Below are 65,092 nucleotides of genomic sequence, written 5' to 3'. Positions count from 1 at the left end.
CATTTTCCTGAAGAGATCACATATTAGGCCATAAACCAAGCCTCAACAAATTCAAAAAAGATCAAAGTCATACCATGCATCTTCTCTGATCACAATGCTATGAAACTAGAAGTCAACCACAAGAAAAAATCTTGAAAGACCACTAATACATGGAGGTTAAATAACATACTATTAAACAATGAATGGGTCAGGCAGGAAATAAAAGATGAAATAAAAAAGTACATGGAAACAAATGAAAATGAAAACATAATGGTTCGAAACCTCTGGGATGCACCAAAAGCATTTCTAAGAGGGAAATTTATGGCAATACAGGCCTACTTCGATGAGCAAGAAAAATCTCAAATAAACAACCTAACCCTACTCCTAAAGGAGCTAGAAAAAGAACAACAAACAAAATGTAAAACCCGCAGAAGGAAAAAGTAAAGATTAGAGCAGAAATAAATGATATAGAAACTAAAAATAATAACAACAAAAACAAATAAAAAATCCAATAAAATGGATCAATGAAACTAGGAGCTGGTTCTTTGAAAAAATCAAAAAAATTGATGAACCTCTAGTCAGACTTACCAAGAAAAAAAGAGAAAGGACTCAAATAAATAAAATCACAAATAAGAAAGGAGAGGTAATGACCAACACCACAGAAATACAATCATAAGAGAATAGTATAAAAAACTATATGCCAACAAATTGGACAACCTGGAAGAAATAAATAATTTCCTAGAAACATAAACCACCAAAACATAAACAGGAAGAAACAGAAAATTTGAACAGACATAACTAGCAAAGAAATTTAATTACTAATCAAAACACTCCCAACAAACAGAAGTCCAGGACCAAATGGCTTCACAAGGGAGTTCCACCAGACATTTAAAGAGTTCATACCTAGACTTCTCAAACTTGTCCAAAAAATAGAAAAGGAAGGAAAACTTGCAAATACCTTCTATGTGGCCAGCATTACCCTGATACCAAAACCAGATAAAGACACCACAAAAAAAAAGAAGTGCAGGCCAACATTTCTGATGAACACAGATGCAAAAATCTTCCACAAAATACTAGCAAACCAAATCCAACAACACATTAAAAAAATCATTCACCACAATCAAGTGGGATTTATTCCTGGGTTGCAAGGGTGGTTCGATATTCACAGATCAATCAACAGGATACATCACATCAGTAACAGAAAGAGTAAGAACCATATGATCATTTCTATAGACACAGGAAAAGCATTTGACAAACTACATCTCTTAGAGGGAGCATACCTCAACACAATAAAGGCCATATATGAAAAACCCACAGCTAACATCATCCTCAATGGGGAAAAGCTAAGAGCCTTTCCCCTAAGGTCAGGAACAAGACAAGGATGTCCACCCTCATTATTTTTATTTGACATAGTACTGGAAGTCCTAACCACAGCAATTGGACAATAAAAAGAAATAAAAGGCATCCAAATTGGTAAGGTAATTTAATCCAGAAGTAAAACTTTCACTATTTGCAGATGACATGATTCTACATATAGAAAAACCAAAAGACTCCACCACTCCACCAAAAACCTGCTAGAATGGATCAATGAATTCAGTAAAGTTGCAGGATACAAAATCAATCTACAGAAATCTGTTGCATTTCTAGACACCAATTATGAAGCAGCAGAAAGAGAAATTAAGAAAACAATACCATTTTTAATTGCATCAAAAATAATAAGATACCTAGGAAAAAACCTAACCAGAGAGAGGAAAGACCTGTACTCTGAAAACTATGAAATGCCAATGAAAGAAATTGAAGATGACACAACGAAATGAGAAGACATTCCATGCTCATGGATTGGAAGAACAAATATTATTAAAATGTCCATACTTCCCAAAGCAATCTACACATTTAATGCAATCCCTATCAAAATACCAGCAGCATTTTTCACGAACTAGAACAAACAATTCTAAAATCCACATAAAACCCAAATGGGGGGAAAGGGGTGGGGCATGCCTTGGTGGCTCAGTTGGTTAAGCATCTGCCTTTGGCTCAGGTCATGATCCCAGGGTCCTGGGATTGAGTCCCACATCGGGCTCCCTGCTCAGTGGGGAGTCTGCTTCTCTATCTCTCCCCCCTGCTTGTGATCTCCCTCTCTCTCTCTCTCTCATAAATAAAATCTTAAAAAAAAAAAAAAAAGCCAGAATAGCCAAAGAACTCTTGTAAAAGAAAAACAAAGCTGAGATATCACAATTATGGACTTCAAGTTATATTACAAAACTGGAGTAATCAAAACAGTATGGTACTGGCACAAAAATAGACCTATAAGTCAATAGAACAGAATAGAAAACCCAGAAATAAACCCACAACTATATGGTCAATTAATCTTTGACAAAGCAGAGAAGAATATCCTACAGGAAAAAGACAGTCTCTTCCACAAATGGTGTTGGGAAAACTGGATAGCAACATGCAAAAGAATATTAACTGCACCATTTTCTTACACTATACACAAAGATAGATTAAAAATGGATTAAAGACCTAAATGTGAGACCTAAAATCATAAAAATCCTAGAAGAGAGCACAGGTGGTAACTTCTTTGACATCAGCCATCGCAAATTTTTTCTAGATAGGTCCCCTGAGGCAAGGGGAAACAAAATCAAAAGTAACTATCCGGGGAAAAAATATCAGGACTATATCAAAATAAAGAGCTTCTGCATAGTGAAGGAAATGATCAACAAAACTAAAAGGCAACCTACAGAACGGGAGAAGATATTTGCAAATGACATTTCCGATAAAGTGTTAGTATCCAAAATATATAAAGAACTTATAAAACTCAACACCCCCTCCCAAATCCAAAGCAAATAATCCAATTAAAAATGTGCAGAACAGGGGCACCTGGACGGCTCAGTCAGTTAAATGTCTGCCTTCTGTTCAGGTCATGATCCCAGGGTCCTAGGATCAAGCCCCATATCTCCCTCTCCCTCTTCTGCTTCCCCTGCTTGTGCTCTCTCTCTCTCTCTGTGTCAAGTAAATAAATAAAATATTTTTTAAAAATATGCAGAACACATGCACAGACGTTTCTTCAAGGAAGACCTACACAGATGGCCAACAGACACATGAAAAGATGCCCAACATCACTCATCATCAGGGAAATGCAAATCAAAACCACAATGAGATATCATCTCACACCTGTCAGAATGGCTAAAATAAAAAACACAAGAAGGGCACCTGGGTGGCTCAGTCAGTTAAGTGTCTGCCTTCAGCTCGGGTCACGATTCCGGGGTCCTGGGATTGAGCCCCACGTCGGGTTCCCTGCTCAGCGGGGAGTCTGCTTCACCCTCTCCCTCTGCCACTCCCCCCTGCTTGTACTCTCTCATTCTTGCTCAAATAAATAAATAAATAAAAATTTTAAAGTATTGTATAGGGCACACTTGTTGTTTATCTGAAATTCAAATTTAACTGGGTATCCAGTATTTCACCCGGCAGTCCTATTCTAATCTTATTAGAGTGATGCTAGCACGCATGTGCAATCTTGGACCTGGAGGAAGATGGTATCTTTATTATCCTGATGAAGAAACAAATCTGCCTTCTCCCCCAGAGGGAGACACTACCTCTGTTTTCCCAGGCTGTTTGCCAAACAAATATCCTTGGAAAGCTTGTCCAGGATGAAAGCTGTCACAACACATGTAGAAACACCATGGAGAATCGCCCAGCAAAATTTCACATAGACTGAGGTGTAAAAAAAATTGGCAGCATCTGCCTCATGTAGTTGAAGTAGGGATTCAAAGAGATGATTGTGTAAAGTGCTCAGTAAATGCTAATCACCAGCTCAATGTTAGTTTATTACCTGACTGGTATTTGTTTTTAATTCCTTCCAACCCCTTTTGTCAAGCTTCTATAAATTCATTTAGCTTGCCAACCTCTCTAATCCTATGCACGCATGCTCTCCTCCCCACGTTTCCACATTTTAAGATCTAGCAGCACTACCCCATGTAGAGTTCTCTGAATATCCCGTGCTGAGCACACCTCTAGGAGTTTGCATTGCTGTTGACTATGATTGGAATGTCCATGTTCCATTCTCAGGATGTCTGATAACTTCTGTTTTTCCTTTAAGACTCAGCTACCGTATCACCTACTCCAGGAAGCCTTCCCTGAAACTCCCAAGACACAGAAATGTTTTGTTTTCTTTCCTATGTCCTACTTACTACAGCTACTTTCATTTCATGTTCGTGTCTGTTCTGGGTGGAATTATGGAAATTTTCATCTACAACCACGGTAATCTGATCACTGCAGTTGCCAGATCTTTCACGTGTGCCTGGATGAAAGCTACATGCATGTGTACTGGGGGTGCACTGACCTTTGGCTTCAGACTCAGTGTGACCCAATTCTGCCATTGCAAAGTGGAATAGCTGAACGCTCGCTCAGTGTCGTTCTTAGACCTGTCCAAGAGTGATGACTGTGCCATTGGGTAGATCTCTATCATGTCCCATCGGTGCATCAGTCTTCAATAACACAAACATGGCGTCTCATTCATATTTATTGTTAATATCTGAAGGGGCGCCTGGGTGGCTCAGTCAATTAAGCATCTGCCTTCGGCTCAGGTCACGATCTCAGGGTCCTGGGATCAAGCCCCACATCGGGCTCCCTGCTCAGTGGGGACCCTGCTTCTCCCTCTCCCCGCCCCTTGCTCATGCTCTCTCTCACTCTCTCTCTCTCAAATAAATAAAATCTTATTTAAAAAAAATATCTGAATATCTACTCTCAAGTGTAGGTATTCTAAATTCTAGATAACTTGGTAACTTGAAATGCTAAATTTGATGATGTGCTTTATATGTTGAACTGCTAACAGTCAGTTGAAGTATATATGATTGTATTTTTAATATTGCAAAAGTAAAATGCTGCAATAATTATTGAGGATTGTGAAAGATGTTGGTTCTATGTAATAAAAAAACCTTTCAAATAGTTAAATAAATATGTTAACAGTTAATGTGAATATTGAAAGAATGTTATCCAGATAACTTTAGGAAGAATATCATATCCTTTTTGAGCCTACAGATATTAATAAACATATAAATACTACCACAGGGCAAAATAGTAAAGATTAGATTATATCATAATTCTAATTACTGTAGAATTCTTTGATGCAGTTACATTAATAACACTAAATAAAATCTGTAGAGGGGCTCCTGGCTGGCTCTGTAGGCAGAGCATGTGACTCTTGATCTCAGGAGTCATGAGTTCAAGCCTCATGTTGGGCATACAGCTTACTTAGAAAAATAAAATAAAATAAAAAATACTTTATAAAAATATATAGAGAAACTAGTGTTTAATTACTTAATTCCATTTAGTCTGTGAATTTAAAAAAAACCCTATTTTGTAATTTTTCACGTATTAGGAGGATAAATTAAAAGCAGAATGTCAACATGGCTACCTCAAAATTTCACAAAGCCGAAAAAACTCATGTACAACGCATATATGATAAATCATCTTTGAGTCATGATTAAAAACATAGAGACAGCATTAAAAAAAAAAGAACATTTAGATAAAATGAGACACCCAAAATACATTTGTTCTCTCTAAACAACTTTTCAAGAATGCTTTAAATAAGGCAATACTTCACAGTTTAGTATCTATGAGGGCTAATGCTTCACGGCATTAGAAATAATTGCAATAGATTAATAACCATTTCAGCAGCGGAAGAGGAAGTTTTTTTGAGATTTGCCGAGGCTATGGATTCTAAATATTGATTTTAGAAAACATTCCTATTTATTTATTTATTTATTTATTTATTCATTTATTTGACAGAGTGATAGAGCCAGAGAGCACAGTGGGGGGAATGGCAGAGGGAGAGGGAGAAGCAGACTCCCTGCTGAGCGGGGATCCCCATACAGGACTCCATCCCAGTCCCCTAGGATCAAAGGCAGCCGCTTAACCGACTGAGTCACCCAGGAGCCCCTAGAAAACATTCCCAAAAACTTTATTCTAGTTTATATTTTGGTATACACAGAAAGATTAGTGAAAATGTTCAACGTGCTCCCAAAGTATATGGTGTGACATTTGGACACAAGGTTGGAAGAATCAACCTTAATTTTTTAGGTTTGACAACATAGAGGATTACTTTCCTTACTTGATGAAAGATTCTTGGGGCGCCTGGATGGCTCAGTTAAGCGTCTGCTTCAAGCTCAAGTCATGATCCCAGGGACAGAGTTGGGCTCTCTGCTCAGCGGGGAGTCGGCTTCGCCCTTTCCCTCTGCCTGCAACTCCCCCTGCTTGTGCTCTCTCTCTCCCTCTCTCTCTGTCAAATAAGTAAATAAAATCTTTTAAAAAAAAGATTCTTGTGTCTCACACAGTGAATCTGACTTTGAGAAATATTGATGGAATATAAAATCAGTAAAGACAAATGCACAAAATTATCATTGACTCTAGAACAAATATGGTAAAGGCTATGAGCACAAGCATACTGTAATTTGTTTGCACCTGTCAGTTTTATATTCAGGAAATGGTTATAGCTTTAAAAGATGTAATAAAAGGGCAACCCCCTGGGGTCCCCTCTCTCCTTGGGAGCTTTGTACTATTACTTTGCTATTGCTTAATAAACTTTGCTGCCTACCAAAAAAAAAAAAAAGTAATAAAAAATGGCTGCAAGCAGAAAGATTGTAGACCCCTTCCATAATTTTTCTTCAGCCAATAACAAATTATACAATACACAAGAGATTGTGAAATTGTTTTGTCACATACATATACAAGATATTTAAACAAGGTGGAATAGCAGCTATATGTCTTTCAAAGGCTGATCAATGAGCCCTTAATTTTGTATTTCCCAGAGAACATTAGCAAAGTAGCGAAACTTACTAATAACCAATGGTTGGTTACATAGAAAGCAGTTTGTGTATTGGAACTTGCTGAATAAATTGATGTACCTTAAGAGTGTATTTCCTGCACAATGATTCCTGATGAAAAGATCTTCCTTTGATTCTTCTCCTGGGAAGAAGCTGAAATTGGTGTGCATACAAGGAAAGCTAATACACATGGAAACTTTGATTATTTTCTTAACTTGAAAAGTAATTAAATCGCTTCATTGTCATATTTCTAAATCCAAACTTTAAGGACAAATTTTTCACTAGTGATTGTGTATAGTGGCAAGAACAGACAAGAATTTTAGAAATTAAAAATATGAATACAACCATCTTAAATCTGCTTCTGAAAATATCATGCATCTTCTTGAAAGTACACAAAACTTCAGTCGGTGAAAGTGTTTCACTGGAATCCTGTCATTGCCCAATTAATTATCAAGGTCAAGAATTAAAAAAGAACAAAGTCTTTGCCATAATAATTTCCTATTAGAGGAAGAAACACAATAAATTGGTGGCAGTATTACCGCATTATACTGGCAGAAGTGGCCTTGCTACTCCACGAAGCTCAGGTGAAAGTATCTTATTTAGTAATGTAAATGTACCTATTTATTGGCCATAAGAGCATCCAGCAGTCGCCAGAGCTGAGAAATTACTGTTCTTGCCTTACTATGTTTTTAATGATGAAATCATAAAAATGAATTTCCTTTCCAAGAAAGTTCGTGGTTTTTTTTCTTTCTACAAGTTCACTCTGTTATGTTGACATTCGCATTTAAAGAATAGCAATTTTTAACGATCAAACACTCACCATTTGACCAAAATATATTTTTCCGCAGACTTCAAACTACAGGTATAGCTACAGTCTAAAAATAGCTTGTGCGCTCAAGAGCAGGTGCCCCAACAGGATGGTTCTCATTCTTTTGTGATTCGGTACTTTGTTATGGACATTGACTTGATTCCTTTGTAGAAATACAGGTTTGGGAGGATTTTCATTCATGTTGAGCATCTTTGAAATGAGGACTGTGCTAGAAACTCAGGGTTATGTGGTTATCGTAACTGTAACACACGCTCTGTCAACCCGAAACACACAACCTCCATAGATAACGCTTGGCTTTCCCCTGTCCATTAGTATAGACCCAGCAAACCACAACCTCAATAATCTGAGAGGTAAAGACGACTGTAGTCTTCAGTTTTGGTCCTAACACGGGCTACGTAAGACGCGAGCCGCTTCGCCTTGTTCGCCACATTTGCTATTTCTGCAAACGATGAACGTTTCTCCATCACAGATTTGTGCCACTTGTTATAACGCACCGGCTCGCTCGGGCGGGTTTAGCTCTCGCACCCCGCCCATTGCCACCTTTCCAAGTTGGGCTGCCCTCTCGCCGGAGCGCCTCCCTTCGGGCGGTGCCTACTAACTGGGCCTTCAGGAAGAAAAGCGCTCCCCAGAAAGAGCCCGGGTTTGGGGCTGGGCCCTGAGCTCTTCTTTATGAAAGCCTCGGGGGGTAAGCGAGAAAACAACCCTCGGGCGCCGCACGAGCACCGCCGGGGCGGAAGTGGCCGCCGGGGCCGGCAGGGGGCGCGCTGCGGCGGCGGCGGGCGGGCGGCGCGGGCCTGCGGCGCGTCTAGGCCGGAGCCGTTCCCAGGGTGCGCTCGGTGCCCACAAAGCGCCAGCTGAGGGGCCGCTGCGGGCCGAGCGCCGCTGAGCCTGCCCGCCACCCAGCTTCGTCGGCCGGCCGCCGTGCCTCCGCTGCGTCCCCGCGTCCCAAGCAGCCGCGCGAGCCCGGGCTGGGAAGGCACGGCCGGGCGGGCGCCGCCTGCGGAGAGGCCGGGGGCCGGCCTGTGTGGGACCGCGCGGCGGCAGCGGCGGCAGCGACTCCGGTGACTCCGGGCCGGGTCGGACACAGCGCAGGGCCATGGCTGAGGCGGCCCCGGCTCCGGTAAGGTCGGCCCGCGCGCCGAGCGCCGCGAGCCCGGGACGGTCTGGGCGCCTAGGGCTCTGCGCCGCGGACCCGAGGGAGCGGGGCAGGACGGGACGCCCGGCCTGTCAGGCGCCGGGCCCCGGAGCACGGGCGCTACCGGGGTCCCGCTGGCGGGGAGGGGCCTGAGGCGCCGGGTGAGACGCCCACGCCGAGCTCGGGTCTGGGAGGGCGCGCCCCCTCCCCCATCGCGAAGTCCCCGCGCCTTGGGTGCGAGGCCCAGGCTCCCCCTTCCCATTTGGACGTTTGTGGCGGAGAGCGCCTCTTCCGCTAATGAAAGAGGACTGAGTGAAGAGGGGCTCCTGCCGCTTGGTGTCATTCCCCCTACAGCCCGCCAGACTTCGGGCAGTACGCTAGGTTTGGGTTTTGCATCAGCCATTCTCGGCTCCGGGAGCCGTCCGCACAAAATCACCTTCGGTGCGTCCACCTGAGCCTCGCACAACCGCAGAGGCGGCGGGGACGGTAACAGCGAGGCGGGAGGAAGGACTGCGTGAGCGCAGGGATCCCCAGTGCCCAGTATCTGACAATGCCCGCTACGCAGGAGGCCCTCGGTCAGGGCTGCTGAATGACGGACTGGTGCGGGTTCCGAGGGTGGGATAAGCTTATATGTGTTTATTCATTCCGCCGGTGTTTACCGCAGACCCGCGGCGTGCCAAGCCCTCTCCCAGTTGCTATAGCTGCAGAGATGACCAAGAGAGTCCCTGCGCACAAGAGCCACGTAGGACGAACGGGGACGGGTCCAGTAACCTAGGATTGAAACATGCCTTGGTTTGTCAGCTAAGAAGCCTTTAGTCACCCCAAGGAGTGCCGTTTTATGGGTCAGGGCCAGAATGAGCAATTGAGGAGTGCCTGGAAAGTGAGAAGGGAAGGAAAAGAGAGAACAGTAGCAGTAGGGTGGGGAGTAGGGCAGAGGGGAATGCAGTCTCTGCCCTAAGACTTATTTTCCTTTTTCCGATATATATATTTTTTTAGTGTGGTAGAGATGATTATGTCTCTGTGCCAACCCTATCTAAGAAATATAGTGGAAACTACAAATTTAACTTTAAATTTTCTAGTAGTCACATTCAAAAAGTAACAAATCGATGAAATTAATTTTAGTATATTTTATTTAACCCAATGCATACACAATATTTCAGTATAATTTGTTATATAATGAATATTAATAATATAACCAATATTAAGAACTTAATGAAGTTTTACATTTTTCCCCATACTGCGTGTGCAAAATCTGGTATGTATTTTATACTTATGGCACATCCCAATCAAAATAACCACATTTCAAGTGCTCAGTAACCACATGTGGCTACCATATTGAGAAGTGCAGGTCTATCTTAGAAGATTCGGGAGAGATTGAAATACCATAAAGAGAAAAGAACAATATCTCTAAAAATGTGGAAGAAGTTGGCATTCACAGCCTAAGTGGAGAGATTAGTTTTAAATAGGATGAAACTTTTTCCTGTGGGAAGGGAGAAAGCATGGATTAAGCTACTGATGAGTCTGAAGTGGGAGGGGGTGTGGGGAAAAAAAGGAGAAAGTCAAAAGAGAGTTTCAGTCTCATTACTCTAATTTTCTTATCAGAGTAGGAGGCCATGTTGTCCCCTGAGATTGAGGTGGCCTGCAGTGGACAAGAGTCAGTGCTCCACACGTGCTCCCTGCACCAGCAGCACCAGCATCAAAATGCAGAATTGCAGTTTTCCTCCCAGACCTACTGAATCAAAGTCTGCATTTTAACAAGATCTCCAGATGATTCTTATGCACATTAGTTTGAGAAGCGCTGTACTAAAACTTTAAGGAGTGTGCTGGGGGTCTGTAGTGGCCACTTTATGGAATGGGAAGAGAAGCACGGAGGGCACCAGGCAGCATTGAATTCCTGCTTTGCTTAGAAACCATCGCTGTGTGGTGACACCAGTTTTCCCTGTTGTGTGACTTCCTTTAGTAGGGTTTCCCAGCTTGCTTACAGGAAGAGAGAAAGAACAATTAGATGGATTCAAAGCTGGAGCTGGTGAGGCAGAGAGACAGAAAGGGGTTGAAGGTGGTTGAAATGATCAACTGAGGAAGAAAACAAAGCCTGGAACAGGCTGGTAAGCCAGGAGCAGAAAACATGGTGAGGGGTTTAGTAGGATTGCAGAGCAAGTAGCAGGTGAGCTGGAGAGATGGGAGGTTGTGGCCAGGGAGGGCATTATCAGATTCATGGAGTTGGAAGGCTTTGTAGAGGTCATTCTGGTCCAACCTCCTATTTGTTGTCAGAATTTTTTTTTTAATACACTTTTGTTTCACAGCATTTTCAGTGATGAGGCAGCCTGTTATTTTCTTGGAGAGATCTAGTTTCAAAAATTATGTATATAGGCCAGAATTTGCCTGCCTGAAAATTCCATGTTCTAGTTTTGCCCTCTGGAGTATATGCAGTATAATATTAAGGCTGTTCTGCCTTCTGTTTTATAGCCATCAAATATTTGACAGTAGCCATCGTGTTTTCTCCGTGCTCAACATTCTCAGCTTTAATTTGCTATTACTGATTGGTATGGTTGTGGTTTGTGACAAGGTGGTGGACAGGGCCAAAGCGTATGTCAATAAAGTGTTTATCAGAGGGCAGTGAGTTCAGTGAAACCTGGAAAGATCTGGTGCACTTAGGCCTTTTCCAGAAATAGAGGGGACAGCAGCAACCTGAGCCTCTGGACAGTTGGCTCCAGGGCCCTAGCATCCCAGGGAATATGCCAAGTTAGTTCTTGATCCAGTCTCACTCATTCACTGTCTTAATTCATCTCTGAACCACCAAAGCAATTCTCTTGGCTTTGGATGCTGATGAGCTCCACAAAGATGAAGCTTAATGCGGGCAGTATGAAAACTCTAGTTAGAGTCATCTCAGCTGGTTAACCAGTTAAGCAGTCCTTCTTTTATTTTAGTTTGGGTTAGGGCTCCTTCCAACACTCAATGTCTTGTCTCATCTCTCCACTGCATATAGACTTCTGAATGGGACTCTGAATGCCTTACATCCCTGCAGCCCCTTCCTCTTCCCACGCCCCCAGCAGCAAACGAGGCGCACCTGCAGACTGCAGCCATCTCCCTGTGGACAGTGGTGGCAGCCGTGCAGGCTATAGAGAGAAAGGTGGAGGTCCACAGCCGGCGACTCCTACACCTAGAAGGACGGGCGGGGACAGCAGAGAAGAAGCTAGCCAGCTGTGAAAAGACAGTGGCTGATCTGGGGAACCAGCTGGAGGGCAAGTGGGCCGTGCTGGGGACCCTGCTGCAGGAGTACGGGCTGCTGCAGAGGCGGCTGGAGAACTTGGAGAACCTGCTGAGAAACAGGAACTTCTGGATCCTGCGCCTGCCCCCGGGCGTTAAAGGCGATATCCCAAAGGTAAGGCCCTCACTTCTAGATGGAGAGTGGTGCCACTAGTCCTTAGATGAGGAAGGGACAGTGTTCGCCAATCAGGCTAAAGGAAAGATGAAGATGTTTTTTATTTATCCATTTGGGAAGCATTTCATGTTCAATTTAGCAATGACTGAAGTGTCAAACTTAAGATTGGAAAACACTTTCCAGTTCAGAGTTGATACCTGGCAGGTAGATTTTTTTTTCCTCTTATGCTTTTTCCTGCCCTTTAACTCTGAGTCACTTTTTTCTTTGTTAACCTGCTTGCCTCCATCTTGGTGTGGAAACTAAATTAAGTATCATTTAAATCAGCCTGTTAAGTCTGTTGGTAGTTCTGGTGAAAAAGAGGAGGGCAAGGGAAGAGCTGTAGAATAAGTGGTTAACAGAAGGGTTTGGGGCTCTGTAGATCGAGGGTTGACATGATCCTGTCCTTCAGCATCCTTTATAGAAGTGTGCTGTGGTACTAGGGACCGGCCCTGCTGGAGGGAGTAGCCCGTAAACCGAAAGAAAATAAATATCGTTCTTAAGCTATGGAATACAGCCTTGAGGCAGCTAGTTTCCTGGAGCGCATACTGTTTGCTCCATATCTATATCCTGAAAGCACAACACTGAACAATTCATATAAGCTTCCCTGGAGCTTGAGTCTTAGTGGAGAAAGATAATATAAATGAACAAGAAAATAAATCCATTTAAGTGTGTAGATAAAAATAAAAGTGCTATTTGGTGATTTATTTTAGATGGGATTTCAGAGAAGCTATCATAAAGACGCTAATACTTAGGCTGAGACTGAATGACAGGAAGGACCCAGCTGTGAGAAGATCTGAGAAAGAGCTTTCTAGGCAGAGAGAATCCCCAGTGCAAAGTCCTGAAGACGCAAACACACGTGGAGCACTCAGGGCAGGGGAAAGGCCCATTAGCTGGTGTGCAGTGAAGAGATAGGCATATGCCTGGAGAAGTGGGTAGGGGTCAGGTCTTCAGGGCAGTGTTTTTCAGCCCTGACTTTTTACATTTTGGGGCATCACAGATAGGGATTCTGATTTAGTGGGTCCCGGATGGGGCCTAAACATTAATTTCTTTTTTTTTAAAAAAGATTTTATTTATTTATTTCAGAGTGTACACCAAAGCATGAGGTGGGGGGGGGCGGGACTGGGGGAGAAAAAGACTCCCTGCTGAGCAGGGAACCCAATGCAGGGCTTGATCCCGGGACTCTGGGATCATGGCCTGAGCTGAAGGCAGATGCTTAACCAACTGAGCCACCTAGGCCCCCCAGCATAAATCTTACCGCTCCATAGTGGAGTCTAATATGCAACTGGGGCTGTGAGTCACTGATATAGGGGTCTGGAGACCAAGGTAAGGAATTGGTTTTATTTGGGGCATAATGGAGAGAAATTGAGGGTTTTTTTTTTTTGTTTTTTTAAAGATTTTATTTATTTATTTATTTAACAGAGAGAGAGACAGCCAGCGAGAGAGGGAACACAGGCAGGGGGAGTGGGAGAGGAAGAAGCAGGCTCCCAGCAGAGGAATGTGAGGCTCGATCCCAGGACCCTGGGATCATGCCCTGAGCCGAAGGCAGATGCTTAACGACTGAACCACCCAGGCGCCCCGAAATTGAGGGTTTTAAGCAGAGGAGTTATATCTGGTTTATATTTTGAACGAATTGCTTTGGCTGCTCTGTGGAGGATGGGTCAAGGTTGTAACAGAAGCAGGGAGAAACAGTAGGCAGCTGTAACAGTGGGAGGGATGAGAGTAGCTTGGGTGAGGGTAGCAGTGGTGGAGACAGACAGTGGGCAGATTCAGGACGTTTGGTGGAATTGATGAGTAGGAGTCACTGATGGGAATTAGAGAGTCAGGAACGAAGAACAATGATCATTGTAAATTTACTGTATGATAACGCACTTAGAACTTGTTGTTCTAAGTGCTTTAGTTATTTTCATAAGAACCCTAGGGGCGCCTGGTGGCTCAGTTGGTTAAGTGTCTGCCTTCAGCTCAGGTCAGGAGGATTGAGCCCCACGTCAGGCTCCCTGCCCACAGGGAGCCTGCTTCTCCCTCACCTTCTGCCTGCCACTCCCCCTGCTTATGCTCGCTCTCTCTGTCAAATAAATAAAATCTTTAAAATAAACTTAAAAAAAAAAAAAAGAACCCTAACTTGCCCAAGATCATATAGTGAGGAAATACAAATAATAGAGTGATATCATAACCCAGTTGGCTCCAGAGCATATGCTCTTAACCCACCTTAGGTTTACTGACCCTTGGGCTTCTGGCTTGAAGAACCGGATGGATGGTGGTGGCATTTACTGGGATGGGGAATGTGTTGAGGAGTGGGAAGGAATGAGGACTTCTCTTTTGGCGGTATTAGGTTTGGGATGCCCGTGACACATTCAGGAGAGATGTTAAGTGGTCTCCACGGCTCAAAGATGAGAAATATTTGGCAGTCACTGGTGCACAGCTCATATTGTAAGTCATGAGACTGGAAGTGATTGCCTCAGAGAAAGTGGAGAAGCCAGAGAAAGTCCAAGGACCATGCTCCCGGAGCAGGCAGAGCCAGCAAAAGAGGCTGCAAAGGAGTGGCCAGAGAAGTGGGAACAAGAGGGGGCACTATGTGGGGTCACAGGACAAGGACAAAAGGCATTCAAGGAGAGAGCTGTTGTTTGGGTTGCATGTTACAGAGAGGTCTAGAAAGATGAGGACAGAATATGATTTAGCAATACAGATCTAGCCAGTGACTTTGCCAAGAGTTCTCTTGGCCCCATGCATGTGTATGGGGGGCGGGGTGTGTAGAAATCTGCAAGGGGGCGGGTTGAAGAGTGAGTGGGAAGAGTGAGTGTGAAGAGAGAATGATGACTGACGCCTCTGTCCAGGTTTGCACGGAGGGACATCAGTCCGCATCTGACAGAGAACCTTCCCCAGTGTGTTTCACTTGTGTCTGCAGCCTCTCCCGGAGTTCTGTGGGATAATTTAGACTTAGTATTTGCCATAAGATTAGCAGAAAAGGTAAGTTAAAGTGTGTATCCATTGTCTTATCTGGATAAATGGATAACATTTAAACTCTTGGGGCACCTGAGTGGCGCATGACTCGGTTTTGGCTCAGGTCATGATCTCAGGGTTGTGAGATGGAGCCCCATGTCAGGGTCCATGCTCAGTGGGGCGTCCGCTTGGGATTCTCCCTCTCCCTCTGCCCCTCCCCCCCAAATAAATGAAATATTTTTAAAAAATATAAACTCTCCATCTTAAATTCCAAAATCATATATAAAATAACGTGATTTTTCTTAAAGATTTCTTCATGAAATTAGAATATACTGAAGATTTATAAGCTTTAAATATGGGAAGTAAAATTTGTATCTTTGCTTTGTTGAAAATGCTCTTATTCTGTCCTTACTTTTGAGGACCAAGTTCAGAATAATTTTCCCACAGTTTTCTTCTTGGTTTCGGTTTTTTAAATTGTGGTAAAATAGAGGCTCCTGGGTGGCTCAGTTGGTTAAGCATCTGAGTTTGGCTGAGGTCATGATCTCAAGGTCCTGAGATCGAGCCCCACATTGGGCTCCCTGCTCAGTGGGGAGTCTGCTTCTCCCTCTCCCTCTGTCTCCCCCCCACTGCTCCTGCTCTCTCTCTCACAAATAAATAAATAAAATCTTTTTTAAAAAATCGTGGTAAAGTAAATGCAACATCAAACGTACCATTTTAGCCACGTTTAATGTAGTTTAGTGGCATGAAGTACATTCACATGACTGTGCGACCATCAGCACCGGCCATCTCTAGAACTTGCCAAACTGAAACTCTGTCCCCATTAAACACTAACCCCAGCCCTCCTGCCCCAGCCCCTGGCACCCACCCTTCTACTTTCTGTCTCTGTGAATTTGACTATTCTGGGGACCTCTTATAAGTGAAATCATACACAATTTGTCCTTTTGTGACTGGTTTATTTCACTCAGCGTAACACCTTCCAGGTTCACCCAGGTTATAGAGTGTCAGCATTTCCTTTTTAAGGCTAAATAATATTCCGTTTCTCTCAGAATTTTAAATGCATTGGTCCTTTGTCTCATAACATCAAATGCCATTGATGAAAACCTTAGTGCCAGATCAATTCCAAATTAATATCTCGGTATTCCAAATAAATACCAAATCCATTTGTAAGAAATCTATTTTCTTCTCCCTAAAAGTTTTCATCTTCCATTTGTTCTTGTTTTTCTAAAATTTGTTGAGGTTGTGTCTGGATTTAGGTCTTTTAATATTTGTGTCAGGCACTTGGTATGATCTTTCAGCCAGAAAATGGGTGTCTTTCCAGCTCTGGGAACTTTTCTTCCATAATTCTATTTTTATAATATTTCATCCCCATTTCTCCTGTTCTTTTTGGAAAGCTGGATTATCATCTTTGTCTCTAACTTTCCCTTCTTGTTATTCACCTTTTTAGAGTTCCCTGACCTTTCTTTCCAGCCTTTCTCATTTTTAAACAATTTAATTTTCAAGAATATTTATTTCTGGACTGTGAGAGACTATGGACTCTGGGCAACAAACGGGGTTTTAGATGGGAGGGGAGTAGGGGGATGGGCTAGCCCTGTGATGGCTATTAAGGAGGGCATGTATCGCATGGAGCACTGGGTGGTCTATGCAGACAATCATGGAACACTACATCAAAAACTAATGATGTACTGTATGGTGACTAACATAACAAAATAAAAAAAAAAAGAATATTTTATTTCTAGCTTCTTTTTTTGAAGCAGCCTGAATTTTTTTAAATGGATGCAATATCTGAATTTCCCTGGAAATATGTATTAGAGGTTTGGTTGATTTGTTAGTTCATTGTTTGTGGTTTTTTTTCCTTCTAGGATAGTTTGTAATGTTTGTTCATCCTGGTGCTGTAATTTTTTTTTAATATTGAGTAATGCTAGGTTATATATTCATAAGTGAAGGATTTGACTGATTAATAGATTAATCATAGGAAGCTGGCCTGTTTTCTCTGCCACCATGTGAGTCTGTTTAAAAGGGTTTGGGTTTTTTTTTAAGATTTTATTTATTTATTAGAGAGATAGAGTACGTGCACGAGCACACACATGGAGGGGGGCAGAGGGAGAGGGAGGAGCAGATTCCCCATGAGCAGGGAGCCTGATGTGGGACTCCATCCCAGGACCCTGGGATCATGACCTGAGCCGAAGGCAGACGCTTAACCGACTGAGCCACCCAGGCACCGCCATGTGAGTCTTTAGCCAAGAGATCTTTCCTTTACAGGAGAGAGCTGTCTCCACTGATGCTAGATGTGGGTGGGCTTCACTTTGAGGTGCTGTGGCAAGGAGCAAATAAGGAGTGTAGGGACCACCCAGAGACTAGGAGTAAGGCAGTGCTGTGTTGTCAACACCCACGCTGGGACTGCATGCTGTCTCCAGGGAGGCTGTTCCATTTCTTTAGAGGTGATGTCTGCGGTGTCAGCTTTGGGGTCAGCGCTGCTGCTCGGTCGCTCTACCAGGGCTGCTGAGATAGCAGTGGGGGGATCCCTGCTATTCCAAAGACAAACCTTCAAACTGCAGTCTATAATCCCCTTAATTCCTACTCCGTGTCTCTGCCAGCTTTGAGCTTGGAATTCTCTGGATTCCTCAGCTGTAGTCCCTCCTGTGCGTGGTCACAGAGCTGCAGCTTCCTCACGCACCGTAAGCCCCAGCACATGGCCGTCCTCTGTGTCTCAGTGAGAAGCTCATCAAAAACTCTGGTCCAGGGATGGCTTCTCCCCATTCTTGGCACTGCTTTAGATTTAGTCCCTGCTGATCTTACTTACTGTCATTTCAGTAGAACTCTAGGAGGGAAGGGAAATACATATGTGGTTAGTTCATAGTCTTGAACCAGAAGCCCATCCTGATCCTTTATTTTTATCATTATTTTATCATGTGTGTTTCTCTTGTAACATATCACAAATCTCTTGTGTAGTGATGTTAGATGAAAGTATGCTATTGAGTATCTATACTTGTCCCCATCCTGGCTTTAGATGCTGAGCAAAGTGTAAAATGAGGAATTATAGTTTGGGGTAAAAGAAATTCCACAAATGAAGCAGTTGGAAAATATAAGCCAGTTGCCTCATAGTATTGTATAGACTCATCCCAGCCCCATTATAGCTCAGTACACAAAAGTTCTGGCCCATGGCTTTAATTTGAATATAACCATATGCTTATTTGGGACAGAAACCGTTTTTTTATAATCTTGATGATTAGGATAAGCCTTGTACTTAGTGGACATTCAGAATATGTTGTGTGAATTAAATACTGCTTTGCGTTTGTGCCTATCTCTATGAGGGACAGTTTACAAGTAATATCCTCTAACCTCCCAAAACTTGGAGCCCTGAAGTTTATTACCTTTCTCCTTGAAAATGTCTTCAACTCCTGGAGGTTGGATCTGTGCCTTCAGTTTTTCCTGTATCTTTCCAGCAACTCACACAGCTTTTTGTGACAAGTGGGCTCTCGGTAAGATTTCATGCATGACTGAATTGCAGCAGGAGGGACTAACCCCAGCGTGATTATAATTTCAGGTGCCTGTGACATTTGATGATATCTCCATCTACTTTTCCACTCCGGAGTGGGAAAAATTGGAAGAATGGCAAAAGGAACTTTACAAGAACATCATGAAGGGCAACTACGAGTCTCTCATCTCCATGGGTGAGGCCAAGCTGTCACCTTTTGAATGAGGCGACCGCAGCTCCAACGGGGCTTCGAACAGTCCCTTGTCCTCCAGCAGTCCTCATTTTCACTCTCCTCACACACTTCACATTCTGGTCGCGAGCCAAAGATTTCCAGTTTGCCCTTGCTTAATGGGAAATCGTAATCTCTTCTTCTGCCAATTTGCAGGACGGAGAATGCAGCTAAGGGTTCTGGCTGTGCCAGCGGGGTGGTTTCCATGGGTGTCCTTCACTTTGAAAGGGCCTTGTTCTGCACCTTGAGGCACGCTGTCCCTGTCCCTCGGTGAAGGTAGCAGGCAGGCAGTGCTAACGTGGCACGCGTGCCTTTCCCACACGTTCCCTCTCTTCTTACATGCTTTCCAAAGAGACAGCATCTGTACAAGAGGTGAATGGATGGGGCCAATGATAAAAATTCTGAAAGAAATCCCCTGGGACTGTGGACCTCAAAGCCTACAGCTCAGCCTTAATGGCAATTCATTGTCATCCTCATTGATCTCTTGGTCATCCCCCCTTTCCCTTCTTCCTCTCCTAGATTATGCCATGAATCAACCTGATGTCTTATCTCAGATTCAGCCAGAAGGAGAACATAATACAGAGGAGCAGACAGGACCAGAGGAAAGTGAGATTCCCACAGACCCCAGCGAAGGTAAGTAGCAGAAGAGATTATCCACTCCTTATCTCCCTTTCCTGGTCGGAGACAGCGGCTCAGAACCGAGTAAGCAGGGATTGGGGCTTCCAGAGCCTCTCCATGCTAAAGCAGCTAGACCGTGAATGGATCTTCAGGCATTTAAATAGGAGAGAGCACTTAGAGATTGCTGGTCCTTTGCCTTCTTCCATCAGTACCATGCCTCTGACGGCTGTTAATGGTATTCCATGACAAAGTTCTGAGAATTATTTAGTAAAATAAATATGTCCTTAGATGGCAGGGGAAGCAGTTATGCTCATATGAAGGGAAGTGGCTTCAGTGAATGTACACCCAGCTGTTCAGAAATGCTGGGGGCGGGCTGGGAGTCTGCACTGAACCAGCGGAGCCCGAGGATGTCCACCGGGGCCAAGCGGACTTTGCCTGGTTTGGGAGCCAGCCAGCATTAGTGAACTCTCCCTAGTTTATTTGGTTGGTAGCTACTTGATACTGTGTGGGAAAAACTGCTCACCCAAGTCCAGTTGTATTATTTCTCTCAAGTCCCACCTCTGCTCTCAGAAAAAGCTCATCATTTTGTTCTTTGCTGGATAGAAAGCTCACAGAAAGTTCACCCTTCAGACATCTCTATCAGATGAACTTTTCCTACAGCCTACTCCCCTCTCCCATATGCTTTTTTTCCTAACATTTTATTACAAAAATTTCCAGAGAGAAAAGTTGAAATAATTTTACAGTGAATACCTAGATACCTACTACCTAGAGTCTACCACTAATAATTTACTCTACTTCGATAGCCCATATTTATCCATCTCTGCGTCCCTATCAATCCATACTATTTTCAATGTATTTCCAAATCAATAAAGACATTAATACATTTCCCCTATAAATAGTTCAGTATGAATATCATTAACCTAGAGTTTGATATTTTTTTCTTTTGAGGCAAATTTTACATACAATTAACTACATACAGTTTACATACAATTTACTTAACATTCTCTGACTTTTGAGGAATGCATGTTATCTGTCACACACATTTTTTTTTTAAGATTTTTAAAATTTATTTATTTGACAGAGAGAGAGAGCAAGCATAAGCAGGGGGAGCAGCAAGGGAGAGGGAGAAGCAGGCTCCCCGCAAAGCAGGGAGCCTGACTTGGGGCTTGATCCCAGGACCCCGGGATCATGACCTGAGCCAAAGGCAGATGCTTAACTGACTGAGCCACCCAGGCGCCCCCATACATATTATTAAGAATATGGCTCAGTCAGTTAAGTGTCTGCCTTTGGCTCCGGTCATGATCCCAGGGTCCTGGAATCGAGCCCCATGTCGGGCTCCCTGCTCAGCAGGGAGGGAGCCTGCTTCTGTCTCTCCCTCTGCCTGCTGTTCCCCCTGCTTGTGCTCTCTCTTTCTCTAATGAATAAATAAAATTAAAAAAAAAAAAAAAAGGAATGTGTGGGTGATTGTATTAAGCAATGTAACAGGTGAACTTGATTAACTTTATATCATGGATATAAACAGTAAATCTAAAATCATATCAGAAAGATGGGTGACTTGATTACAGTAATTATTGGAAATTACTCCTTAGTTTACATTATTAGTTATCTGACATAGTTTTCAGCTAGTATAAATTAGTGTGTCATTCACTTTTGGGGACACATGGCAGAGATGTAAGTAACTTGGTTTTGTAATGATATATGAAAGTTTCATTTAGCTGCCATCTTGTCAGTTCATTTTTACCATGGTTTTTGAGACTCCATTTGTGGGTGGTCAACCAAATATGTTAATACATGTTCACATAAAATTAAAACAAGCAGTGTAGGCATTGAATTTCTTTAATGCTTTGGTTTGATTCTGTGTAGTTTTAGCTTACGTTGCTGATTATCGACCTAGATATTTACTAGAACTTGAGTATAGGATTCAGATGATTTGGACTGATCAATATATAGCATTTTTTAAATTTTATTTATTTATTTATTTATTTGAGAGAGAGAGTAGGGGGAGGAGCAGAGGAAGAGGGACAAGCAGACTGCGCTGAGCAAGGAGCCCGCTGTAGGGCTCAATCCCATGACTCCAAGATCATGATCTAAGCCAAAATCGAGAGTCAGATACCTAACTCAATGAGCCACCCAGGCATGCGTATTTTTTTTTTAAGATTTATTTATTTATTTGAGAGAGCATGTGTGAGTGGGGGACAGGGGTAGAAGGAGAGAGAAAATCTCAAGCAGACTCCCTACTGAGTGTGGAGCCCGACACAGGGCTTGATCTCATGACCCTGAAATCATGACCTGAGCCAAAATCAAGAGTTGATCACTTAACAGACTGTGCTACCCAGGCGCCTCAGTACTTGTTGCCTTTAAAAATATACTCCAGGAGGGGCGCCTGGGTAGCGCAGTCGTTAAGCATCTGCCTTCGGCTCAGGGCGTGATCCCGGCGTTCTGGGATCGAGTCCCACATCAGGCTCCTCCGCTGGGAGCCTCCTTCTTCCTCTCCCGCTCCCCTGCTGTGTTCCCTCTCTCGTTGGCTGTCTCTCTGTCACAAAAATAAATAAAATCTTTAAAAAATATATATATATACTCCAGGAGCACCTGGGTGGCTCAGTTGGTTAAGTGTCTGACTTTGGCTTAGGTTATGAACTCGGGGTCCAGGGATCAAAACCCAAGTTTGGCTCTGCACTCAGCAGAGAGCCTGCTTCTCCCTCTTCCTCTGCCCCTCCCCCCACTCGTGCGCGTGCGCGCGCGCGTTCTCTCTCTTAAATAGAATCTTAAGAAAATATATACACACACACACACACACATACACACACACACAGAGACATGCTCTAGGCTGTGCTGGGGGTCCCCAAGGCCACCCCCAGGTTCTGTCCTTCAGTAGGAGGACACACAGGATTCAGCATAAAGTCTTGCTTGGGGTTAAGGTTTATTACAGCAAAAGGATACAGAGCAAAACCAGCGAAGATAAAAGGCGCACAAGGCAAAGTCTGGAGGGAATGAGGGGCAACCTTCCAGAGTCCTCTTGCTGTAAAGTCTCACAGGACACATGCTGTTCCTCCAGCAATGAGTTGTGACAACATGTGCAGAGTGTTGCCTCCCAGAGAAGCTCATTAGAGACTCAGCATCCAGGGGTTTCGCTGTGAGCTGGTCACGTAGGCATCCTCTGCCTCACACATACCAAAATTCTAGACTCCTGGAAGGAAGACAGACGTTCAGCATTCACTACACTGCACAAACGGTTTAGGCCTGGTGAGGCACTCCTAACATCGAGGAGAAGATTTCTGTCAGCATAGGGATGTAAACCTTGCTGGCTGGCCCTTCTGACAGCAGGCAGTCTCAGGCTGCCTCTCAGATTTTCTTTCTCCTAATACACGCAAAAAAAATCCCGATTCCTTTCACTAGAGAATAGTAGTAAACTGTCTGCTTATTAGGGTTCGTAACAGATTGTTCCACACAAATACTAGGCAGAGGTACTAATTCTAGGCCACTTTAGTGATATAACTAATAAAATATCTTTTTGATAGATTATTCTTCATTTAGAGTTGTTTTTTAATTAAGTAATCTCTATACCCAAAGTTTTTTTTTTTTTTTTTTGCTTTTCAGCAAGCAGCTTCTCTTCTCTAAAATAACATCATAGTTTTAAAAATCAATTTTCACATACAGTGTAATTTGTTGTTAGTCCAGTGTGTTTATATTGGAATATTGATGTACTTTTAGAAACCTCAATTTTCTAAAATACATTTGGATTTTGTCCATATTTCTTAAAACATAAAGCCCATAATTTATTATTGTATTTCATTTTGGAGCTTTAGAAGAGCTACGCATTATAATTAAATATATAGGTAGAATGGGTAGAATGGATATGAGGATAGTAATGGTACCATGTGACACCCCTTCCTTTTTATGTCCAAATATCTTGGAATTAATTTTACATTCTGTCTCTATGCCCATCATCTGAATCCAATGAAGGGAAAGAAAAATTATCATATCTCCCTAGGGAATAGTTATTGATGCCTAGTATCTTGGATAAAATTGCATACAATTAGTGGAGAATAGTAGTGAATGGGAGAACACAGAAAAATATAATCTTGAGATTTTCTGCCGTTCTTTGACTGTATCACTAGGGCCAAGAGCAGACCAGCTGTGTGTGTGTGGCCATTATATGGTCACTAATAGTTTGAATATTGAACTACCAAGTTTTTAGAATTCTTTGGAGAAAAACTTGACCCAGGAATTCAAATGGAATAATTACTGGAAGTCCATTATCTTTGCCTTTCTTTTGGTTCAGAAGCCATGAACTCACGCCAAGACTGTAGAATGACCTAGAAGTAAAGCGAATTCATTTCTAAATCTTGCAGTTGTGGGGAGACTTCATGGTCATTGTTGCGGGTACATCGCCATGTTCCCCTGTCTACACCTGTTCACTCTAGTCCAGTGAGGCCATCTTTTCCTAAACAAAATCAGTGATTAAGGCACTTCCCAATATGATAATCCTTTTATTTTAGTTTATCCTGGTTGAGAACAAGAATCATCCTGGCAGTGATAAAACTTAGAGGTTTAACTTACTACACAATACTTAACACATTCACCTGGCAAGTTTTAGTCCCACACCGGTTTCCGAGAAAGTTTCAAAAGAAAGTTTTTGTATTTTTACCAATGGTTGTTTCATGTGTCAAGTATTGTTTGTTGTCTGCTTAATCTCAGCACCATTTTAACTCGGTTTATACCTTTGTACATATTCCAGAACCTCAGGGTTCCAGCTTCTTTTCAGACAGCATGGGTCCTTACCTGTTTAAAACACACACACACACACACACACACAATCAGATTTCCTCATAGTTAAAATGACATTCAACCAGTGTAGACATTGAATTTTCATATTTTCTTGTAATCAGTTTTTCTAATTTTTTTAATGATTTTTATTTATGGGGTGCCTGGGTGGCACAGCGGTTAAGCGTCTGCCTTTGGCTCAGGGCGTGATCCCGGCGTTATGGGATCGAGCCCCACATCAGGCTCTTCTGCTATGAGCCTGCTTCTTCCTCTCCCACTCCCCCTGCTTGTGTTCCCTCTCTCGCTGGCTGTCTCTATCTCTGTCAAATAAATAAATAAAATCTTTAAAAAAAAAAATGATTTTTATTTATTTTAGAGAGCACGAGCAGAATAAGGGGCAAAGGGAGAGAATCTCAAGCAGACTCCCTGCTGAGCCCAGAGCCCTATGCAAGGCTTGATCTCATGATCCTGAGGTCATGACCTGAGCCAGAATCAAGAGTCGGAAGCTCAACTGACTGAGCCACCCAGGCACCCCTCAGCTTTTCTAACTTCCTCTCAAACCTAGAACCTTGGCATTTTTCCGTTTCCTTCTACCTGATTAGTATTCAGTTTTTCTCTATTCTCTGGCTTTCTCCAAAGCCTGCTGCTGGCATGAGCCCATGATTTTACTTTCATTCCGGGTTTCTGTAAGTATCCACTATTGGGGCTCCTCAGGCCTGTGAGGGCTGTGCTGTGTGAGCTGTTGTGGTGGCCTGGCCGGCAGTTGCCAAATACTGTCACCATGCAGGTGTCTGTGTCAGGCCATCACAGTGTTCAGGGTCTTCTCCTTCATTTCACTTTCAAAAGGTCCTCAGACTCTACTGCCACTACTCCCACCAAATGATAGCAGACACTACAGTATGCTGTGCATTCTATGACAATAGTGCCAAGCCCCATTTATTTAATCAAATCGATATTTCGTTAGTTGTACTGATCTAGTTAAATGACCAGAGGAACTTTTAGCATCATTATTCAACAGGAAGGGTTAGCCTCCTGGGATTTCCCAAGTTCAGTGAAGATATACTTACCCAGTGGGTTCTAATAGCAACAGCCATTTACATTTCTGGAGAACTGGGTTGCTTTTTTACCCTTCCATAGCTTTTATGGTTGGCTCCTGACTAATGTAACAAAAGATTGGAAAGAATCCAAATACCCATCAATAGGGCACTCTCGAATAAACAGTGGTACTGCTACATGGTACAGCTATAAAAAAGAATGAGAAAGATCTCTGTGTACTGCTATACACAGATGCCCAGAATGTATTTTCAAGTAAGATACTGGGGTACAGAACAGTTTGGATAGTATGCCATATAAAGGGGGGAAAATGAAGATGTATATATATTTGCTTATATTTTTACAAAGAAACAACGGAAAAATAAAACAAAAACCAGTAAGAGTGATTACCTATACAAGAAGAGGTAGATTTGGGGTAGAAGCTAGTCCTCTCTGAATGTATCTTGTTTTATAGTTTTGATTTTGGAACCTTATAAATATTTTACATAATTTAAAAAACAAAAATTTAAAAAAATCAGGCACAGGCTGAAATAATTACTGTATGATAGGTGTGTAACATAAATACATAGAATAGATTTCTTTCAAATGACTAAACATAATATTTTAACTATATATCCCTAGAGGGATATATCCTGAAGACTAAAAGAATCACAAGATAATCTTTTTTTTTTTTTTTAGATTTTATTTATTTATTTATTTATTTATTTATTTATTTGACAGAGATAGAGACAGCCAGCGAGAGAGGGAACACAAGCAGGGGGAGTGGGAGAGGAAGAAGCAGACTCATAGTGGAAGAGCCTGATGTGGGGCTCGATCCCAGAACGCCGGGATCACGCCCTGAGCCGAAGGCAGATGCTTAACCACTGTGCCACCCAGGCGCCCCTCACAAGATAATCTTAAATTGAGTTCATATTTTTGTTTATAATATTGGTATTATTTTGACACAAGTATTCAGATAAAGCGAAAGATTATGTTAATGTCATCAAGAACCAAAATTTTCAGGGTAAGGGAGAAAAGACACAAGTATAAAATCAAAGGATTTAATTAAAACCCTGTAATCTTAAATATGAATCATAAATATTAACATAAACTCTTGACACTTTTTCTAGAAGATACGTATTTTAATAGCTCTGTCCATGGAGAGGAGCTAGAAGCAACAACAACCTATGAGCAGTTCGCGTCCTTATCATCCAGATTGCAGTCTCTGAATTCCATTTCTCAGATCAGTGATTGTGTGCATGAAGCAGGAAATGTACAGGATGAACCTAGATAATCTGTCACACCAGAAATGAAGGGAACTAGATGTTTGATGATGTGAAAAGACAGAGCTGCTCTGAAGGGACTCCTGTTGGCCAAAGAAGGGACAATCTGAGCAATGGACTAAAACTTACCAGATAACATTCTATGAGTACATAATGATAAACCAAAAAAAAAAGAAAAAAAGAAAAAAAAGGTCAAAACCATGTGATTGACATTGGGAGGTTTCTAGAGCACTAACTCATTCAGAAAATTGATGAAGAGGGGGCGCCTGGGTGGCGCAGCCGTTAAGCGTCTGCCTTCGGCTCAGGGCGTGATCCCGGCGTTCTGGGATCGAGCCCCACATCAGGCTCCTCCGCTAAGAGCCTGCTTCTTCCTCTCCCACTCCCCCTGCCTGTGTTCCCTCTCGCTGGCTGTCTCTCTCTGTCGAATAAATAAAAATCAAATCTTTAAAAAAACAAAAAAAGAAAATTGATGAAGAGAAGCAATTATGCATTTTAAAAGTCTCATGGTTTTGATGAATAGAAAGTTCATCCTCTGGGTATCTGCGAAAAGATCCTCTTCCTTAAACCCAGTCTGTCCCCTCCTGCTTTTCTCTTTATATATAAGGACGTGTGTGGGTATAAAATCTGGGAGAAAAGAAAGATAAGGTTGGACTATGTTTAATACATTTCATCCTGTAGTTTAAAGTAGGGAGTTGGAAAAGCAGTCTGCTGTGCGGGCCAAAACCTGTATCTTCCCAGTCTCGCCGCACAACCTGCCAGTCTTTTGGGCCTCAGCCTTGTCCAACCTCATATTTCTGCTTTGGGCACACCTTTAGATTTCAGTGGTCTTTGATTTAAAAGGCTTTGGGCAAAACAGTGAGTTCTGACTATTTGCTACACATAAAACCAGAACCTGCCTATAAGGCTTTTTTGAGAAATAATATAGTTTGAGTTTCTCTCCGCACCTTGTCAGCTTGCCAGCTTGTCCTTTTAGGCCAAAAAAGGCTATATAGGCCTTGGCTGGAATAGCACACGCAGCTGTTTCTGTACTGACCAAATGAGCCATGTTATGTGCAAAGCCTTTACAGGCTGTTCTTTTTTCTTTCCAAAAGACCCCCCCATCCAGGCCTGAGGGACTCACAAAGACTATTCTCCCCTCTCCCTGGGGGTTCAGGAAACAATGAGCTGTATCATTTAATAGGCAGAAGTAATATGATCTGTTAGAATCCAGAATTGGGAACCTGAAAATTATGTTTCTAAGGAGTCAGATCTGTGTTTAAATGGACCTGACTTTGTAATTCTGGGAATGTCTTTGTTTTTTAATTAACATCTAAGAAAAACTTTTTTGGTCAGTCTTGGCTTCTTCTGCTTTTTTCCTGCTACATTTTATTTTATTTTATTTTTTAAAGATTTTATTTATTTATTTGAGAGAGATTGAAAGTGAGAGAGATCACAGAGGGGGAAGGAGAAGCAGGCTCCCTGGCTGAGCAGGGAGCCTGACGCAAGGCCCGATCCCTGGACCCTGGGATCACAACCTGAGCTGAAGGCAGACACTTAACTGACTGAGCCAGCCAGGCGCCCCTTCTTGTTATATTTTAAAGCAAACTTTTTTTTTTTTAAAGATTTTATTTATTTATTTGACAGAGAGAGAGACAGCCAGTGAGAGACGGAACACAAGCAGGGGGAGTGGGAGAGGAAGAAGCAGGCTCCCGGTGGAGGAGCCTGATGTGGGGCTCGATCCCAGAACGCCGGGATCATGCCCTGAGCTGAAGGCAAACGCTTAACGACTGAGCCACCCAGGCACCCCTAAAGCAAACTTTTGATAATACAGCATTTCACCATAAATACTTCCTTACTGGCAATGTATTTGACCTCTGGGGGCCCTCTCTACCGAAATGGAGAAAATAGTCCCTGCTTCATTATTTCATTAAAAAAAGCTGTGAGAGCAAATGAAAACATTTTGGAAGTGCGAGTACTAACAAAATGGAAAGCACTGCTGACTAATTCTAGGTGCGTGTCAGGGTGTCCTCTCCAAAATGAAAACTACGATTTGTCTTAAAATGAAAACAGTCACTCAAGTTGAGTATATCATGTAAAAACACGTGAATTTGGCTTCATTTTGAACTGGTTCTCCAGCTGTTGTATGCTTTCTTTTAAAGGCTGGTTCAGTTTTGGTTTTGTAATTAGAGATAAATATTTGGGCAAGACTGTGTTCAACAAGTCCACATGATCATTTTCACTTTCCGAGTCGAACCCTGAAAGCCATTCTCTTTTTCCCCCCAAATAGAGCCTGGCATTTCAACATCAGATATTCTGTCTTGGATCAAACAAGAGGAAGAGCCCCAGGTGGGGGCCCCACAGGAGACCAAGGAGAGTGACATGCACAAGGGCGCCTATGCTGGTGAGTGAGGAATCCCCACCCAGCCTCCGCTTAGGGCAAGACCAACTGAGGAAGCCGCAGACAGGAGGGGGTTGTGGAGGCAAGGAAGTGGAAGAAGAATGGGAAAGGGGAGAAAAGACAGGCTCAAGTAAGTGAAAGATGAAAATGAGATCAGACCAAGATAAATTTTAAGTGAGAAAACACACTCTTTTAAGTATAAAGACAAAGTAGATTTGTTAGAAGAAGAAAAATAAGTGCACACAGAGGGACCAAAGGCTTGAGAACGGGGAAAGACCGAAGAACACTTGAGGCTTGTGTCGAAAAGGATAGAACAAAAATGGGAAGAGACTGGCCTTAGCGACAAGAGTATCCTTGGAGAGGCACAAATGTGGACGACGAGCTCTCCCTCAGGACAAACTGATGGCAGGAGCAGCAAATAGCTTCTTTCCAAGATCCTGAGCGCCATCTGTATTTTGCCATCTGAATTGTAGAAGAGAATCTCAAGGCCAGAAGGAACCCAGTCATTTATATGACTTAATGCAGCCTATTTTTAAATATCTTCTATTCCCCATGTTCTTTTAGACTCTAGGAAACAGAAATAAAAAATAACCGTTTCTGCTCCTTGGGATATTTATATCGGGCACACACACATCAGTACTGGGCGTGCCTACTGTTAAGTCTCCAGGGTGAGTGGGACGGATAACTTCTATAAAAGAAATGAGGAGTTTGGAGAACATACGTCAGTTTTAGTTTGGGTGTCTAGATAAGGCCCACAGCAGGCTGTGAAGCCAGAATTGGGCCTTCTAAGATTGGTGTGATAAGGTCGGGGATACTTTGGGAAGATGGGAGGAGAGGGATGCACGCTACAAAAGGGAGGGCAGAATGAGCAGAGATGCAGAGGCAGAAACATGGGCTTGATTTTCAGGGAAAGTAAGGAGAGCTAACAGTCATGAAGGATTTATCTGGCAAACTGAAGAGAAGTAGGAGCAGGTGAATGAATAATTTTAGGCCTCGTCACAAAAGGCAGCGGACTCAAAGTCCGGGAGCAGAGGAGAGACCTAATGAAAGGAGCGCTGGTAAGGTGGCTGCCGGGGTTTCTCCTTTTCGGAGCAGGGGGCATTGAAGAGGGCCCGCGGTGAGCTCTCTGATGATTTGCCGCAGGGACTCTACATGCCTTGATGATTATCTCAGACCTCCACCGAGCTTCCTATCTGAGCCAATTAAGAGCTCGGAGCACTCGGCTAGAGCTGGGTGGGATTACCGGGAGTTACCACGAGACAGCTGTTGACAGGTGTGACTCTGAGTCCTTTCTTTCAGATGAAGAGCTCGTCATCAAAGCCGAAAGCCTTGCCAGAGCCTCCTTGTGCCCAGAGGTCCCAGTGGCCTTCTCTTCTCCACCACCACCAGCAAAGGATACTTTTTCAGATGTAGCTTTCAAAAGCCAGCCGTCGGCATCCATGGCGCCTTTTGGACGTCCAGCCACTGACCTGGCCGAAGCCTCTGAGGGCCAAGTGACTTTTACTCAGTTGGGTAGCTACCCCCTGCCACCTCCAGCTGGGGAGCAGGTATTCTCCTGCCACCACTGTGGCAAGAGCCTCAGCCAAGACATGTTGCTGACTCACCAGTGCAGCCACACAGGTGAGCACCCCTTATCCTGTGCCCAGTGCCCTAAGCACTTTCCCCAGCAGGCTGACCTCAGCAGCAGCTCCCAGCCCCACGCTAGCGAGACGCCCCCCACCTGCCCACACTGCGCCAGAACTTTCACGCACCCGTCGAGACTCACCTACCACCTTCGGGTCCACAACAGCACCGAGCGCCCCTTCCCCTGTCCCGATTGCCCCAAGCGCTTCGCCGACCAGGCGCGACTCACCAGCCACCGGCGCGCTCACGCCAGCGAGAGGCCGTTCCGCTGCGCGCAGTGCGGCAGGAGCTTCAGCCTGAAGATCAGCCTCCTGCTGCACCAGCGGGGCCACGCGCAGGAGCGGCCTTTCTCCTGCCCCCAGTGCGGCATTGACTTCAACGGCCACTCGGCCCTGATTCGCCACCAGATGATCCACACGGGCGAGCGCCCGTACCCGTGCACTGACTGCAGTAAGAGCTTCATGCGCAAGGAGCACCTGCTGAACCACCGGCGGCTGCACACGGGCGAGCGGCCGTTCAGCTGCGCGCACTGCGGCAAGAGCTTCATCCGCAAGCACCACCTCATGAAGCACCAGCGCATCCACACGGGCGAGCGGCCCTACCCCTGCGCCTACTGCGGCCGCAGCTTCCGCTACAAGCAGACGCTCAAGGACCACCTGCGCTCGGGCCACAGTGGAGGCTGCGGGGGCGACAGTGACCCGTCCGGACAGCCGCCCGAACCCCCGGGGCCCCTCCTCCCTGGGCTCGAGACCTCCGGCCTAGCCGTTAACACCGAAGGTCTAGAGGCCAGCCAGTGGTATGGGGAAGGGAGCGGAGGGGGAGTTTTGTAAACCTCGCTCCTTTCATGGTTATCTGTGCTCACCGGTTATCTGTGCCCGCGAGCCCCTCCACCCCCTGCAGTAATCGCTATGTGGCCCGTCGAGGAATTTGGGATCTTAGACACTTGACGAGAGACATGCTGGAATTTTGGAACTTCACAACATCACAAGAACACCACATTTTGAAACCCAGAAAGACCTGGAAGGGAGCCCAGCATCCCGATCTTTACAAAAGTATTACCTAAACAGAAGTTATATAAGAACGTTGCAGAGGTTGGAAAGCAAGATTTGACCCCTGTTAATCCATCACAGGGTGATATGTAAATTGATAATGATTGTGGCTCTAGGTAGAGACAGGTGCATGGGAAGAGCCTCCAGAATCCGAAGCCCATCTTGAGGCATGAGGATGTTTAATGGAACCTTATTAATTCCCTGATGGTAAGATGGTTGTTAGAGGAGAGTGCTGGAGCCTCAGGCCACGGTACTGCTTCTCCCTGATAGGAGCTAGTCTGCTCATGTGCTCATGTGCTGCCTCTCCCGAAATGATAACTCAAGACTGCCTCCCTAGGTTTCCTAGATTAATTCTTCTAACACATTTTGTTTAATATTGGGGGGCAAGAAGTCTGACTTTTGAAGTTTCTTAAGGAGAACAGTTCTTTGAATAGTTTGATTTGCAGAATTCAGGCTCTTACTGGCATTTAAACTGCCAGGAACATTTGCCGAGGTCCTGGTTAAAAAAGTGGGAGCAGTGTTCTCAGCGCTAGCTTTAAAATCTAGAGAGCCCAGCGAAATTAGCCCAGAACAGCCTAAAATTTGTGCCTGAACCATGTTTCTTATAAGGAGTCATTTACGTCAAATTTTTCCGTATTTCCAAGCTAATAAGCTGATTTTTCTGTTCTTGGTGTCTCATATTCTTGACAGTTCTCAGCAGAAAAGATCACAGCACTTTCCGGAAGCGTTATGAGCTTCACAAAGTGCCAGTGGAGCTCAGCTTTCATTTCCTCCGTAGTGAGACGATGTGCTATAATGCAGCTTTCTGGGGCCATCACAGTGTGTGTGCACCCCTTCTGACTCTCCCTGTTGGCATCGGGCAGATTGAGGAACTCTGTAGATCCCTGAGCGCTAAGCACCACATACAGACAAGGACAGCCTCTTGCTGCTTGGTCTGCTCTTAGGGACCTTGGCTACCATGTGTTCTTTTTTGGGGACATTCAGTCAGAGGAGAGCTTCTGAGTGTGGTCCTACTCCTCAGCAGCTTTGCAGTTGGGCATAAGTCCCTTTCCCTTTAGAGACTGCAAATTTTCATCTGCAAAATGAGCCTGGTGAAAGGAAAAAAGTGAACCTCTAGAAATTAAGCAAAAAACAGAAAAAAAAAATAAAACTTGTGACACATTTCTTCTGCCAAAATTCTCTATCTCTGGCTTCTATCCAGGCAAAGCCAAATAAGACCCCTAAATCAGAGCAGAGACATTCTTGTTGAAACTTGACTGAACTCGATTTGTTTTACTCTTGCTGCGAGCCTGAGGTGGGAGACAGAGATTGCCCTAAGTCTTGGGCAGTAAAGCTGTTTATTCCTATACTCTGTTTCCCCTGAATCTTTTCAAGATGCCTGGAAACAAGGTCTGCAAGTAGTTAGAACACTTTCTTGATGAAATGATAAGGGAGAGACCCATTTTTTCCTTATCACCCAGCCCAAGCTTCACCCAGCCTAGCTCTGCCTAAACACACTAGGAAAAGTGTTAGCCTTCGCTCCTGGGAAGGCTCTGTCTGAACGCGCTGCTCTTTAGAATGAGTGCATTTATGAGACATCGACTCCGTGACATGCACAATACCGGGGGTCACAGGAGACCTAAGAAATGGGTGTGAGACCTAGTCTGCTGCCATAATTTATAGTCTGAAGGCCATGAAAAAACCCAGTATAGAGCAAACCAAGACAACTGATGAACAGAACCCTGGCATATTGGAATTGAGAGCTTTCTAGCTAGAATCTGGACCCATACCATGCGTAAATGTGGGGGTTCTGGGGCTCCCAAAGCCAAGGTTTTGGCTTCACTGCTGACCCACTAGGAATTTGGTGTGAGACCCAGCTCTGGTTTGCACCTTGGTCTCCTAATTAAAAGAGAGAAGAATTAAAATACTATCTTCAGGTGGTGAGCTCCCTTTTCTGGAGGCATTTAAACATTTGCCAGGGTGTGCTTGAAAGGGATTCCTACATTAGGTGTGATGTTGGTCTAGATAACATCAGAAATTCTTTTTTACTCAAAGATTTAATGAGGACATGGAGCTTGTTAATGAAAGAGACCTGTAGGTTAAAATGCTGCAGATAGATCCCACAGTCCTTTCTGCAAGGAACTGCAGCCAGCAGGGACCCAAACTTTGGCAGGGTGTGAACACGGTTCAAATATCAATGAGGCAGAGCCATGACGCTGAGTGAAAGGGAATGGGCAGGGCCAGGCCAGAATGATGGAAGTAGGTGTTCTCCTAATCCTCAGCCCCATGCACACCAGGGGTTTTCAACTGTGCATTCTGGTCTCCTCTCCCAGCACCCATCCTCTACCAGGTAGAACTCCAGGCCAGCTCTAGAGTTTGTTTGCTTAAGATTCAAGAGCAGATACATAAAATGTGCTCGGTGGAAAAGTTAAGTCCAACGGGAAGGTTTCAGTGTGTGGAGAAACTTGGTCCATCAAGGGCTCCTGAGAGAACCCCTGCGTTTAACTGCAGTTGAAGTACTTGAGGGTTGGTTGTCAGGACAAGACAGGCAGGAAAGAGGAGAACCCAGAAATGCGCTCTTCATCAGTCTGCCCCCTGCGCTAAGAAGTCTGTCACACACAAATAGGCCTGTCTCCTCAGAGTAGGTCCAGAGGTGGACTATGACCAGATTCACTCTTTGCTTACCGTGTTTCATTGTCACCGTTAGATGAGCCTCTGTTTCAGCCACAGTTGTGAAAATAAATGGAAGTTGATTGCTTGCCTAGAAAGTGAGAGAAGTTTCTGATCCTTTTTGCTGGATATTCGATATTGGAAACACCATAGCTGGGCTCTGGCTAGAGCAGTGCTTCACATAACTTTCTCATCGTTAATAATCAGGACGGCAAAGTTCCCGGTGGGGGGACTCTACTGGGCTTCTTTTTGGAGCATTTTGGAGAGACTTGGGTAACCATGCCTACGTCAACCAGGATCAGACCCTATGGCTTACTGGAGAATAACACGTTCACTGTCTCCGTTCCTTTATTCGTTCCAAATGGGATGGAAAATTCTGCTCACATTTTCTCTGAGGAGAATCAGAAGGACCCCAGTCCTTCTCCCCCCCATCCCCCCATATCACAGCTTCTTAGACAACGAAAAGCTATCTGAGGGCTATTCAGTAGCAATGAGTAAAAGCCAGTCTTTCCCCAAATGGCTCACAGATGAGGAACTCCTATCATCAGATTTCTCTGTGTGTTTGGTGGATACCTCGACCCTGTTCTGTTCACTCTACAAAGGAAGCACTCACTCCTCATAGGGTCCATATACAAGACATTCTTAAACTAGGGAAGTGTCAGGCTCTTCGCAGCAAAAGGACCTCAAGTGAGGTCACACCGGCAGGCAGTGGAGGAGGAGGAGGGTGGGGGAGCGCACAGAACCTTAACTTAAGGACACACGTGGGTGAGCACAGCGTAATGGGCCTAGACTCTGAGTCAGACCTGTATTCGGGTCCTGGCATCATCATAAGTAACATATGTTACTTCACCATCAGGAGCCTAGTTTCCTTATCTGTAAAGCAGTGAGAACGAGATCCGTATCTCCGAGGGAAAGGAAGCCAGTGTGAAGTCCTTAGCACAGAGCCTGACACAGAAAGCGCCACTATGACAACTATCGCGAAAGGTGTCCAGGCCCGACCAGAGAGACGGTCAAATCCAGGCTGCTCTACGGAAGCACACGATTGCTGGATGTCTCAGCGTTTTGCCTGCCATCTTTTGCTTCCATTTAATCTGTTCTTGTGCCCTATCTTTTCTACCTCCTGGCTCCCACAAGTTTCTGTGTACCATGACACCATGCGGCTCTGATTCTTTTGTTGTTCTTCAGATTCTAAAGCAGGGGTTCTGGCCCAGCTCCTCTTCTTACACCAGGTCACACAAGCTTCCAGCCAACCCTTGGATTGGCTGCCCTTGGGTTACAGGCTCTTCTTGGGTTAGACAGCTGTAGTGAGGAGGAAGGGGCCTGTGTTCCCAACATCAGGGTCCGCGGGCCCGTAGATTCACTTGGGAATGGCAAATGTGGCCCAGATTGCACTTCTAGTACTATTAGGCTAGGCGAGAATCTCAGTGTCCCCACTTGTGACAGGATTCCTTCAAAGACTTCTACTTCATTAGGACTGTTATAGACCAGAGCTTATTGTCCTTAGCATAAAGGACCTGGAAGGTACTATTTATATATCTTGCAAAAGGAGCAATCTCTCACTTTCTGGGGTGTTACTCCTCCCTTTACGACCCTTCTCCAGTTTCTTTTTAAACTGTAACTCTGGCCATAATCATATACACATCCACAATGACTTTTGTCAGCTTGGTCAAGTTGCCTCTTCTAAAAAGTATTTCACCCCGAGGACCAATCAACCACTAAGGAAGGCAGATCAGTACAGGCCAGTCAGAGAAGCCTCAAAAGCAGTGTGCTGCCATGCTCTCAAACATTGCCAGGTACATTTAAAATATTTGATGAAATCTCACTGAGCTATGTGGCTTTGTGTTTATCAGCAAAGTCAGTATTTACTGTAAAATCTTGAAACCGGTCCAGAAAGTAAGCTACCCAAGAACAGAGGCCACGTCTTGTTTTGTATCCCTCATGGGCCCTGTGCTGGCAGAGACGTGGGTGCTCAGTGCACGACTGCACGGTGGGAAGACCACCTGAACTGGATTCTGGTCCCAGCTGAACATTGTCTACCTACTCGATATGGAGAAAGGCACTCGATTCGTGTAGATTTCATTTTCCTAATTCAGATAGATACACGATGGTGATTTAAAGTCCCTTCCAGCTCTAAAATCATGGAATTTAAGATTTTACATCTGGGTCTGGTTTCTCCCCACATTCTGCCCTATTGAGAGATTGCTTTGACACACCTTGAATAAACACCTTGGAGAGGTATGCATTCTTATAATCTCATTCTAACCATATTATAATTACTCCAAAGCCACACGAACTGACAAAGTCCTAGCAAAACAATAAAATTTTGTTTTAGAAATGCAGTATGCATTTCATTGCAATTTTTTAAAGCATAGGGAAAAAAGAGACCTACCAAAATAATAATGATGGTTCTAGGGTACTGGGGTCGTTCAGTGGTTATTTTTCCTTGTGTTTATAATGTAGAATATTTTATGTACAGCATTTATAATACTTTATAAGAATAAGGATTATTGGAATGGTAAAGTTTTTGGAAAGGAAGTCAGGAGGCCAGAGTTTATAAACTTGCTTGGGTTTTCTCATTCCTAGCATGAAGATAACACCACTTGACCAACTTTACATAGGTGTTGGGGCGCTCAAATGAGGAAAGGTCTTCAGAAGTGCTTTGGAACATCGCAGGCCTAGGAAACTGTTGATGTAGTCAGCGCAGAATTACTTGTTGACCAGTTCAACAATTTCCTAGATGTTGTTTTTGTTGGTCGTTTCTCTGCTTCCAGTTTGCTTGCCTGTGCTGGGGAGAAGCTAGAGATTGAAAACAAAGTGCTGCAGAAAGTGTTGGGTCAACCCACTTAATGCACTGGCTTCTACCAGCAACGTATGCAAGATAACCAGTTTTATGTAAACGAGGAATTCTAACAAGTTAGGAAAGCAGGCATATTACTGGAGAGATTGGGTTAAGCAAGCAGAAAGTACAGAAAGCAGTACAAATAAGTCAGTACTTGGCTTTGAATTATAGTTTAAAAAAACTGTGTAAGAAAAACAATATCTACAAGCCAACCTCACTGAGTAAACAGCAGGATAAAAACAATGAACAATAATTAAACCAATCCTATATTTAATAGCCACTAAGTAATAATTCAGGATGTTCATTTCTGCATAGTGATCCCGTGAGGCTGGGACAAGCACATGGGGAGGGAGACTGTTACAGTGGTTTGTTCTTGGCTGAACATTAGAATCACTTGGGGAACTTAAAAAAATATATATTTATGCCAGGGCCTACCCTGGCATGATCTAATTGGCCTGGGGCAGAGCCTGGGTGTTTTGTTTGTTTAAGTTCCCCCACGTGATTCTAGTGTGCCTGCAAGTTTAGAAGATCATAGAATGAGAAAAGTATTGGACTGGAAGTGACCAGTTAGCCTGCTTTACTGGAGCAGGGGGCTGTGGACCGGAGATTAATAAAGGGCAGATGAATCTACAATGGGACGTCATAACTTAGTGGGAGATAAGGCTGTGAGAACTGCTGTTGAAAAAGTTCTAACTGGTCTCCGTAGTTAAGTTAGGACCTCTAGAGGCCGTGGGAAAAGCAGCATTCACTTCCGCTGTGCCCACCGCAGGCGCTGTCCAGAGCCCTGGTCTGTGAAACACAGGCAGGATCCTGGATAAGCACAGACGGGTGCCTGCGCTGTACCCTGACTTCTACTGTGACGCTAGCAGTTTGCTGAAGAATGGAGAGGGACCGTGATGATGTCATCACCAGCTCAGATTTTTTTTTAGTTTTATTTTTTATTTTTTATTTTTAATTTTTTAATAATAATTTTTTATTATGTTATGTCAGTCACCATACAGTACATCCTTAGTTTTTGATGTAGTGTTCCATGATTCATTGTTTGTGTATAACACCCAGTGCTCCATGCAATATGTGCCCTCCTTAATACCCATCACCGGCCTATCCTAATCCCCCACACTCCTCCCCTCTGAAGCCCTCAGTTTGTTTCCCAGAGTCCATAGTTCACCAGCTCAGATTTAACAATAACACGTGGTTTCACACCCTATCTGCTGCATTTAGGAAAACCAGTATTATTCTGTATGCACTCAGGACTTCATTTTGAATGAATTTTGACCATTTTTAGTAATCAAATCCACACTTAAAAGTTGAAGGGATACCCACTGAGAAGATTCGAGAGAATATAGTGCAATTGTTCATTTCCAACACAAAACCTGCCTTCTGCATACACAGGCTCCCTGAGCGCCAGGTACCCGTTGCGGTAGAACTGTTGAGTAGCTAACTCACTTAGTCACCCAAGCAATTACGTGTTTATTAAGACTGAGCAAATTACCACACAGTCATTAAGAACTGAAGAAAAGCCAACAAACTTCACTCGTCTACTATGTCGAGACTTGTAAAAAAGGTGATGAAATGCCTATTTGAGGTAGGCTGAGAATAAACTCAGGAGGGAAAAAGTAGCATTTTCTCTAAACTTCCTGAAAAGCAGGAATTTTTAGAAGTTAGTGAGAAAGAGGGAAAGTGTGTGTGTGCACGCACTTGGTTTGAATAAAAATGTCGGCAAAAAGTGGGTCTGAAAAGGCAAACGTGTTGAAAACTCATTAGCAAGAGCAAACTGACCTGAAAACTGTGTTATAAAAAATATTTTACTGTGATCCCCACATCAACACTTTCTCCCTCTTCTAAGTAGCGCCCTCTCCTCCATGAGCCCTGCCTCTGATTTTTAGGCACACTTAGGATGCCAGGGACGTGGACACCCACAGGTTACCCTTCCTCTGGAGGTTGGCATAACTAGATCCCCAAGTGAAGACAGGAAGTTGTAACCACAGATCTGCCAGTGGGTGAGGGGAGCTGAAGCTGCTCTCCTTTCTCCTTCCCATGGATTACATTGTCGTCCTTATTAAGGTTGCTTGTTAAATTAGGCATGGGAGACACTGAGATAGAAGTGCGAATCTGGTTACCCTGTTCACTTTGCTGAGTGAATCTGGAGGTTCCTTTTCTCATATAAAGCTTGCGGTTGCTGATGGGTCTTGGAGTGCACAGGAGCACCAGAAAGACTTAGGGAATGATGGACACATGCATTGGGGTTCTCCAGAGAAACAGAACTAAAAGGATACACAGAGATCTCTGAAAGGAGGTTTATTCTAGGAATTAGCTCATGTAATTCTGGAGGTCTAGAAGTTCCATGATCTGCCATTTGCAAGCTGGGAAACCAGGAAAGCCAGTGGTATCATTCATTCTGAGTCAAAGGCCCAAGAACCAGGACAGTGGACGTCCAGAGGCAGGAGCAGATGGATGTCTCAGCTCCAGGAAGGAGCTAATCTGCTCCTGTCTGCCTTTTTGTTCTATTCAGGCCTTCAAGGGATTGGATGCTTCTCACTTCCATTTGTGAGCGCATCTTCTCCAGTCTACGGATTCGAATGCTAATTTCTTCAGGAAACACCCTCACAGAAGCACCCAGAAATGTCTTACCAGCCATCTGGTCATCCCTTGGCCCAGTCAAATTGATTCATAAAATTAACCATCGGGATGCATAAACATTCTGGCATTTCTGCATCCTCTCCCTGTGGCCTCTCCCACATCTTCTGGTTCAGCACCTATCACTTCGAATACCCTGTCCAGAACAGTAGCTATAGAATTCCTAGTGAGGAGAAGAAAAGCAGCTCCCACCTGAGGGACGGAGGGGCCGGTCCTGGGTCCTTCCCATTCAGGAGATGTTTATTAACAATGATACTTGACATCTTCTAATCCACATTACCCAGCTGCCGACTGTGTCCCTCAGTAATTTAGATAACTGCCTCACGGTTACCCAGTGATTCAGAGAAACAAGCCTAGCGGCCAGACAGCTCTGCCGGGACAGGATCGCTCCCTTCCTAGCACAGCTCCCAGCCCCGTCAGTCCCTCGGTCACTGCAGTACCCCTCAGAGGGTCCACGCCAGTGCTGCCACAGCAGTCCCCTCCTCACGCCGGGCTTGTTTTCCTTCTGGGAGGTGTCCCCTGACCTCCCCCACTTACGTCCCCCCCTGCTGCAGCCACTACTGGTTCTGGTGGCCTATGGTTTCTAGGTATGACACTTATAAAACCATGCTAGTACAAGGAAACCTGTGGATTTAAATTCTGTTTGAGTTGAGTGGCTTCGCGCATATCGTGGCAGTGAACATGGCCCTGGGCAGCCACGCTGGCTGCAGGGGTTTCAAGAGAGGCTGGCTTTGTGAAAATCCACCCTCTGTGAAGGAGAAACGTGCAGTGGATGTACTATGATGGTGACTTATTGTGTAAGCCAGTTATTATAACTAGTATTATAACTAGTTTAATGCTTAAGGGGAAGTAGTTTTAACTGCTTTCTACTGAAAAGATGGCTTAAACCTTTGGGGCTAACCCAGCCTCTCTTTGCCACTTTTAGGAAAGCGGGAAGATGACTGATGATTGGTAGGTCAGAATATGTACTCTGATGTGTCTCACTCGTGGAAATGAATTTACCTGGAACTTTTCAGACTCTGCTTGTTCCCCCAACAACAGTGGACATGGTATTTACAGTCGAGGGACAGCCTGTGGCCAGGGAGTGGAGGGAAGGAGATCATTGACTTCTGGGAATAGAACCTTCACTAGCCTGTAAGCTCCTTGAGGATCAGACAGTCCACAAGATACTCATTCTGTATCCAGAAAGGACGCCTAATAGAGAAAGCATCTGATAGTTGTTCTTCTGAATAGGATGCTCTAAGCACACGTCTCACTTGGGCAGATAATGCCCTTTATTTTACTAAGTGCAGAGGGTCCCCGTCTGGGGTGATTCTGTGGCAGGTCCGCCTCTACATAGGGCAGGAAGTGGCTCTGGAGAGCTCGGTCTTAAGATAGGAACTAGTCATTTAGGAAAACAAAGTAGATACAATTTTAAGGATAATGATAAGACTTATCTTTGGGGGGTAACTACCTTTGTTGGGTGCCTGCTATGTGCTAAGCCCTGATCTCATCTCATTTGACTGTACAACTGCGGAGTAGACATTATTTGCTTCCTTTCTATTTGAAGAGACTGAGGGAAGCTCAGAGAAGTTAAATGGCTCACAGTCACAGCTAGAGAGCTGTGATCTTGGAACTTAAACTCAGGTATATGCAAATGCAAAGCCCACCCTCTGCCTAAGCAGCACCTGGCACATAGTAGCTGCTCAGTAAATATTTGTGGAATGAGCGAGTGGATTTCCCACCCTCACCCTATCTTCTCCATCAGCCTACCTGGGCCTTCCCCTGGTTCCTCCTCTGATTTGGCTTGATGTTTCGAAGTGATGTTGACCTACGTTTAAAGGTTTTTGGAAGAGGCTGCTGTTAAAACGCGGTGAGCCTTACCTGGGAGGTCGAGTTCCGCCCTCTTCTGACACGTTACCCGGGTCACTTCTGTACCATCCAGACCAATGCAAAGGCCTGGAATTGGTCCCGGTGAATTTGGACTGGGGAGGGAGAGTGGGAGGTAAAGCCTGCAAAGGGATGAGGGAAGGGCAAAGGCCAGAAGATAGAGACACAATTAGTCTTGCAAATTTTTCCAAAGGGTCAGGCACCATTTTCCTTTGGGATGCCCAATACATATTTGCAGAATTAACAGAAATCAGGACCTGGCATGGTTTGGGACTTTAGGGCAGGCCATCCCACACGGAGGGCTCCGACGAGCATGTCCTCCCAGGGCCACTTTGGGGGCGGCGGTGGGAGTGGCCCGGGCCGCGAAGTGGCCCCCGCCGGTCCCCGCAGGCGGGTAGGAGCTCGGAGACCATTGGCTGGCGAGCTGGCTGCGCAGGGGCGGGGAGCGCCGCCGAAGGGGACTGTTTGCTCCTACGGGCTGTAGATGGAGCTGTCCGGCCCCGGCGAGGGGGAAGGCGCCTGGAAAACGTTCTTCTTCTCCCTGGCCGGCCCGAGCGGGGAACAGCACTCCCAGGATGCAGTTTGTGTCAACACGGCCGCAGCCTCAGCAGCTGGGCATCCAGGGCCTGGGGCTGGACAGCGGGAGCTGGAGCTGGGCCCAGGCTCTGCCCCCGGAGGAGGTCTGCCACCAGGAGCCGGCGCTGCGCGGGGAAATGGCCGAGGGAATGCCGCCCATGCAGGTGGGTGCAGCCCCCGCCCAGCGCCATGGCCGCGCCGCCTGGCCGTGGGGGCGGGGCGCGGGGCTGCGGGGCGCGGGGCTGGGGGTGCGGGCGCGGGGCTGCGGGCGCCGGGGGGCCGTGGGGTGGGAGTGGGGGGCGTCGGCGCCCGAGGGGCCTCGGCGCGCGGGCGCCGCATCGGAGGCCCGGGTGGGCCGGCGCTGGCGACTCGCGCGGCAGGCGGGCGCAGCGGCCCCGAGCAGGCCCGGCCCCGAGTCCCGCGCCCGGCCCCGGCGCCCGAGCAGGCCCGGCCCGCGCGCGCCGCCGAGCAGCAGGCCCCGAGGCCGCGTGCTGGCCGGGCCCGGTGCGGGCGCCGGGAGGACGCCCCGCGGGGAAGGCGGCGGGGACCTAGCGGAGCCGTGACCGTGGCACCCACCCCGGCCGGGCTCGCCTTCGCGCTCGGCCCGCCGCACTTGTGCCCCGGCAGTGTGCGCACCGAGTGCCCCATCGGGTGCACACCCTCGCCCCTTCGACAGAAAGATTTTTATTAATGTTGGATTGCCATCTCTCACCAAGTATAACGAGTCATTCAATTTTCCCTTGCACCGGGCGTGACGGAGGAAGGGGGCCATTGAGAGGTGACTGTGCCTGCTTTTCAGCCGTTGGCAAACTTGGGGGCACATTGGAGGCACCTGAGCAGCTTTTAAGCCTCCTGACGCCCAACTTCGTCGCAAACCAGTGAAATCAGCGTCTCTGGGTGGAGAGTAGACAGCAGTCAGTTCCTGAACCTCCGTAAGGCTCTCAGTGTGCGCCGAGGTCGAGAGTCGGTGCTTTGGAGTCATGTACTGTGTACGACGTGAGGACTTGGTGCTGAACGAGTCCTGAGTAGTGTTCCCGGGGAGAGTGTGGGAACTGCCCCCCCCCCCGGGCTGACCTCGCAGAAGCCCCCTCTGCTCCTGGCTCGCTGTCTCAACCCTGCTTTGCCCAGTTAGCCAGGCGTTGCTGTGTTGTGTGGGATCGTTTTTCAGTCTTACGTCTCCAAACCTTCCAAAAGTCATTTGGGCCCCGTGACGCTCTGAACTTCCACTGTCAGCCCTTGTGGGCGGTGAGGAGCAAGGCCTACATGAGCTCCGATGGATGGCTTCGACGGAAACATCGCCTCTTTACTTAGCAGGCTCTGGCACCCAGGGCCCTGCTCCCCTTTATCCCATGTCTCGGAGCAGTTCCCTGGAAGCTGTGGGATGTTCCTCTGTGGCTATCACAGCTGCTTGGAGTTAGAGAGGGCAGTTGGCATGCCTGTCGCTGGCCTGCCCACGTCACCTCTCAGCGCAGGCCTCCGCTTTGCCCAGCCCGAGGGCCTTGTCAGCAGCAACAGAGAGGAAAGAAAATGACACCTCCTCCCAGCCCACGTGGCAAGGAGAGTTGATTACCAGCCCTGCTGTTGGCCAGAAAGCCCCGGGTACTGGTATGGTATGGGGTCAGTTCCCAGGTCACCAGTGAACTGGGACCACCGTCTCCTGGTCGTAGGGCTCAGCTCCCAACGTGGACCCATGGCACCTCACCTTCGAGGGTCAGGAAGGAGACTGGGAAGTCTCTTCTCGGGCATGTCCCTTCCTCCCCTCCTCAGTGAATGACGTTTCTTGGCAAACCTATTTGCATTTTAGAAAATGTGATTCAAGAGTTGGATATGGAAAGAAGCCTGCTCGTCTGCTCACTCACTTGGGCTCTCTGGGGTCTCCCTTGGTCACAGCCCTGCTGGGTCTGGGGGCAGCAGCGCTTGCCTGAACCGTGCTTTTGTTACCCGCGGCACCCAGCGCTGCTGCAGTGGGCGGTGAAACCAGGGGCCGTGGAATGACCAGCCACGTCTCTGTGCCTCAATCCCATCATCTTTAAAGCAGAGATAATCATTCTTGCCCTAACCTGCTTAGAGATTGCACAGGAGATTAGGGTCAGATGACTTACGCCAGAATTCTTCCTTTGAATCAGAAGGCACTAGGCCACTCTAGAGAGAGTTCATCATCAGGTCTAGCCCCTGAAGAGCGCAGCTGTGCTGCGAAAGTGGTAGGTGACATTGTAGGTGGGGGTCCACAGCCTTGACTTGCGAAGGGTCAGGTGGGTAAACGAGTGACCATCTTGACTCCTGCAGGCAAGAAATGGGAAGGTCGGCTGGGTGGCTCCTTGACTCATTGCTGGGGACAGGAATGAACACCATAGCCTGGGGGGGGTGGGAGCATAGCAGAAGAACGAGAATCTGGGGCATCTGATTAGTTGTTCTCTGTTCTCAGGCCCCCCTCCCCGCCTCACATAGGGTCTCAGCCCAGGCTGTCACTTTCTTCTCTGCACACAGGCTCAAGAGTGGGACATGGATGCCCGGCGACCGATGCCTTTTCAGTTCCCGCCCTTCCCAGACAGGGCACCTGTCTTCCCTGACCGCATGATGAGAGAGCCCCAGCTGCCTACGGCAGAGATCTCACTCTGGACCGTGGTGGCTGCCATTCAGGCCGTGGAGAGGAAAGTGGATGCCCAGGCCAGCCAGCTGCTAAATCTGGAGGGGCGGACAGGGACGGCCGAGAAGAAGCTGGCGGACTGCGAGAAGACGGCCGTGGAGTTCGGGAACCATATGGAGAGCAAGTGGGCCGTGCTGGGGACCCTGCTGCAGGAGTACGGGCTGCTGCAGAGGCGGCTGGAGAACATGGAGAACCTGCTGAGAAATAGGAACTTCTGGGTCCTGAGGCTGCCCCCGGGCAGCAAGGGGGAGGTCCCCAAGGTACGTGGTGGTCCCCAGGGGCAGGGATGGAAGTGAGGACCAACACATGTGAGCAAAACTCTTGATTTCATTTGGCCAGTCCTTCCCACAGAACTCTGTGGATCCCTCTTGTATGATTTCAATGTCTTTCTCTCTCTCTCTCTTTTTTTTTTTTTGAGGGAGAGTGCACGTGGATGGGTGGGGGGAGGGGCAGAGGAAGAGGGAGAGAATCTTAAGCAGACTGCTGAGCGTGGAGCTGGATGTGGGGCTCGATCTCATGACCCCAAGATCATGACCTGAGCCAAAATCAAGAGTTGGACGCTCAACTGACTGAGCCACCCAGGTGCCCCTGATTTCAGCGTCTCTTAAAGCCTACCTCCACTTAACCAACTTAGTCGTGAATGGTCTGCCTCCATCAGGCTGCCCTCCACCATTGCCCACAGAATCTGCCTGCTTCTGTCAGGTTTTCCTGTCACCTTTCCCAATACCCCCGAGATACCTGGGTGTCTGCACACTCCTGCCACTCTTCATGCTTGGGTTTTCCACTTGGCACCTGCACAGGACCTCTTGTCATTGGTTATCTTTGTACACGCTCATTTGAATGCAGCTGAGACAAACCCCGCTAACGGGAATTCCTGAGAAGTTGTGACCATCCCCTCTGCGGGCCGTTCTTGCAGCTCAGAATTCATGTTCCACTTCCCTCTTCCAATCCCTGTCCTCCTGCACCCGCCCCCACCCCCCGGATCATCAACACTGCACTGTAGGTCGATGACCCAGCCTTCTGGTCTACTGAGAACGGAGTCGCTACAGGAGGCACACGTACAGCCACTATGCTCATCCACCCGGCGCTGCCTCGAGCCTGCGGCCTCGCCGGCCCACCCTGCCACCCTTCACTGCCTCCCCCGGCCTCCCTGCCTTCTCCCCTTTCTCCTCTGCGTCATCAGCTCTTCCCCCTCTGGTCGTTCTAGACGTCCTAGAACATCACCCATCTTTGTGATGAAGACCTCCTAGGCCCTGCCTCTCCCTCCAGTTAGGGCCTCATTTCTCTGCTCCTCTTTAAGCAGAATTCCTTAAACGTGTTGCATTTGCTGTGTCCAGTTCCTTCTCTCCCTCTCCTTTTTGACCTTTTTATTATGGAAAGCTCAAACATCCGCACAAATAGATAGAATAGTTGTGAGGAACCATCACGTGCCCATCATCCAGCCTCCACAGCTGTTGGCTCTCGACCAGTCTTGTTTCCTCTAAAGCCCCACCCACATCCCCTCCCGTTTTATTTTGGTTTTTGTTTTTTTTTTTAAAGATGTTATTTATTTATGTGACAGAGAGACAGCCAGCGAGAGAGGGAACACAGCAGGGGGAGTGGGAGAGGAAGAAGCAGGCTCATAGCGGAGGAGCCTGATGTGGGGCTCGATCCCAGAATGTCGGGATCACGCCCTGAGCCGAAGGCAGACGCTTAACCGCTGTGCCACCCAGGCGCCCCTCCCGTTTTACTTTGAAGCCAGTCTGAGACATCAGGGTTTTGTTTTGTTTTGGGATTTGGGGTAATATTTCACTGTGTAGCTCAGAAAGGAGAGACTTTTTCTGAAATAAGAGCTCAGTGTTACTACCACCACCACAAAAGCTCAGCCCACTCAAATATCCAATCAGTATTCAGATGTTCTTTTCTTCCAAACACAGTTTAATTTGTTTTCTATTAGTTTGCTTGAATCAGAACTTAAGAAGGGGCTATGTCTTTTAAGTCTTGTTAAATCTGTCAGTTCCTCCTGCATCTCTTTCATTTTTCCTTGAAATCCATCTGTAGAAACTAGGCCGCGCATCCTCTTGAGTTTCTGTGTGTCCGGATTCTGCTGCTGCATCCTCCATGGTCTCGTTGAACATGTTCCTCTATTCTCAGTGTTTCAGTAAGGTGTTGATTGGATCATTCTGGAGCCTCTGCCAGTTAGGCTTCTGCCCCTCGCCCCTTCATCCTGTTGCTCTTGCCAAAGCCCTGGTGATGTCCACAGTTCTGCCTTCATCTTCTCTGCTCTGAAGGTGGCATCACGTGCAGGTGGCCACCCCCTCCTTGAGACACCTTTTCATGTGGCTTCCCTGTGACCTCTCTTGATTCTCTTCCTATCTCCTGGTGGCTCCTGCTCAGCCTCCTTCACTGGCTTCACCTCCTTTTCCCGACATCTTATGTTTGGAGTGGTCCAGGGCTGGGTGTTGACCTTTGGCTCATTATCTACGCTTCCTCTCTCATGATTTCACTAAGTTTCAGGGTTTAAATGCAGCCTGTGTGCTGTCAGCTCCCAAATGCAGTCCCCCCTGCCCGTTCTTTCCGTGTCTCTTGCCCAGACTTCCTTCTCGAATGCCGGATTCACATGCTTACCTGCTAATGCAGCGAGACTCAATAAATATCTTAGATGTAACACGACCAAACTGAACTCCTGTCTTCCACCTGAAACCTGTTCTACCCCCTCCTTGTGTCCACGAAGACAACTCTACCCTTCCAGCGGCTCGAGCCAAAGCCTTTGGGGTTTCTCAGCCTTCCTTCCAATATATTAGTAAATGCCATCTGCCTTTTCTTCAAAATACTGTCCCCAGGTTGACCACTCCTTTCCACCTCCTCTGCTGCCACCATCGTCTGGTGAGAGCCACTGTCACTTCACCTCTGATAGTTGCCATGGCCTCCTGCCTGGTCTCCTTGTCTCTGTCCTTGTCCCTCATCCTATGCAATCTGCTCTCAGCAGAGCAGCCAGAGTGATTCTTTAAAAATATAAATCAGTTACCTCTGCTTAAACTCCCAAATGGCATCCCACCTCATGCAGCATAAAAGCCCCTGTTCTGTCAGGGGCCCCCTCTCCAGCCCTACCTTTCTGACCTCATCTCCCCTCTGCCCCTCTTGTCCACTCCTTTCCAGCCACACAGTCTCACCTCAGGGACCTCCGTCCATGGGAAAGCTCCCTCTCTGGGAGCCTGCCTGGCTCCCTTCCCATCACTTCCATCAGGGGTCTGCCCTTCCATGGCCCCCCAACACCAAAGAACCACATCCCCCCCAATCCCAGCACACTCTTTTCCCTGTCGCTGCTCCCATTTTCTCCAAGGCACTGAGCCATCAGGCACCTTAAATACTTCCTTCTTTTTTGTCTTCTTGGATGGTCTTCCCTGCCCAGAATGTCATTTCTGCTTGGTTCACCGCTGTGTCTCCTTTCCTGTAGCTGCACCAGCTTTAGTCAGTATCCAGAAAGTATCTGTCCCGCCGGACAGCTCCCGCTGCCACGTGACGGACTGGGTCTTCTAGGTCTCCGTGTCAGCCGAGGCAGCCAAGCCAGTGACTTTGCCAGCAGAGTTGCTTGGCAGTGGTGGATTGAGGCCTCGTAGAGCTGAGCTGTAAGAGTGGTCTGGTTCCTCCCTAGGCTGTCCCCTGTCGCTGCAGCCGCAGAGACCCCTGTTTGGTATGGTCTGGCACACTGCTTCTCTGGCACAATCAACATGTCCTCACACACCACCCTTTCTTGTCTGTGCTGTGTGTCTCAACTCGGGGCTGTGTCCTCCCATGGCACCTTTGTGTGTTCTGGGCGTGGGATCAGGCATTAGGAGTCCCGAGGTGACCTGTGTCCTCGTGGAATGGTGGAACGATTATGGGGTCTGGAATCAGAGGACTAGGGTTTGAATCTTGGCTTGTATTGTCTTCCCATAACTGGTCAAGTATGTTTTTCGTTGTCTCTGAGCCTCCTCGGTCCCTCTTTTGAAAGCAGTGAAGTATAAGTAAGTCATTTTTTAAGTAAACACCCAACTGGTCACTCTGAGTTTCGGTGTTCTCACCTGTAAGATGAAGATGATAACACATTATGACCCGGGTTGTGAGGATTCACTGATTTTGTTGATGGACAACACTATGTACCCTGTTGTCTTAGTTTTCTATTGCCGTGTGACAAATTATCCCGAAACTTTGCAGCCTAAAATAGTAATTCTTTGCCATCTTGCAGTTTCTGTGGGTTAGGAATTCAGGAGCAGGTTGGCTGAGTGATTCTGCCTCAGGGTCTCATGAAGTATAATCAAGCTATTGACTGAGTTCATGGTCATCTGAAGGCTTGGCTGAGGCTCGAGGATCTGCCTCCAGGACGGCCCACTCACTTGGCTGTTGGCAAAGCCTCAGTTCCTCACTGTGTGAACCTCCGAACACGGCTGCTTGAGTGTCCTCACAACATGGCAGCTGCTCCCCCCAGAGTGGGTGATCCAAGAGAAAGACCCGGATGGAGGTGTCCTGTCTTTTTTGACCTAGTGTCAGAAATTGTACATGTCACTCCTAAATTTGTTTGTCAGAAGCAAATCACTAAATCCTGCCCACGCTCAAGGGGAGGACACGAGGCTCTACTTTTTGAAGGGACGGCCAAAGAATTTGTGGACATATTTTAAAACCCACTACTGTGAAGCACCATGAGAAAGTTAATTAATGTTGCTAGTAATAGCGATAGCCCATGGTGTACTGTTGGCCATGCTAAGTGCATTCTCTGTCGGATTCAAGGAAGGCTGTTGTCTATCGGATCCTTCGTGCCTCCTGGATTCTAGTGTGTCTGTTAATTGGCTGACAGATAATTCACAGGTAGTCTGTTCTGTCCGGGTAGACTTGAGGCTCCCTGCCGTCTCTGGCCGGTCTCAGACTTCTGCACAGGGAGGTTTTTATGTAGTGATGTCGCTTTCCAACTGTGGGAATATGATTCCAGAATTGCGACTCTTCATAGAAATGGTGAGGTGAGGCACAGGAGTTGGCATGTTGGAAAAGACGATGAACTCGGGTGTTGGATACATTTACTTTGAGGTACTAAAAACATGAATAAAAGGAGCCAATCAGAGGCTGTTGAAATCTGAACTCTGAAGGGAGCAAGGAAAACTAAGAGTATCGTCCACAAAGAGGTAACCACTAAAGTTGTGCAAAGAGTGAACTTGCTGAGGAAAAGGCGAAGGAACAGGGGAGGGTAAGGGCAGAGCCTTGGGGTTGGAGGAAGAGAAGGCAGTAAGCTGGGCAGTCAGGAGGAAGCAGAGTTGTGGAAAACAAGCAGAAGAAGATTCCAGAAAGCTCATCTGCCCTTGCAAAGAGGTCTGAAAAGGAAGAGTTAACCGTACCCAAAGAGGCCACTGACTGCCTTCCAGGGTATGGTCTCAGAGCCTGGGGGTTCCTACACAGATCTGAAGGTGCTAAAGGATGCATGGATTGTGAAGAAGAAAACAAAGCGGGTCTCTTGGGGTGTTTCCAGTGAGAAGGCAGAGTTGAGTGGCGGTTCATCTTAGGTTGGATGACCCTCAAAGGAAAGCCGCTGGCGAGGGAGAGCCTGAGATGTCAAAGAGAAAAGTTTGTTTGGGTTGAGTTTCACAGACAGAAGCTGGAGGAGAAATAAAGGGCACATTAGCGGGGGGTTGGCACTGGTGAGAAGGGCAAGGGAGTTTGCCAGCAGCTACCTGGGATCAGGATCCAGGACAGATGGGGAAGACGGGGGGAGGGGCGGGGGAGAGGGAAGAGTTTGAAAGAAGCCTCCCAGAGAGCACAGGAGATATCCACAAGAGCCACCAGAGGCTTCCAGATCAGCCTTGGGACGAGTGGCATGAACTATGGTGGCTGTCCCCTGCAGAATTTTGTGACTTTTGTCTTGGGGCAGGAAATGAAAGTGAAGAAAGTGGTCTGTATCGGGTTTCGCAGCTTAGGGATATGCCCCAGTCTGGTGGAAGGTCCAGGAAATTAAAAGTTCTGTTCTATGTAAAGACGGCTGGTGGGTGAGCTGTCAGTCAGTGGGTGGCATACAAGTGTGCACACCACACCTGCACAGGAGAGCCGTAGGCTTATGCACGCCTGATGGGAGAGCAGCCATTTCTACTTCATGTAAAGGCACTGCCCACTCACCGAGCTGGACACCAGTGGGCCTGGAGCCCAGAGGGCTGTCCTTTCCTGATGGGCACAAAGGTGCCACATAGCCTAGCTTTGGCCTCGTGTGCACGTGCGAAGACCAGTGGACTCAAATTAGGGCCGGGGAGAAGGGAGGGGTTGGACCTCCAAGTGCGAGCGAAAGGCTGGTCCCGTGGGTGTGAGAGCGGGGGGCTTGGGCGGGGGGCAAGGCTGTGTGTCCGAGAAGGGAAGTTCGGATGTTAAGTCATGTAGTGACACTGTCCTGAGCGATGTGGTCCGAGGCGAGGCGAGGCCATGCCGGTGAGCGTCTGAGATGAGTCCAGACGAGGACGCTTGTCGAACCGAAGTAGCAGTTTTGTAGAACAGACGAGACTGCCTAGAATAACAGGCCCGGCATCGGGGTGGTGGACCCAGGCTGCGGGGGCACGTCCTAGTGTTGGCAACAGCCGTTCCGCGTACTCCCCAAATATTTCCTGGCTCCCGCCTCTGTGCCTCTGGATGCTTGGGATGGGGCGGTGAGCGAAACCCAGCGGGATCCTGGAGTCTTAGCACATGCCTTCAATTTACGTGTTTTAACGACAGGAAGGTAACTGTGTACCTTACTGAGGTAACCCGACTGGAAATACAGGTTTTATGACAGGGTTTTACTGTACTCAGCTCACTGATCCCCTCGCCGAGAACCTTCCACACTTCTGTCACCCTGAGCGCCAAAAGCAGCACATTGACTTTGCTTTACCTTGAGGCACCAAGTTTCCCTAAACATGCAATTACAGAAGATATGGTTAAATGCCTCATAAAAAGGGCAGTGTTGACCGTCCTTGTTGGGGGAGCACGAGAAGATCAGGAATGGAGTGGGCTGGCTCCACTCCAGTAGGCTGGGCTGGGATCTGGGGGACAGGGAGCCATGGCAAGCAGAAGCAGGCTCTGGGGTGGAAGGGGCCCCATGGCCGACGGAGGGGAGGCTGTGGGGAGAAGCAAGCAGGTGCCACACTAAAACTCCTCTTGGCCAAGGTTCCCGTGACGTTCGTCGACATCGCTGTTTACTTCTCTGAGGATGAGTGGAAGAACTTGGACGAGTGGCAGAAGGAGCTTTACAACAACCTTGTGAAGGAGAACTACAAAACCCTGATGTCCCTGGGTAAGAGATCCTTCCCTCCTCCGGGGCGAGCAGTCTGTGCAGAGGGCAGCGAAATGCTTATCAGCCCACGTTCGCACGCAGCACCCCCAGCAAAGCGTTCGTGTTCATCCCTCATGGAAATGCAAGTAACTATCGCGCATAATGATGTAAAGATAGAATGAGTATAGCCAGATGACAGAAACCCAGTAGCAGGGCCTGTCACTCTAGCATTGAGCGCTGTGCCGCTTTTGTTCTGGAATATGGCCAAATGACATCATCGGCACGTGACTACACGCTACCTCCCCATAGCCTGGGACGAGCCAGTCTGTCTGCTCCTGGCTTTCGGAGTCCCGCTATTTCTACACCAGAAATTGGGAATCTGTGAACTTGTTTCCAGGGTTCCTCCGAAGAGATTAGCTGACACAGGTCGTGGCTGCCACCTAGAGGGGCTCTCTGGTGGGGAGGGGGTCTAGGATACGGGAGACTTCTGCCACTGCTCTAGGTCAGGATCCATTGGTCAGCTTCACTGTGTCCTTCCTTCCCCTCCAACTCATTCCAGACACGGAGGGTACAGTGCCCAAGCCAGATGCTCCGTCCCAGGTGGAGCCCAGGGAAGAGCCTTGCGTGTGGGAGCAGCGTGACCCAGAAGAGAGAGAAATTCTCATGGATCCAGACACAGGTGATGACAGCTGAAAAGAGCCCCAGGTCCAGGGCAGGGCAGGGCAGGAGAGGAGCCGAGGAGATCTAGTTCCTGACATCGCCGCCCCGGTCAGCTCTCGCTGGGACGAAGGGGCCAGGGCTCTAGTCCCGGCTGTGTCCTTAGGCCTTTCCTCAGGGCCTCAGCTCTCCTGAGCGGTGCTGTCCCGGGTACAGCCAAGCCTGAGCTGTCTTCTCTGCCTTATGGTACAAACTCTGTCCTCCTTCTTCAGGACGTTCCCTTAGAAGGTCGCTCAGAGGCGGCCCCCTCCTTTCCAGTCTGTTCTCTTCGTTGGGATAGAATTCGTGTGCCATATATAAAGTCGCCCTTTTAAAGTGTATAATTCAGGGCTTCACAAAGTTGTGCAACCATCACCATGATCTAATTCCAGAGCCTCTTCATCACGGGAAACCCTGGACCCGTGAGCAGTCACTCCCACGTCCCCCCAGCCCCCAGCCCCCACTGATCGGCTCTCTGTCTCTGCCGTTGCCTGTTGCGGACGGTTCATCAGAACGGCCCCCTCCCCATCTTTAAGAGCTGCAGGTGCTGAGGTCAGCCGCTGGGGCAGCCTTTCACGCTTAAGGCTCTGGACCTCAGCAGTGTCACCTTGTTGTCATCCATCCCCGTGCGTGAACTGGAACGGTGGCCGTTGTGCCCGTGTTGTGGGTGGAACGAGCAGGCCGAGAGGCAGAGAGGTCAGGTGGCTCCCCTGCTGGGCTGGGGGCACAGTGGAAACAAGGATCCAAGTCTTCGGGTTCCTCCTCGGATCCCCGCCCCGCCACCTGAGCCGCCTGCTCTCAGGGCCAGCATATCGCACCACGGGCATCGGAAGGACACACCCTGTTTGTCACGCCTTGGGGGCTGCAGAGAGGATATGTCATTGTCTTGTACATGTGAGGGCGCTGTGCACTACCCAGGATGAGGCCAGGCAGAAGGCTTGCTAATGATATGTGTGTGTGTGTGTGTGTGCACGTGGGTGTACGTGTGTGTCTGCTCTGTGTGTGTGTCTGGCCACCTCTCTCTGACTGGGGTGAAAAATGAAAATGAACATCTTGTACCTCGTCCTGATTAGCAGCAAACCCAGGCGGGGCCATTTCTGGAACTCTCTCCCAGCCTTACTACAGCTCATCCTGAGGCCTGGCCTACCCCTTTGTCCTGAACACTGATTATTTCTCTGCTCCTGGGACCTTCTGCTTCTCGGGGTCCCCCGCACTTGCCCACAGGAACCCGAGGCTCCCGTGCTGACAAGTGCTGTCGGCTGCGTTCCTGACCCCAAGAACATCTGGATGATGATTGCTCAGAAAAAACACCAAATGACATGCTTCTCTGTCCCCAGGAGCAGAGCCCCTGGTGCCTGCTCAGGATTCGTCCTCGCAGGTGAAGCGGGAGGAAGCCCTGTGTGTCCGGGGTCAGCGGGGCCTGGAGGAAAGAGCCATCCCCACGGAGTCCATTACTGGTGAGTGAGCCCAGTAGCTGCCCAGGCTGGGGAGGCAGGAAAGGGCCAGATGGTCTGCAGGCCCCGGGCATCGTCCATCGTGTGTGGCAGGCCAGAGGCCAGAGTTGGAAATGGAGGATTGGGTCCGGGATGGGCAGAGAGCTAGGATTTCCCATAGGCACGAACATAGCACATCTGGGCTTGGCTCAGCCTGTTTCCTCTCTCTTTTTGTATCAGTTTTTAACTTCCTTCCTCCCCTTGGAAAGGCGAATCAGGGCAGAAGTCCGAAGTGTAAGACACTTCAGGATGAAGCACTGTGGTCGGGGAATGTATCAGTGCATAGGACCTGCTCTGGACCAGGAAGGGCTTTCAGGTGTTTATGGGTTGTTGCCTCTGTGCCCGTGGGGTAGTTTGGGGGCTTCCTCTCAGATGGCGTTCCAGCTGGACTCTGTGTGAGAAGCCTCTGAGAGCGTATGAGTGTTGGGGTGTTCCAGAGACCCCACAGGGTGTTTGTCTGCATGTGGAGAGAGAGAGACCGACGGACTGATTTGAGAACTGGCTTCAGTGATTGTGGTGGCTGGCATGTCCCAAATCTGCAGGCTGGAGACCCAGGACAGTCTGCTGGCCAGATCCCCTCTTCCTTGGAGGTGGTCCATCTTTTTCGATGGAAGCCTTCACCTGTTGGGATGAGGCCCACCCACATTATGGAAGGCAGGGGTTACTGATTTAAATATTAATCTTCTCTAAAAAAAAATCCGTTTACAGAAACATCTAGAATAATGTCTTTGGGGGGCTCCTGGGTGGCTCAGTCGGTTAAGCATCTGCCTTCAGCTCAGGTCATGATCCCAGGGTCCTGGGATCGAGTCCCACATCGGGCTCTCTGCTCAGTGGGGAGCCTGCTTCTCCCTCTCCCTCTGCCTGCTGCTCCCCCTGCTTGTGCGCACACTCTCTCTCTCTCCAATAAATAAATAAAATCTTTAAAATATATATATAGAATAATGTCTGGCCAACTATGTGGGTACTGGCTGTCACAAAATTACCCATCACAAGATCTAATAACGTACTTATCCACAGGTTGGAGCTCCACAAACCTTAGCCCCCCCTTAGTCAGGGCCTCACACCCCCAGGTAAGTGATAGCGGCATCTGAGTGGGGGAAAGGCCGGTCCCTTTCCATCAGGCATGCTCCTGGAGGGAGGCACGGTATTAGTATCTTCAAAGAAATCTGAAAGAGATAAGAAGGCAATAAAGTTAAATGAGGTTTAACAGACCGCAGAAGAAAGAAGACGTAGCATGCATCTCAGAAAAATCTCAATAAGGGGCGCCTGGATGGCGCAGTGGGTTAAGCGTCTGACTCTTGGTTTGGGCTCAGGTCATGATCTCAGGGTCATGAGATCGAGCCCCACGTGGGATTCCACACTCAGCACGGATTCTGCTTGAGATTCTCCCTCTCTTCCTCCCCCTGCTCACGTGCTCACTCTCTGTCTCTAAAATAAGTACATAAATCCAAAAAGAAGAAGAAAGAAAAATCCCAATAAAGTGGTGGATCTAAACGGTTTCATGGAAGGCATCCTGTTCTGGAAAATCCCCTCAGGAATACCTCTGTCCATGGTGGTGTCTGTGCTCGAGCTGAGTCTCAGTCTCAGGACTGACGTTCCCAAAGCACAGACTCTCTGGAAGTCACCATGAATGACGCCTCCCTACAGTATACCCTTATTGTAGTGAAAGCCCCATTAATTGGGGCCAAGCCAACTTACACCTTCAATTAATTAGCATCCTTTAATTATGCCTGGATTTTAGGGAAAAGAAATAATTGCAGGAAATGAGAGATTTACTCGTCGCACAAACATACAGGCATTTTGTGTCCCCTGACGCCTCCGTTGCTCTGTTTGCACAGACTCACCGGCCTCTGCCCAGGACCTCTTGTCCCGGATTAAACAGGAGGAGCACCCGTGCGTATGGGATCAGCAGGATCTGGCAGAGAGAGATATTCCAACGGACCCCAGTTCAGGTGAGCAGGACACCGGGATGAATGTCAAGGACAGGAGACTCTTACTGAGTTCTGTATGCTGGGGAATCTGATCACTTCTGGTTAAAGGCCAGTGAAAGGCTCAGAGAATAAAACAGAGCGTGTTCCTCAGTTACCACCTTCGTACAGATTTTGGAAAATAACCATTCGTAAAGTACAGAGGGCTTTTCTAAACGAATCATTACATTGATAATTTATTGTGTCAACGTAACTGATACTAAAATTATTTCCACAACCACAGTTTTCGAACAATAAATATAACTAGAAAGGCTTTTAAAAGTTGTGTATATTTCTGTAACAGAAAGAAAGAAATTTACATTTTCTGCAAGTTTTCGTGGATGAACACTAGTTAAATGCCTTCCAAGAAACTTCTGGGTGGGGTCAATAGAACAATAAAGAAGCTCCACCCGTCGGGGCCTGCACGTGTGTGTGTGTGTGTGTGTGTGTGTGTGCGCGCGCGCGCGCGCACGTACACGCGCTTACACACCTGGAGAAGTCCAGTGTCCTCTTGTTTGGTTATGACCCCAGAGTCTCATCCTCCCCCACATACCAGGAAGGGAAGATCAGACACAAAGTCTCTTGCCGTTTCGACCCTACGACTTCACAGGGGAGAAACTGAAGGGACCCAGGCCAGGAGGGAAAGCTAACCCTTCCCGATAGAGTCAGCAGTCTGCACTACAGCTCTTGCGAGACCCTTGTTCACCGCTTCTCCCACTGCTGGTTCTGAGGTCCTGCTACTCAGCCCTTGGTTCCACGGGCCGTCAGACAGCAGGCTTCCCTCTGGCCTGTTCTGGACCTACAGTTTGCTCCGGGGCTCCATGGACAGAGCTGGAAGACGCACGTTCTGATCTCAGTTCTGCGTCCGCAGAGACTTTGGGTCAGGCCTCCTCCTCCCTGGCCAACTCCAGATGGAGCGAGCACAAGCGAGATGCCATGTCTGAGGGCAGCTGGGGGGGTGAGGAGGGCCAGTCATGAGACAGGGAGACCACAACTGTCAGGTGTCCTGCGAGCGCCAGCAGTGGCCTTTGCACGTGGTGGTTCTCTAAGCTCTGATGGGAGGCTCAGTGGAAGTGAACAGCATCTCAGACTGCCTTCTTTCTATCCACAGAGTCTCTGATCTCAGCGCATGACATTCTGTCATGGATCAAGCAGGAGGAGCAGCCATACCCATGGGGCCCCCGCGACTCCATGGAAGGAGAGCTCGGACTAGATTCTGGCCCCAGTGAGTAATGCGCCCCCTGGGGCCCCTGGGTCTTCCATCCACAGGGGTGGTTGCTTGCCTCTGCCTCCCCCTGCCCCACATAGGTGATGTTCTGTCGCGGCAGCCTCTCGCCTGTCTGTATCCAGGCACTATCCCCTTTCCTTCCGGAGGATGGCAGGTGTGCTTCTGTCCTAGGGCTGTCCTAACAAAGTACCACAAACTGGGTGGCTTAAAACAACAGAAATGTGTTGTGTGTTCAGGTTTTGGAGGCCAGAAGCCCGAAGTCGGGGTCAGCAGGGGCATGCCCTCTTTGAAAGCCGTAGGGGAACCCTTTCTTGCCTAGCCCTAGCTTCTGGCGTTTGTGGCGATGGGGAGCGTTCCCTGGCTTGTGCACGCTCGGTCTCTGCCTTTGTCTCCCGTGGCGTTCTGCCGGCGGGTCTGTGTCTTCACCTGGCTGTCTTCCTTTAAAGACGTCAGTCAGACTGGATCAGGGCCCACCCTACTCCCGTATGACCTCATCCTAACTAATTACCTCTGGAAAGAGCCCATTTCCAAATAAGGTCACTTTCTGCAGTCCTGGGGGTTTGGACTCAACACATCTTTTGGGGAGATGCAGTTCGGCCTCTAAGCGCAGGGAAAGGAGAGAGGGCTGGGAGGGGCTGACCCACTGGTGCCTGAGCAGGGGTGATGGCGGCAGGCGGCTCACGTACCGGGAACACTGGCCAGAGTCCCAAGCCAGCCCCGAGCGGACACCCCACAATAACTGGTGAAGATACTGAAGCTCAGACAGGGAGAGGGTTTTTTGTTTTGTTTTGGTTTTGGTTTTTTTTACCCTCAACAGGTCTCACCTGACTTGGGTCTCCTGGGTCTTTTTTTGAAGTTCCGCTCATTGGCCAGTGACCTCAGGCATATGTTCGTGAATTATTTCTTTAACACTCTTAGCGTCTGGCTGGCATTCCTTGCCAGACCCACTACCATCTTCTTCTCAAGACGGCTGACTTAGTGTCTGCTGGTCAGAGTGTTGAAGAAGCAGCTAAACATATCCCTTGTGCACACTCCTGACACCCTCCAGGAGCTTAAAATCCTGGGAAGAGCTGAGGACACAGATTATCTCTGATCTGGAAGGCCATTTAGAAGTCGGGTAAGTGGATCCCAGTGCCTGTGAGACAAATTTAGTCCAGCCTGGAAGGGCAGGCTGGGACTGGAGGAGTGGGCAGGGGGCAGGAGAGGAACAGCGTATGCCCTCGTTTCAAACAGAACTTCAAGTGCTTCCTCTTCTGACCTGCTGCTGGGGTGGGATGGGACAGGGGAAGCCAGGCTTCTGTCTGTGAGGACGGGAAGAAGTGACAGCAATTTCCACTTCTTTCTTGATGGCGCTCAGGCCACTATTTCTGGCCTTGAAGGCGTACGTCATACTAGTCCATCCAACCTCGTGCCAGGAACTGCCCAAACCTTTGTCCCTCGATGCTACTGTCTGATTTTTCCAAGTCAGCTGGGAGTATGTGGGCCTGGACGAGCCTTTTCCTGGAGACCTGTGTGGTGGTGGGAGCAGATCTAGGGAAGTCCGTGCGGAGGTTATGAGGCTTGCAAGTGACCAGACTGTTTTACCTCCTGGGTTTGGGTATGCCAAGTCACAGAACCGTTTGCTTCATATTGTTTTATCTCTGGGAGGCCTTCGAACCTTAGCACTAGGGTGGCAATGTCCAGAGTTTGGGTGACAGAAGCATCTGGAAATGCTCCTGCTACCGGCCCAGTCACCAGAGCCTCTTGACTTTCTCCCAAAGTGGGCCTGCCTTCCACTTGTTAATGTCGAAAATAGTACCTCACCTGTCGTTTCTTTGAGGTTTAAAGACATGGAATCATGTCTTCTGGAGAGGAGCTGGAAAGGGAGAGGGTAGTGGGAGTAGAAAGTAAAACACAGAACTATAGGGTACTTGTTCCTGCCAAACTCCTTCCCCAGCCCCGGGGGTATGCAAGAAAGATTTGGTGTCCTGTTTGACTTCAGCCTAACTGGACGTTACATTTTAGTAAAAGGGATTCCTCAATTGTATATTAAAGAATGTGTATTTTTTAAAGATTTTATTCATTTACTTGAGAGAGAGCGAGAGCGAGCATGAGGCAGAGGGAGAGGGAGAAGCAGACTCCCCACTGAGCAGGGAGCCCCAACGTGGGACTTGATCCCAGGACCCTGAGATCATGACCTGATCCAAAATCAGGAGTCACACACTGAACCAGCTGAACCACCCAAGTGCCCCCTAGTTTACGATCTAAAAAGATAGGTTCGGGGGGCGCCTGGGTGGCACAGCGGTTAAGCATCTGCCTTTGGCTCAGGGCGTGATCCTGGCGTTATGGGATCGAGCCCCACATCAGGCTCCTCTGCTATGAGCCTGCTTCTTCCTCTCCCACTCCCCCTGCTTGTGTTCCCTCTCTCGCTGGCTGTCTCTATCTCTGTCGAATAAATAAATAAATAAATAAATAAATAAGTAAATAAATAAAATAAAATAAAAAGATAGGTTCAGGAACAGACTGGAGTAGGGTGGGGACCATGAGCCCAAAGCAGGGAAGCCCTTTAGGAAGCAAACGCTGTTGATACAGAGCGGGTGAAGAGATGGCCGTCGGTCATCTAGTTGGGATGGGGGCAGTGGGCAGGGAGAGAAGTGGACGGATTCAGGACAGACTCCGGAAGTGTCGCTGAGGGATTGTGTGTGGTGGGCCAGCGGTCAGGAGTGACACCCAGGGCTGGGCCCTGAGGAACAAGGAGAGCAGCAGCACCCTTGACTGAAATGCTGAGTCCTGGGGAAAGAGCCACTTACTGTGTAAACCCAGTGCTCTGCTTCGGGCCTGTTAGACCTGAGATGGCATCCCGTAGGCAGGTGAATGTAGCGGGGCCTGACGTTGAAGGGAGCGCTCCGGGCTAGACGAGTTTGGGGGTTGTAGCTTGCAACGACTTCTCACACCAACTACCTGGAATTAGACCAAACTTCATAGGTGAGGTGTCCTCCTCCGTAAGACTGCTCTTACTTCACACACCAGTTGCAAGTTCGAGGGTTCCCAGCCCACTCACTTCTGACCCACTGGCTACAAATCCAGGGGTTCCCACTAACCCCTAGGTTCAGCAGGTGACTAGAACAGCTCACAGGACTCAGGAAAGCTGCTGCACTTATAATTAGATGTATTGGAGCAAAAGGATTCAAATCACAACTAGCCAAAAGGAAATCCATAGGACCAATTCTGAAAGGGTCCTAAACACGAAGCTTCTGTTGTCTGCCCCCGGTGGGATCTGGAGTGTCACTGTCCCAGCACAGTGATGTGTGACAATACGCAGAGTATTGCCTATCAGAAAAGCTCACCCAGGCTTCTGTGTCCAGTTTTTACTGGAGTTTCTTTACATACTTAGGACTGATTGAACTAATGGCGGCGAGGTGATCTCATTCTCTAGCCTGTCCCCTCCCCCAGAGCTTGGGCTCAAAGCCCCAACCCTCTAATCCTGTGGATGGCCTTTCCGGCATACCCAGCCCCCATCCTGAGTCCTCCCATTAGCTTACACTGTTCAGGCACTTACCACGAATTACCCTGTTAGCATAAAACGTCAGAGCCTACCATGAATAACAAAGACACTCCTATCACCCTGGAAATTCCAAGGATTTAGAGGCTACCTCCTAGGAACCAAGGACAAAAACCTGCTAAATTTATTACACCGAGGCTGTTTTAAGGCTGGAGCCTCTTTGAGATCTAGGGGGAATGTAGACCACGAATGGAAGAGGCCCAGGTGTGAGCCTGGAGGAAATGGAGAGGCGCACGGCATCCCTGAGGCTAAGAGGAGAGACTTCCTCCAGGAGGGAGGGGTCGACTAGCTCAAACACAGAGGGGTTGAATATCCTGGACTGGGAAGAGGACGGTGGATTGATTTGGCAGGTTGGAGGTTGGCGGTGACCTTGACAAAAGTAGTTTCGGTGCTGTGCTGGGACCCAGTGGGTGGGGACTGTCAAGAGTTTGAAAGCGAACGGTAAAATCAAGGGTGGAGAACTCAACAGGAATATTGGTATGAAAAGGAAGAGAGATGAGGTGAGACAGTAGCTGGAGCTTGGGAGCACATGGGGTCCCGGGAGAGTGTTAACTTGGGGGATAACTGGACCACTGTGTCCAGTAGGCTGCTCTCCATTTGCTTTAGAACCCTGATTCAAACTAAGAGGAAGTTCGGTTTCAGCCTCAGTGGATTCAAGGATGAGACTACATCATCCGGGACCCAGGTTCTTTCCAGCTCTTGGCTCTGCTTTCTTGGTATGGCTGGAACAAGATGGCGGCAGCTGTTCCAAGCAGTCACCTTCAGACCAGAGGGAAAGGAAGGGCCATCCTTCCTACACTCTAAGGAGTGAGGAAACTCCCAGAAGCCTCCTCCTCACATGTCATCAGCCAGAACGAGGTCATGTGCTTCTGTCTGAATCAGTTCCTGGCCAGTGAGGTCCGGAGTGGAAGTCCTCACATTGGAGGCTCGGAGGAGAAGGTGTGACGACATCCTCGCAGAGAATGGAAAAGTAGGGCACACTGAGAAGTGCAATAGGGTGCCTGGCTGGCTGGGGCGGGGGGGGCGGTGTGCTTTTGAGATTTGTGCAATTTTCTCCAGCTGTCTTCAGCTGCTTGAGTATGGTTGGGGGTCCCCAGGCAAGCAGGGCAGAGAAGAGAGGAGCAGAGGTATAAAGGACGTTTCATGGCAAGTGACCCCAGCGCTGACCACGGGAGCCACGCTGGATCAGGAAGGGAGATCAAAGGGTGAGAAAAGCGGATTGACGCACACACCGTGTCTAAAGAGTTACCACGGTAGGATTAGGACTGTTTCAGGCTGGGTTTCCTAGGAAACAGCCCTTATGCGTGTGGTTTCCTTGGGGTCCTCTTGAGAATAACAGCTATGAAGGGGTGAGAGGCGCAGATTGTGTGGAGGGACAAACAAGGCCCACAGTCAGGCCCCCAGGATTGAAGATCTGGCACCAGGAGCGAGACCAGGAGAGTAACTTCAGCCTGGGCTGCTGGCCCCTGTCCTGTGGAGAGGGCTCTCTGCTTGCTCAGTTTTGATGGGAATGGAGAGGGCAGGCTGAGCCCCATGTGCTTAGGGGTGTCATGTAAGGAGGACGGGCCTCAGTCAGACACTGAGAGCATGGCAGGGTGGAAGCCTGGCTGAGGTGGCCTGAGAAATGGCCTCGGGAGCAGACGGGACCTGGGTCGAGGATGCCAACAAGACCTGGGGACAAAGGCTTCTCCACTTCGTCCACCAACTGCCCCTCATGGAGGAGAGACTCCTCCAGGGAGAGAGGACTGTGAATGGGCACCTGGGGGGGGCGGCGGTGAAGGAATAAAAAGACCCCTAAATACAGTGGGCACACAGAGGAGTTGAAGCAGAAGTCTAGAGGGCTGGGCCTGGGCTCGCTGCTTGGCTGCTCAGAGCCTGGACTTGGTGCCCCACTGACTGCCAAGGTAGCGGAGAACCAAGGATCCGAGGAAAAGGCCACCCTTTGTGGGCCACAACAGTGCTTTCTGGGAGGGCTGGCAGGGCAGCGATCTCCACACCGGGGTGAGAGAGCCCCGGTCCCGTGTGGTCAAGGTGCAGATGGGGTCAGACGCCAGGGTGGGCCCCGGGACCATGCTGCTGTTCGAGTCCGAAGGCCACTTGCTTAGAGGAAACACGACTGAAAATCGCAGCATGGTTTTGGTCCCCACTCCTTGCATTTCGTTTCTGTGCCACCTGTCTGGCTTTCACCTTGGATACGTTCTAGTACATTCTTTCCCCCAGTCAAGAGATTCTCCTTAAATTAGCATTGAACATCAGAATGCAATTAAGTCCTATTATTTCCTGCCAGTTCTGCCTTCCAACGTGACTTCCACACAGCTCCACCCCTACCCCCACCCCCATCCCAGCCCCTGCTTTCTGGAGGTGTTTCCTCTCCTAACTGCGTGCTACCTGCTCCACGCACTTGGTGTTCTCCGCCCGTGGTTGGGACGGTCAGGGTCAAGGAGCCCCAGAGCCATAGGGAACGTGGCCACTGGCCTGGCTCAGCCCCCTCAGTTTTCAGAGAAACTGAGGCCCAGGTTGCCTGCGACTCGCACGAAGCCACAGGGGAAATCCATCAAGGACCTGGGCCCCTCTCAGGGACGGCGGGGGTGCGGGGCGGACAGAGCGCCGTCAGCACGTCACTTCTCCGTGTCTCCCCCTCAGGTGACAGCCTGCTGCTGGTGAAGAACCCGCCGCCCGCCTCGCGCCCAGCAGTTCTTCACAGGCCGAAGGCCGCCCGCAGAGCGCTCGTTCCTGGCTCCCGGGCGTCGAGAACCTAACCGCTAGGCACCGGCCCTCAGAAGGCGCTGCGCCTTGGCTGGGAGCGGGGCGGGGCGCAGGCGGGGGCCGGGGGCGGCGGTGGCTGCGGCAGCTGCTGCCCGGGCGGCCTGCGGCGGAGCCTGCTCCTGCACGGCGCGCGCAGCAAGCCCTACTCGTGCCCCGAGTGCGGCAAGAGTTTCGGCGTGCGCAAGAGCCTCATCATCCACCACCGCAGCCACACCAAGGAGCGGCCGTACGAGTGCGCCGAGTGCGAGAAGAGCTTCAACTGCCACTCGGGCCTCATCCGCCACCAGATGACGCACCGCGGCGAGCGGCCCTACAAGTGCTCCGAGTGCGAGAAGACCTACAGCCGCAAGGAGCACCTGCAGAACCACCAGCGGCTGCACACGGGCGAGCGGCCCTTCCAGTGCGCGCTCTGCGGCAAGAGCTTCATCCGCAAGCAGAACCTGCTCAAGCACCAGCGCATCCACACGGGCGAGCGGCCCTACACGTGCGGCGAGTGCGGCAAGAGCTTCCGCTACAAGGAGTCGCTCAAGGACCACCTGCGCGTGCACAGCGGCGGCCCCGGGCTCGGCGCCCCTCGGCCGCTGCAGGCGCCGCCCGAGCACGACTAGGGCTGGGCTGGGGGAGGGGAGGGCCCGGCGGCAGGAGCAGGGGGTGGGGGGGAGGGCCTGGGCAGGCGGCCGGAGCACCCCTGGTCCTGCCCATGGTTCTCGGCGCGCCTTCCCTCCCTCTGCCTGCCACCTGCTGGAAATTGGGAAGAGGAATTGCACTCCAGACAGGGTCCCCCAAGGGTTGGACAGGGGTCCCCTAGACCTGTCCGGCCTGAATGGATGGCCAGCTCATCTCATAGGGTGGACCAAGGGGCTGGCTGAGCATCTGCCCCCAGGGAAGGTGCCAGAACGAACAGTGAGGAGGCTAGAGGCTTCGGGCATCCCCCTCAGACACCTAGCGTGCCCGTTGGGCCACTGGAGTCACAGTTTGTGATCGGGGGAAGCAACTAGGGAGTCTCTGAAGCCCTCTGAGATAAATAAGGCCCTAAGGTTAAGAGATGCTGAGTAAGGAAGCAGAAGTGTGGCGGGGAGATGAGGGATGAGCTAAGGGGTAACATCTCTGATGACAGCACTGCCTCGCGTTCTAATAGCGCTTTATACTTTTTTAAACGTGTTTTCTATCCGTTATCCGTTTTTACCCTTAGCCTGTCCCTCTGAGGTACGTGGGGTAGGATTGTACCTACTGAGAAAAGAGACCCAGGTGGATGGTTTACCAGGATCACACAAGAAGAGAGCGGCAGGGCTGGGACCAGGGCTCCTGACCCCAGTGCAGTGTCCCCCACCACACACACTGCCTACCTCCCATGTCTGAGAGACTTCTCTGGCCT

General features: G+C 48.0%; 2 protein-coding genes across 2 annotated transcripts; both read left to right on the top strand.

Annotated features, from left to right (window-relative positions):
• Positions 1 to 8,711: 8,711 nt before the first annotated feature.
• ZNF398 (zinc finger protein 398) lies at positions 8,712 to 36,459 on the top strand. The gene is made up of 6 exons (XM_040643827.1): positions 8,712 to 8,749; positions 11,751 to 12,146; positions 18,667 to 18,793; positions 19,346 to 19,459; positions 28,790 to 28,903; positions 30,200 to 36,459. The coding sequence occupies exons 1-6, from the start codon at positions 8,726 to 8,728 to the stop codon at positions 31,351 to 31,353; spliced, it is 1,929 nt and encodes a 642-aa protein (XP_040499761.1). The 5' UTR covers positions 8,712 to 8,725; the 3' UTR covers positions 31,354 to 36,459.
• Positions 36,460 to 42,068: 5,609 nt separating this feature from the next.
• On the top strand, positions 42,069 to 64,325 carry ZNF282 (zinc finger protein 282). The gene is made up of 9 exons (XM_040644532.1): positions 42,069 to 42,306; positions 44,630 to 45,049; positions 51,921 to 52,047; positions 52,586 to 52,705; positions 54,060 to 54,179; positions 56,054 to 56,167; positions 57,294 to 57,407; positions 63,595 to 63,662; positions 63,732 to 64,325. Exons 1-9 carry the CDS (start codon positions 42,142 to 42,144, stop codon positions 64,323 to 64,325), a joined length of 1,842 nt encoding a protein of 613 aa, XP_040500466.1. The 5' UTR covers positions 42,069 to 42,141.
• Positions 64,326 to 65,092: the final 767 nt, after the last annotated feature.

This window comes from Ursus maritimus, unplaced genomic scaffold, assembly GCF_017311325.1.
Source record: "Ursus maritimus isolate PB19 unplaced genomic scaffold, ASM1731132v1 scaffold_3, whole genome shotgun sequence".
In the NCBI taxonomy this organism is placed as follows: Eukaryota; Metazoa; Chordata; class Mammalia; order Carnivora; family Ursidae; genus Ursus; species Ursus maritimus.
Note: the sequence above shows the minus strand (reverse complement) of the source record. Positions and strands in the feature narration are given on the sequence as shown.

Bases quoted from the DNA above. Each gene is read 5' to 3' on its own strand.
- ZNF398 (XM_040643827.1), top strand. From the start codon at position 8,726: ATGGCTGAGGCGGCCCCGGCTCCG. The intron at 18,794-19,345 runs GTGAGGCCAAGC...TTCCTCTCCTAG, and splicing joins CGAGTCTCTCATCTCCATGG to ATTATGCCATGAATCAACCT. The intron at 19,460-28,789 runs GTAAGTAGCAGA...CCCCCCAAATAG, and splicing joins TCCCACAGACCCCAGCGAAG to AGCCTGGCATTTCAACATCA.
- ZNF282 (XM_040644532.1), top strand. From the start codon at position 42,142: ATGCAGTTTGTGTCAACACGGCCGCAGCCTCAGCAGCTGGGCATCCAG. The intron at 52,048-52,585 runs GTAAGAGATCCT...AACTCATTCCAG, and splicing joins CAAAACCCTGATGTCCCTGG to ACACGGAGGGTACAGTGCCC. The intron at 56,168-57,293 runs GTGAGCAGGACA...TTCTATCCACAG, and splicing joins TCCAACGGACCCCAGTTCAG to AGTCTCTGATCTCAGCGCAT.